Here is a 72089-nt window from a genome sequence, read left to right as displayed (position 1 = left end):
CTAATATTTTCTGGTCTATTTTAGGGCCGTAATATGGATGCTTCAAGAGGTGTTCTTTCTGGAACAGTTGATCGTTTCAAGATGGTAAATTAATTTGGCCTTATCCTATGCTTTGGTTCTTTTATCGGGTCACTGATGACATCAGTTCTCTAAATCAGGTTTTCGAGAGAAAATCGAGTTGCAGAATGGCTACACTTGTTGCATCCTTTTTGGCAGTCTTCTTGCTTATATACTACTTGACCAAGTAGGGTTCTGCGTGATCTGTTAGGCTACTACTGTTAGCTATACAATGACTTGAGAAAACTGTTGGTCCTACTGATGAGGTGTTGCAACAATAGCTTGTCTATATAATATTTTCCTTGCAAACTATATGTAAACATGTGAGATCTTAAAGGTTCAATGTCTTTCTGGTTGAAGATTGAGAAGTCTGGGCTGATCCATCATTCATCGTCTGTGGAACTGTAGCTACTGTTGTGAGAACTTAATCTGGTACTGATTATTGGCATACTAGTGACTTAAGATGTTTATTTCATCAAGTGGGAACAAGTGTAGCTTTGTGTATGACTCGCTGCTGAAGATTATCGAATCGAATCAGTCAGCATTCAATCAGTGGACTTATTGAATCTATTGCCTCTAATATTGTATTGCTGCTAACTATTCAGCAATTACTTTAGGACTCAATCGACCATTGCTGATGCAAGCATTGTGGTCTGGTGGTTGAACCACCAGGAAAACAGTATTCCTGGTCTAGAAAGCCATCAAAAATCTATGATGCAGACCATGGAAAAAACGGAAAGATCCACCCCAGATGCTTCTCTTTTTACTCACTACTTCTTGATATATTCTCTTCAAAATGTTTGAATAAACTATTGTTCTATTAAATTGTTTTGGAATATGTAAATGGTTCTAAAAAAGCACAAGCTCTGCCTTCCTTGTACTTGATTATTGGATGTTAATCCAATCAGGTATAGATTCTGAATATATATCGTTTCTTCTTCTACTACCATCTGTACACCAGATTTTTTCTTTTTAATTTCCAAAATACTTTCTACACTATGGATGACAGAAATGAGATGCTTGTTGCAGCGTGCCCCTTATATGTTCCAACTCTTTTCAATCCTCGAGTCTTGGAATCTTGGAATCTTGTAATCAAGGTCACAACTTTGATCGGTAATGACTGTTTCTCTGGTCGCTTCTGTTTGAGTTCGGCATTTGCCAATTGCCATTCCAAAGGAATTCTTGATAATAGACAAGGTTGAATATTCTATCCTTGAGTAACTTAACTTTGCATTCTATTTTTTAACCCATCTCCTGCCTGTCCTGCTAGCACTCTAGTTTAGATGCCCGTTGGATACTGTAAGAAGCTTACTTCTGCTTATGTCTGCACGCCATACAGATCAAATAATCTCAAAGCATCACGTTCATCGTTGTCGTTTATTCACTTAATTATTTTCCGAGAATGAGGTTGTGAGCAAGTGGGAATTGAATAAAGAGCATGAGGAAGTCTCTGTAATCGGAAAGCCGTTGTACCAGCCAGTTGCCATCAACCACCATTAATGTATTTCTCCTGGCCCCCATTCCTCTCTACTAATTGTATTATTTCATGTCTCATTAAACGATTTGGTGTTTCATGCGGTTCTTCCGTGATGATTCCCCTATTCCTGTTGACATGACCTCTCACCTGCAGGCCAAATGGATGCTTAGTCCTGGCCGAATGGTCTCCGAGAACTCCAAAAATGGGCAGAAGGTGGGTCCCTGCAACGGGCTCGCTCTCGATCATATTCATGGTATGGCGTTGCATTTCTCATGCTTTCTTCTGGATTTGTAGGCCTTCCCGGGTCTTTTAATCATAAGAAGCGGTGGGTCACCATGGAGACAGATCTAGTAAGTGAAGTTAACAAGGAAAACCCATATCTTGGGCCCATCCTGCCACCCAAGTCGTCTCCATTTTCATGTCCATCCTGTCCTAGAGCGATATCGCCCGTCCTCTCTCCGCTCAACAATAATTTGCTTTGTGATCGAATGGATTCAAGGTCACACATGTATGATAATGGACAACCGCTGTTTCGGGACATATCCGAGCTTTCAAGAAGATAAATAGCGCTGCTGACTAGGTCGCCTTCTTTGCTGGACAAGTCTAATCCGTTTCCTCTTTGTTAACTTTTTTTCTTACTTCATTGACTATACTCAGGCTGAGTCACCTTTGTATAAATAAAAATAAAAATAAAAAATAATTTGCTTTGTAATTATTGTAGCTAAATAGCAATTGCAGCTATTCATGCCCTACTGCTACCAATCAGTTTTAGTGGTGGAGTCCACCTCCAACCCAGCCCAGCTGCGAACACTATTGGTATGGTCCTACGTGATACAAAGCTGACGATTGAAGACTGCAACTCCTATGAAATTTAAGCCATAGGAAAGAACTAAAAACTTGATAAAAAAATAGGAAATAGCATATATCCACTATTTTTTAGTCCTCTTAATTCTTTGGCATGCAATTTAGCAGGCAATGGCTTCTCTGGGGATGCTAAATCTGCAAATGTTTTGAAAATCAGCTACTTGAGATGGGGTTCTCACACAAGCCAGATATGTCTGTGACGCACCGTGCTGCTGTTCTTTTATTCATTCATTCATCTATTTAATTACTCATGTATGCATGTGTTCATTTATTTATGCTTGTGTCCCTTGCAATGACGTGCACTTACATGCTCGTGTAGATCTCACATCACTCATTTGTCATGTGCTTGTGGTCCTCAACATTGAGAATTAGGTGTTTGTAAACACTAGGTCATGATCTATAATATCCAAGTGTTTCTAAAATATCATATGTTTAATTTAAATTTGTTATCCATGCATCAAGTAATAACTAAATGGACAATTCTTCGGTGTCATTCATTCTAGCATATGCCTAGAAGTATTCAAAGCACTTGGAATCTGGTTTTTATGCCTTTAAATATTTGACAATGAAGTGGATGATGCTAAACTAATAATTTATGATTCAAATTAGTGAATTTAAAATTTAACGATGATTCAAAAAACTGAGAATCAATTTTATTAACAGTAAAAAATGCCTTTAAAGTATAAGTGTTCGAAGTATCTAATTTGAGGCATCAAATGACTAGAAAAATTGATGGCCATATAATGCTGTGCGCTAGAATCGTACGAATTGAAAATCTACATTTCTAATCATAGCATTTGCCCCATGAAGAAAAAAAAAGAAAAATCACAAAATATGCATCTTAAAACATGGATACATCTTGGAAAAATATTACATCTTAAAACAATCATAAGTTAATTTTATACACTTGATTTGTAGGTAGGAAACCTCAAATATATCTGATTTTCTGATTTAAAGTACTTTTAATGTTGCCGATCATGACCGTGGGTTTAAGCATGTTTAATTAATATTGTAGATCAGTATGGATCTTCAGTTTGAGTGGGTCATTAATGATTTGACCTTCAATGCATAGTAACTCATATGCATGTTTACATCAAAAGCTTTGCGGAATTTGTGCACATCAAAGTTGAGAGAATATACTCTTTTTAACTTTTTTTGGTATGCACGTCTAAGTGATATCTATTTTAGTAACACTATGTAGAATTGCATTATTAGCTCTTTTGTCAACTAGAGCTCTAAATATCAATCAAGCCAATTCTAGATTCGCTTCATAATAGTCACTTGGACAAATGGTCTAAAAGTTAAGCTTGTATAAATGAACATTTGAGTATTTTATGAGCTAGTTTTAGCTAGTTGTGACTTAATCTAACTTCTTCATGAAATCTGCCACTAGAAAGACTAATCTATGCTTTTTTCATATTGTCCTCCATCATAAAAGACCTTGTTATATTTGAACCATGAATTTAACAGCAAGGACATTAATAACTGCATCTTTGATATTTTTTTGAGGAAGTACATATTCTTTTCTTAATTTTGATGGGTTATAGATGCACTTCATTTTTGCCCTTTTGTTTGGGTCCATATTTTTTGGCTCTTTTTTTTTTTCTTTTTTTTCTTTTTCCGAGAATGACCAATGTAAACTGATTCTTACAATAAATTGAGAAGCAACATGCATATAACATTTCCATGAGCAGATAACAAGTATGCATGCATATTTTCTATCAAACAACTTATTGGGTTGATCAGATCTTATAGTGCCATGTCCAAATCCAATTCAATTATTGATCAGGATATAAACTTGATTTCCTGCAGGCCTCCATTCCCAAATATCAACAAGTCCTGCAAATATATATATATATATATATATAATGCTCGTCAACCCCGCAGGAACGGCGCCAATCCCCTCCGTGGGCCGTAGCACGGTGTGCATCTTAAAGCGAGTTCCAAAATGGTTGCACTTGTGTGCCTGAGGAGACGGTCGAGGTACAGGAAATAGTAGGGAAAAAGGTGTTCTCCGGAGTCGAAATGATAGGATCCATCATCTTAAGCATCCTTCCATGAATAGAGTTAAGGCAGGGAAAATGAAAACAAAAGGGGAAAATAGAAAGGGGCCCCACATATCACCTCTCTGTTTCCGTAGTTGGGATGTCGGGGCCTGAGAAAGGGACGTGCCCCCCACCTCCCACGCGCACGCGGCCCTACAAAGAACCCTAATTTCCAAACACCCTCCTTCCCTTCTACTGTTTCATTTCTACGCCCCACCAAAGTGCCAAGCACCCATCATCTCCACAGTAGCAGCAACAAACTAAAATGACTTAACAGATATATTTTAATCAAATGTAAACCCAACGAATCCCTTCTTCTCTCTCTCTCTCGCTCGCTCTAAGTTGGTCTTGGCAACCATTCTCGTGGGTAGAACCGAAGTAGCCGGAGAATACCTATCTGCTACAGTACTGTCCTCTATTCTCTCCCGCATATAGACGCTGATAGAATAAAAGAGTTGAAAGAGATGGAGGAGCCGGGGGGGGCGGAGGGGAGACCGGGAGAGAGATCCTTCCTATCATAGTAGGCCTTCAGAGTTGTTTTCTTCTAGTCCAAGAAATAGAGTAATTCTTTCTACTTTTGATTCCTTATCTTGAACGTACTCAGCTGCTCCTGGCAAGGAAGAAGAGCAAAGCACCCATCTTCCTCCCATAGGGCAAATATAGAGATTTGTATATATGAGTGAATTTATAGGCAGAGATTAGAAAAGCCCCTCGTTTACTTGGGAGCTTCCTTTTATTATAATTATCTTGCTCTCTTGTTCTCCAAAGGTTCGGCTTCGCTTAAAATCTCAGACGTCTTTTGGGGTTTTTCTCTATGCATAAAGAGAAGAATGTTCATCTGATAGAAGTAGAAACGTAAGAAGAGGAGAAACGAGAAGTCACCATCGAGAAACTGGCGAATCGTTGGTGGACCGGGCACTTTGGGCTTCCCCGCGGGGTTGAACCGGCGTCCCCCGGTTCCTCCGGCCCCAGGGAGCTCAACCAGATGATGCCCCTAAAGGAAACCGATCCCGGCACCCGAGCTGATGGAGAGGAGGAGAGAGACAACAGCGACGAGCCGATGGAGGGCGCCATCGAGGTCGCGACCCGCCGGAGCCGTGGCCGCCCTCCAGGCTCCAAGAACAAGCCGAAGCCCCCCATCTTTGTCACCCGCGACAGCCCCAACGCCCTCCGGAGCCATGTGATGGAGGTGGCTGGTGGCGCCGACATAGCTGAGTGCATAGCACAGTTTGCACGCCGCCGGCAGCGCGGCGTCTGCGTCCTCAGCGGCACCGGTGCAGTAGCCAACGTCACGCTCCGGCAGCCAGCTGCGCCGGGAGCGGTCGTCGCGCTGCGCGGCCGCTTCGAGATTCTTTCACTCACCGGCACCTTCTTGCCTGGCCCAGCCCCGCCGGGGTCCAGCGGCCTGACGGTGTACCTGGCCGGTGGGCAGGGCCAGGTGGTGGGGGGAAGCGTCGTCGGTTCGCTCGTCACGTCGGGGCCTGTCATGGTGGTCGCTGCGACGTTCGCTAACGCCACCTACGAGCGGCTGCCGCTCGAGGAGGAGGTGGAGGAGGAGGAGGAGGAGGAGGAGGAGGAAGGGCCAGGCAGCAGCGGCGGACAGCTGCCCTGCAGGTCGCCGACGGCGATGGGGGCTGGATTGGCCGACCCATCTTCGCTCCCCATCTACAATTTTCCTCCAAATCTGCTCCCTAATGGCGCGCAGCTGGACCACGACGCCTTCGCATGGGCTCATGCTCGGCCCCCATACTAAAACCGAGGGAAATCAAAGGGAAGGAAAAGGAGAAGCAGGCAATCTCATGTCCAAGCCCCAGCTTTGTGTGCATGATACATAATGGGTCATGATGGAATACTCTTATGGTGAGCTTTTTATTTATATTTCCTTCGATAGCGTGATGTGCAGGAGTGGTGTTAATAATCAGTTTATTGCCCTTTGTGGCTGACATAAAGTAGCCGGATGTTAAAGATCCGATGTATCCTAGCTGTTGGAGATTTGAGTTTGCCTGTCTCAGCTCTTTCTTTTCATCATGTATATATTAATCAGTGAACCCTTAAATTTCCATCTCTACTCGATTACAAGCTGCGGCCACAACATGATACAAGCTCTACTGGAGATGCTTATAATCATGCATTTAGGTGGAATTGTATCATAGCTTGAAAAAAAAATGGAGGGGGAAATGTGTATTGAACTATCCTTTTAAAACCCTGAACATCGGCCTTTAACAGACTATAGTAGGCCTGCTGAATTTCAGCATTCTATGCATGAAATTCTTTAATTTTATAAAATATTCTGAAAGGGGGTCGTGAGTTAACTACTGCCCATGCTTGCTCATATTCAATTATTTCATCCCTAGCTATGACCTGGATAGAATCATTTGAATCCTACTCTGCAGTCTTAATAAAATTTATTCACTTATTAATTCGATTCACCGCGTGCGGTAACAAGTACTTGGAACCCTCTCAAATGACAATAGTGCTGGATGTCTTATTTTGCACATCACTGTACATTATTCATGCTGCACCAAAGTCTTACTATTCGCACTTGCACCGAAAACCTGATGGTAGCTAGAAGTCTGGTATACTGTTATTCGTCTTTAGTATATATTTTCGTGCCTATCGGAAATTGTAAACATTCATTTTTTCCCCTTATTTCTTATAAAAAGTTGAAACATAATTCATGCTGTCCAAAACATAGACGCGATGGATGGGAAACAATTTTCAAAGAATATGAATGGGCAATAGCAAAAATTTATTTATGACAAGTTGATCCATGGTAGGACACAAGGGCCAGATAGGACAGAATAATACCCTAATGTTGCAAAATCAGTAGAAGACACTGAACATGATCTCAGACATGCATTTATTTGCATCATGATCCCTGGAAAACCTTCCTTAGGATAAGATGCATGCATACCCAGGATGAAATACTCTGAGAGATGTTTCAACCATACCAAGTTCTGTGTGATGTTAATAAGGAATTTATTAGAGATGATAAATTCATTTTTCTCATTTTCACTATTATGTTTTCTAGTTAAAATAAACTAAGAAATCGTGAATTCATTGACCCAAAATCTTCTCTCTTCAATTTTTATATTCCATTATCTTAATGTTGAAATCAGACAACATAACAACTCTCAAATTGTTATTCAGCAACTTACACGTTCGTGTTTGATTATAAAAATATTGACAGATGTTGGTAGCGCTACAATACGACCGCAATTAAAAAAAAAAAAAGCATTAGCTCATGTATAGAGTATCAGTTACTCCTGTGTCATTGATTTGCTATATAGATCCTATTATAAACATATTTCAGATACCTATTTAACACACCATGCATAATTAGTTTGCCTCGTCCGTCCATCTTGGTTTTACTATAACCTCAGGCTGATACTCCTAATATCGTCAGTATCTGTCTTCTTTCTTGTACTAACTTAATGTTCATCGAAGGATGGATATGATAAGGTTTTAAGAGTAAATACAAATATGTCTATCTCATACTCCCATTATCCATCTCTGACTTTCCAGGCTTATGCTGTACATTGTAGCTTTTTATCATACTCATCTCGCTCTCAATTTCTTTATAGCAGCTTCCCTTTGATGATTGCATATGGTAACCTCACAGTACCACGATTAGGAGGTTTTTTGTTCCCTTTTCTTCTATCTAAAAATCCCTTCAACAGTCTTGTTAAATCGATTTACTTCTTTCTCGGTTGTTCTGAAGGTTCTCATGTATGTCAAGGCATCGATTGTGTGTCATTTATAAAGGGATAACATTCTCAATTTTGGTCACATAACAATTTCGTTTCATTGTGATTTTTTAATGTAGAAAAAGGGCACAATCCCTGTATTCAACTAGAAAATTCTTCATAAGTCTTCAGTAATTGTGTTATTTGCACCAGACTATGGTCTTCACTTTCCTTAAGATCCATCGATCGTGCTTTGGTTTGCACTGTTTTGGCAATCATCAAAAGAAAATCAGCTTGTGATGTTTGTTACAAAGCCAACTAATGTCTATTCTGATCAATAGGTAGTAGGAAATGCACAAACTGTTGATGAGGCTACCATCAAAATCAAATCTATGGACTTTGACAAGTTTGTTGATCATAATCTATTTTGCTAAATACTTCATAAGTTTTTGCTTTTCTGAGAATAATTTTCAAAAAATTTGGCAAGTTTTAACATACTTCCTGAGTATGGTGACAGCTCTAAGATTGCAATCAAATTCGGAGAGAGAATGATGGAAACAGAAAGATGAAAAGCTTGGGGCTATCTCACATCAAAAAAAAATTGATGGCCCGCTGATGATGCATGACATAGTCATGCTGCAAGTACAGAGAACCTGATCTGAACTCTTGATTAACTTAATTGAAGCTTGCATTTTTTTATTATATGACTTCCGAACTGTAAAGACTGCCATTGAAGAAGAGTTATGTTAATTATAAACACATAATATTGGCCTTGACAACACATACAAAAAAAAAAAAAAATCATATTGGCTAATCAAACAATACCTTCGGGCCAATCCTTTTAGATTATTACAAATGGGTGAGAGATTTTTTATTACCCTTTCAGATGTCTTTTGTAGAGGGTTCAGTTGAGTTAGTAGCATCCCTTACATTATTGTCGATGGAGTCCTCTTATGTGGTGAAGAATCCCAAGTTACCCCTATGTTCCTTGGTGAGCTTTTCTTGAAATTATTTTCTTTATTTTGAAGGAAATCTTGAAATTAGTTCAATTTTTCTTTTTTTAAACCTAAAACATTTCTTTATAAATTTAAAAAAAAAGAGGTTTAAAGTCACGGGTGAACATTAAGCCGTGACTTGGGTTATTTTTTGACAATTGCAGCATGACTTGATGGTGCTGGTAACTGATTCCATGCTTTGATGACAAAGCACGTTTTGGACACCATCAAGAAATGCCTAGATTCGTGAATCGATGGCGACGGTCTGATGAAGGCCAACAGAACAAGCTTAAGTTCTACGCCATGATAGCATGGAAGATTCACCAATCGGCAACTTGGAATGTGGAACCAATAATTTTCTGGGAATCGTCCACTTGAATAAATTATTTGATCGTAGGCCCTTTAGACGTTTATTTGTAGGGATCCAGATGTTCAACGCACCACATGTTAAGCTAACTAAATCTAATTACCTACGAAAGAAAGTGTCGTCCATAGAAGATGACTTCTAATGCCCCTTTCTCCTCTATCGAACTTGTAGGGGCCGGCTGGCTTCAAAAATCGTTACTTTCTCCTGTTTTCTTGGTTGAATTCAACCATGTGGACTTCGAGCCATGGGAAGGTAGCATTAGACAATTTTAAGCTCAAGCTTACATCACCACTGGTTTAGAGAAATGTCTCTCTTTATAATAATAATAATGTAAAGCTGCAGACAATCTTTAGGAAACCCACTGTAGTTATTAATATGATAAATTTAGGGCAAATGAGTTTAAGGGTGCATCATCTAGATATTGGTTTCTTTTTGCGGGTCTTAACGAAGGTCAGGTGTGTTGGCCATAGATGATAAGAAGTGAAAGGTGTTAGACTTCAGATTCGGAGCATGACATGGCCGTGCTACCGTAGGATATTATTGTCCACAACAAAAATTCATAGAATTATAAATTTAGTCCGATTTCATTACTAAATAAAGAGAAGCGGGAACAGAGCATCTAAATCCAACATTTGAATATTCAAGACTACATAACCCAAACTTAATTTACAGTCATAACTATATTTATTAATAGCTTGCAATTATGCTTCAAGCTTTATACTTTCATCCTTCATTCATTTATTCTTTTCCGTTCCTAGCAACCTTAATTATCTAAAAAAAATATAAAGAGACAAATGAGCTTTGCGTCTTAGTAAGTAACCATGCACCACTTACCGGATGAAGCATAAATTTTTACATGATTCAATGCATCATTTGGAAAGTAAATTTATATTATAAAATAAAATATTTCATAAAGATAATAACAAATTGTATCATAGCAAAGCAATTATGTACGCACAAATTATGCAAATTCGTAAAGCTACAAGTATAATTTAAAATATTTATAATCATCAAATATTTGCCATTTATCCATACTTTCAATTAGTGGCTCACAGATTTTTCGCGCTACGGTCACTATAATCCATAATTGGGTCGTCTTCGTAATCGACAAAATATCATAATTTCTGACTAGGAGATACTGCAACACAAATTTATTAGGGTTGACCACAGGCCGATCGTGGTGTTTGTGATTAGATTTAAATATATTTGAACCCTTAGCCTGATGAGGATGTCATGGCTTAAACAGAGGGAGTATGTGACGATATATGTGGACGTGTGTTTAGTCTCACATCGGTTATTCGCTGGGTAAATCTTGGATACTTATACAGAATTAAGAAATCCAAATAATACCTTCCGGCTAGCTATTTTGGATGAGGTCTTAGGTTGTTACAATACCAATCTGAGAGCTCATAAAAAATCTTATATTTTCTTAAAATATATTTTCTTAAATTTTATATGAATAAGATGCTAAATGACTTTACAGAGTTTGTAATTCATATATAATCTTTAACAATAAAACTATCATAAAATTATTTTCAGTAAATCAACTATTTTCATAAAAGTTTATAATTCATAATTAGACCCAATATGTATCACCTTCATAAAAAAATACACTTTTTCATAATTTTAGAAATCATCCATATATAAGTATCCATAAGACAAAAAATATGGATCATAAAACAATCATATACTTGATCCCAAATTGCAAAAAATCATATGAATATAATTTATATTTTTATAGTCCATTAAAATTGACCAATAATTCAAAATTAGTAAAGTTTGTGCTAGATCACTTATCTTTGTTCCCCCAAAAATCATTAGGTTTAGTTGGGCAAATCCATTGCACCTATCAGAACTATTTAATAAGAATAAATTACTTGCTATTCACTATTTAAAAAAAAATCTAAATATGAATTTAAAAACTCTAAGGAACCCGAAATGGAGAAAAGATGAACCAAGGATGAGACTTCTCTCTCAATTTATTTATTTATTTAATTATTCTCTCTTCCTTTTTTTTTCATTTTCATTTTTTCTTCCCTTTCTTCCTCTTCTTTCCTCTATTTGGGATCACCGTGCCCTGTCTTCGTGCCGCCAAAATCGTGGTCGCAGCACCTCCTCAGAGCCAAGGTAAGGTCCTTGTCTCCTCCTTTGTTCTTTCTTTTTCTGATCGACCCAGCAATGGTGGAAATCTGGCAAAGGTCATCGGATTTACACCAAAAAAAAAAGAGAGAATGCTTACTTGGTGGTCGATCCGCCATGCCGCCGATCCTTCACTATAGCCGCCGGTCCTCCGGCGGCCCAACGCCTGAAATTTCCTTCACCTCCAACCAGTCCAAAATCATGCATGTTTGAAGGCCACCCTGTTGGTCTTAATTGAATTTTGATGGCATTCCACAAACTACGGGCAAAGAAGCATTTGGTACATAAATGAGTAATAGACTCTTTCCTTGAGCCATATAGAACACAACCTTGACTTACTTTATAAGAAAATAATTCTAATACATTAGGTCAATTGCAATTATTAGAAAGAACTGGCTTAATCATTGATATCTTTTTCTATTAAAAAAATATAGTTCATATTCCCTCCCAAGGACAAACACTGGCTTGCTGGGCTAATGTTAATTAAAAGTATAATGGAGTCCAGACTGCAAGAACTTGCACATCGGTAGAGGTCCCCATCTTCACATGGATTTTGCTTATCCTAACTTATAACTAAGCTGTGGTTACTTGAAGCTAACACTCCAATGGTAAAACCTCAATTCCATGAAACTTACTAGTGAAATTATTGCATCCACTAATAATCAAATCTCTTTTATCCACCAGAATGGTGATCCCCCTTTTTACATCACCTGCCTTTCCAAGCTCAGCATCATCAGCACTTCATACTTTGAGCCAAAGGAACCAATCAAATTAGAGACTAAAAAAGTATCCTCTAAACATGTTTCTATATTAATAAAATGTGTACTGCATTAAGCAATAAACTAATAGGTAAGGTTCCATGGCTAATCCCAGCCTGTCTTCCAAGAAAGAAAAAAAGAAAAAAAGTAAAGTGGACCATCTTAACAGTTCTTAGTATATATAAAATATTAAGACCTACTAGTGGAGAGGTGTGCATCACTAGAAGTCGTCTTGGAGGACATACTTATTAATGGAGCCATAGTCCATCGCTGAGGATATGCACCACCTGCACCTAATTAGCTAACAATCCAGTTGACTTCAGATATCAATATCCAAACGTCTAACTTGAGTTTGGAAGTTATCTTGATGGATCAGTGCAGGCCTGATTCAAGTTAGATTTAGTCCATCCTACATACAAATATTTTTGAATGTGTTGCTGAAATTTAGACCCGGAGGTGACCGCGGACCGAGGAGGAGGAGCTCCGGATGGCGGTGCGGCGGCTGTCAGCTGTCTCTGGCAGACTTTCAAGAAGCCTGTGGCCGGGGGTTCTGGCGCAGGCCCTCCGATGCTTAAGTCAGAGAGGAATTTTTATGGAGAGAATTAATGGAGAGGAATGATATAAGGATGTATTTTTGGCCGGAGAGGAAGAAGATAATTTCCTGCCTAGAGCTCTCTCCCCTTTTTATAGGAAGGGGTGTAGTGGTTACATGTGATCGGGCGTGATTGTGCGAATCAATAAGTTATCATAAACGATCCGAGATTTCGGGCTAGGTGGCGATCTGTTGAGATCGTGTGCATTCAAATGTGGACAGCTGTTGAGGCGGAGATCACAGGATTTGATCCCGGATATGGAGGGCTTGACTTTCGATGTAGTGGGGAGGTTTACTTCTCCCTTTGACGGGGTTTTTCTTGGCCATGAGGTCGATCGGGCTCAACTCTGTCGAGACCGTGCCTGCCAAGGTCATGCCGAGATCGAGGTCGTGAGCTCTGTGGTTGTCGATGCCGAGCGCTTTGAGGTCGGGCGTTCTGAGGTCGGGCACTCTGAGAGTATACTTGTTGTCGTTACGTTCGTCATCAAGTGCCAGCGATTTGACCACATGCTTTGAGTGATCCATTTTTTCTCCAACACTACCCTCCGACTTCCGAGTTCGAGCCATTCACGAGCTCGGGCAAAGAAAGTAGCCATTTTTATTATGCTGGCGAGATCAGACGGCTTTAAATTGTTCCGTTGTTTTGAGCGCTTTGGGGGCGTCTTCAATGAGAGCACGAGGTGGCGGTTTTTTGCTTTTCGAGGTGGTTTTGAGCCGTGGGTTCATGATAAGGCTCCAGTATTCGACGAGACGCTGCTTTGATTCTACTTTTAAAGCGGCGATCCGATGTTGATACGCTGGTTCGGTTTCTGAGGTTAGCACATGGCGCGATCTGGATGGGAGGCGCGGCTTGGCCTTGTCGATCTGAACCGTCGGGAGGGCCTATATAAATCCTGACCTGGCCCTAAAAATCTTTATTTGGTCGCCGTAGCTCTTGCCTTCTTCCTCTTTCACCTTCTTCGTTTTGCTTCTTTCTGGTTCTTGTTCACATTTTCCGGAGGTGCCTCTGAGTATTTTCTGAAGGTTTTTCCCCTCCATTTCTAGTCGCTGGTGCTTTCGACGGGGACCACGGTAGGTTTTCCGCCCACGCTTGCTCGGAGGCTTGTTCTCTTCTCTTCGTTTTCTTCCTCGGTTTTCTTTTTCTTCTTCTTCATTTGTGAGCGGAGAGGATGTCTAATGGTGCCTCATCTCCTGCTGGGGCTTCTTCTCGTGGGAAGGAGGTCGGGCCGGAGGTGAGCCATGGCCCGGATGGGGTCGGGTCAACCCTGACCTTGGGAGAATTGGATGCACTTCGAGCCGAATTCCCATTTCCACGTGGGTTCCCTTAAGTTCACAAGGCTGTGGGATAGAGTCACGAACCCCCCTCCAGGTCGGGTCGGAGAATACGTGGACATACTTCGAGCCGGCCTGAGGTGCCCTCTGCATGGGTTTGTGAACGAGATCCTGGAGACGTATCGTCTCGTCCCAGCGCAACTCGCTCCGAACTTGTGGAGGGTAATAATTGGTTTCCTATCCCTCTGCCTTGCTCACGGCATACTAACTTCGGTCAATGTCTTTCGCAGGTGTTACATGTTAAAGTCTAACCCCGCAGACGGAGAATGGTTGTACTTTTGCCCTTCGGAGAGGTAGACCACTCTTCCAAGGTGCTCCTTCTTCCAATAATAGAGCTCCTGAACTAACCGAGGGCGAGCAGAGAATCCGACGTGGGGCCAGCCGATTATCAAGGCCAATAATAGAGCTTCTAAACTAACCGAGGGCGAGCAGAGAATCATTCAAGCTCTTTGGTGTTTAAGGGGGGATATCCTTTTGAATGATCTCCTAAGCGAGGAGATCTTAATAAATGTCGGCCTGAGCTCGGCGCGCCCTGAGGGTAAGGGCGGTTGTGCGTCATTCATTTATTTTTGTTTCGCTTCTTGCTCTTCTTCTTCTCTCTCTCTCTCTCTCTCTCTCTTTTTGAGTTGATCTCAGACTTGCGCTCTTTCTTTTCTTTTCCAGAGACTGCAGGGATGGTGTCGAGCAACGAAGCGCTGCTCACCCGATACCAAAAGAGAGCGGCCGAGGCCGGCAGAGCTCGTCCTATGCCGAAGAAGCCAAGGACCACCCGACTTCTGCTCCCATTGAAGTCGAAGATCTTGAGGTTGAAACTCCTTAGTTTGTTCGAAAGAACAGCCGAAAGAAGGTAGGGGAGCCTGGACCAGAGGAGGCTCCCCCTACCGAGCGCGCCATTTCCGTCGAGCGCGCGATTTCTGCCAAGGTCGCGGAGGAGCCGTCGGCTCGTGCTTTCCCGACCTCGGGCCTTTCTAGGGCCCGCAAGGTCATCCATCTCGGCGCTTAGGACCCAAGGTAGGGAGCGGCCTTGAGGTCCCGAGCTCTTCCCGAGTTCCTTTACCGGGTCCTTCGAGGCCTGATGTCCCGAGCTCCTCAAGGGTTGAGGATCGCCCCGAGAGAAAGCTCTATTTTCCCGAGTGGGCAATCTTCGAGGATGACTCTGCGCTCCATAACAGCAAAATCGCTTGCCAAGTCATCCGTTGCGCGCTGCTTCCGACTGACCGTGCCGAGGTTGATGCCATCGGGGTCAGTGATTTTGTTGATCAGGCCTACTGCTCGGCCATCCGGATAAGTTTTTTTTTTTGCTGCTCTTTCATTCTCATGCCCTGCCGGATTTTTAATCTTGGTTGATCTTTACTTGTTCTTGTTGCAGCACCTCCATGATATCGACATGCTAGTCTCCACGGCGGCTGACTACTAGGCTCGGGCTCGGAGGAGCTAGAGAGGGGAGGAGGTTACGGTGAAGAAGCTCGCCGAGGGCGAGGCCAGGTGGAAAGAATCAACTGTGAAGGTGGAAGCTCTTGAATCCGAGCTCAAGCTCATGGCTGAGCGTTTTCAAGAGGTGGAAGCTTCGCACACCCTCACTAGGTTAACCCTTCACGCGGCCGAGGCCCGCTTGGCTGATGCCCAGTCTGAGCTCTCGGACCTATAGCATGAAGCGGGAGTTCTCCGGCTGAGGATCGAGCAACTCGAAGCTCGAGAGATGAGGACATCAGAGCGAGCCTGGAACGCTGTGCAGATCTTCTGCGAGTCAGCCGAGTTCCAGGACCTAATGGAGGAAGAGGCTGTTGACAGGCTCATCCGCGGCTTCGAGGATTGCCGGTCCCAAGTTTGGAAGTTTTGCCCCAAGCTCGACCTCAGCGGTCTCCAACCTCGTCTAGGGATTGCTGAGGACAACAGCGCACCCGGAAGCTCTGAGGATGATGACCTGCTTGACAGCGTGCTCGAGAGTCCGGATGCCGAGATCGAGCGTGTCGTCGTCGAGGCCGAGGCCGGGGCGGCTGAGCAAGTTGCCCGTGAGGTCCCCTCTGGAGAAGTGAGTCCTGAGTCTGCTCCCGAGGTCACACCTGAAGTTGCTCCCGAGATCGCGCCTGAGGCCGCTCCTAAGGTCACACCTGAGGTTGCTCCCGTGGTCGTTCCTGATGTCGGCTCTACTTCAGAGCCAGCCTGATCTTCTTTTTCTTCTTCTCCTGTTTGTATTTTTCATTTTGCCAGTGAGGTTGGCCGCTAAAAGCATTGTACGAGCCAACCTTAATTTTTTGTACTTAGCCTCAGGGCTTTCCATTAATGAAAGCAATATGTTTTCCAATTTTGTTGTGCTTCTAAACTTGCTTCTGCTTGCTTTTTGAACGAACCCTTGTCTTTGACAGTTTAGGTTGAACCTCGTGCATCATCGGTTTTCGCAGGTGATTCTGACGTTTTGTTGGAGAATTCCACTAAGTCATCATGCTTGGATTTTTGAAGAATTTCACTAAGTCTTTAGACTCGGATTCAGTTGTAGTGTGAGTCGAGGCTAGGTTGCTATTCGGCCGTCGAAACTTGAGTGCTTCTTGACCCGTAGTCGAATCTTCGTTAGATAGTTCTCGAGATCGGAGGAGCCTTTAGCTCGCAGTTGGCTTGGCTGGGCGTCTCGAACTTGGTCGGAACGTCTTTAGGTTGTACTCGAGGTTGTTGTAACAGGTTATCTTGAACTTGGTCGAGACGTCGTTAGACAAGACTCAAGGTCGAGAGAGACTGAGCTCGCGGTCGACACAGCGGGGCGTCCCGAACTTGGTCAGGACGTCATTAGATAGGACTCGAGGTCGTCACAGCGGGTTATCTCGAATTTGGTCGAGGTATCCCGAGCTTGGTCGAGGCATCCCAAACTTGGTCGGGGCATCTCGAGCTTGATCGGGGCATTATTGGAGATACATACAGGAGACCGACCTCATCCGTTGAAGATCGTGCATCCCCACTCGGAGCGAGGCGATGTTGGAGATGGAGATATCTGTAGGTTGTCTTTTGTATCCTCCGACCTGAAAATAGGTAAAATATTGAAATTATTTAAAGCCAAAGTGGCGTCTCGTACTTTTTGGAGATATTTTGATGGCTCCCGAGCTTCGAAGTCCCTCAGAACTTGGCTCAGCACCGACCTTCTAAGGTCGGCCTTCTAAGCTCGACCTTCTGGAAGAGGTGTTCTGAGCTCGACCTTCTGGAGGAGGCCTTCTGAGCTCGACCTTCTAAAGTCATGCCTGCCGAGGTCGTCCTTCCGAGCTCGGTAGGAGCTTCGGTGATGGCGACGCTCTATGAGAGAGCGACGTCGCGAGCACCGTCCTGAGGACTTACACCCATGAGGAGGGAGTATATGCCGGTCTCTTACTTGCTGCAGGCCTTGAACGGCCGCAGTGAGTGCTTGGACTTGTTGCACCAACATGTCAAACTGTTCAAGATGGATCCGCGGAGCTTGATCTACCGGAGGCATCGTGATACGCCCTTTGAACCCACCAGACCGCAATGGGTTCGAAGACCCAACCTCCGCTACCTGATGGCGTTGGACCAGGGCCCTAACACACGATCCACCACGACGGAGTCCCAGGCATGCAGAGGAGTCTGTTACAAGGGAGCTGAGTTTTCGTCGAGGATTCTGTTGTGAAGATGGGGGGAGCGGGATGGCATGCAGAACGGGGAAGATGGCATGCAGAACGGGAAGGAAGAAGAGAGTAACCACGTCGAGGAAAGCATTCGATTTAGATGGAAGATGTTGGAGGGAGAGGAACTCGAGTGTCGACGCGACAGCCTTTTATTTCGCTAGTCAGTTGTTAAGGGATCCATATTTGAGAGAACGAGCTAAGGAAAAGGCAGCGTGAGAATAGAAGTGGTGTTTGGGTTAACTCTCGCCCGAAGAAGAGTCCTACGTGCATGGATTTGCTCTCACCCAAAGAGAGGTTTGAATAAAATATTTCATTCCCATCGTTCTCTTCTTCTTCTTCTCCACAGCTGGGACCTACTACATCGGTGGTGGATTCTGGATTGAGCGGCCAGGACTTGACGCACGATGCTTGGAGGCATTAGAAGCTCCTCTGCTTCTGAGTCTCATGATTACGACTCGGGCCCTTCCTCTAGTGCCAACTGTTGCTGGAATTTGGACTCGGGGCTGACCGTGGACCGAGGAGGAGGAGCTCTGAATGGCGGTGCGGTGGCTGTCGGTTGTCTCCGGCGAACCTGTAAGAAGCATGTGGTCGGAGGTTCCGGCACAGGCTCTCCGATGCTTAAGTCAGAGAGGAGTTTTTATGGAGAGAAGTAATGAAGATGAATGATATAAGAATGTATTTTTGGCTGGAGAGGAAGAAGAATCCCCTGCCTAGAGCTCTCCCCTCTTTTTATAGGAGGGGGTGTAGCGGTTACCTGTGATCGGGCGTGATTGTGCGAATCAATTAGTTACCATAAACGACCCGAGATTTTGGGCTAGCTGGCGATCTATTGAAATCGTGTGCATTCAAATGTGGACAGCCATTGAGGCGAAGATCACGGAATTTGATCCCAGATATGGAAGGCTTGACTTTTGGTGTAGTGGGGAGGTTTACTTCTTCCTTTAACTGGGTTTTTCTTGGCCATGAGGTCGATCGGGCTCAACTCTGCCGAGACCATGCCTGCCAAGGTTATGCCGAGATCGAGGTCGTGAACTCTGTGGTTGTCGATGCCGAGCGCTCTGAGGTCGGGCGCTCTGAGAGTGTGCTTGCTGTCGTCACATTCGTCATCAAGTGCCAACGATTTGACTACGTGCTTAATTTGAGTGATCCATTTTCCCCCCAACAAAATGCTTTCCAATATTTAAGGTCCGCTTCATGGACAACTCGCGTGATGATTAGAACTGATAGTTGTCATTACTATTTCTTTAAGTACCATAAGAAAGTGCGTTTGTAATTCAATTCATTATCATACTTTTTGAAAGCACAATGCCTAATGTCTGAAGCATTCTTTTTAGCGGCATCAGTTATGATCTTAACTCTTTTCTTATCTAGAAGAGCACAGTGAGGACGAATGCAGTCTGATATGTCACTAATTGAGTAAAAGAAAAAAGCCTTAACGACAGAGCCCTAAGTTCTATTTTCAATTTGATCTCCAATTTAGACTCAAGTAAAGAAGGAAAAAAAAAAGAGAAACAAAACAGATATTACGGGGATATTAATGTAGAAAATTTGGGTAAGGGGGATCCTTATTGGTTTGGATTTCAGTTAAGAAATGTGACAGAGCTTTCTTCTCATACACACATAGCTTAACATCAACAATTCTTGTTGGCTTCCAAAAATTTCATTTGCCATTTCTGTAAGAAAAATGATAGATGGAGAGAAGGAAGAACTTATCAGTTGAGGCGTGATTTCACTGTCCTTAAGAATAGATCGCGCCCCTCGGAGAATGAATCTCGGTGTAGCAGGTAATGGCGGCCTATCCTCCAGGATACAACAACTGGATCACTCCAAGCGCACACTCGCAGATGCAGTGATCTTGTCGAACAGCCCAGAAGCGCTCAGAACAGAGGAGAGTATCCTCTCGGAAACAGAACAGAGGAGAGTATCCTCTCGGGAACAGAACAGAGGAACAGTGAGAGAGAGAGGCTTTTTGATTGATTAACTCTATCGGATCTGATAGGGTTTAAAAAGAAATGAAGAGGCGTATTTAAAAGACATGTCGTTTTACGAAAGAGGTGCGACGTTTTAAAGACGCGACGTCGGGGGGGGGGGGGGTCCCCCTGCGCGTGATAATCGCAACGCGCCCGGTTAAACGTTTCCGGATCGGATTCGCCAATTTTGGTTTGGACCTCCATTGGGCTCATGCGCGCGTGGGCTACTTTCTTTCTTTGCTTCACCAAGTTAAAAGGTTGAATACTATATAAAGATCTTTTGAGTTTTGTTCCTTTCCAATGTGGGACTAAAAGAAAGTACACTAGACAAAAAGACAAAAGACAAAGAAGGGCAGACTCGGAATTTTGAAATATTCCAACAATCCCCCACATATTTTAAAATTCAATAATAAGTTAACGAGCGCGAGAGTTCAATGCATCAAATTGGTGTCTTTGAGACTATGAACCATTTTTTTAGGACTAGTAAGTATGACTTACAGAACTTTTGGTGAAACATGAAATTTCTATGAACCAAAAGTCCTTTATGTAAATCAGTGACTCATAGCCCACATTGACCTCTCAAGTTCTGGGCTTGTTCTAAACGGGTTGGTGCAAATAGGCCATGCACCTTACCTGGATATTCATGAGTGCTTTAGAGAACTGCCTAATTCTCATAGGAAGCGGCCCCACTTCCACACCCATATAGGTGGATCCATCAAGTGTGTACTGCAGGTATACACACCATCCTAAAGGATTATGGTATCCATTAAGAGCTTTACCTCATCCTTATCTACTACAGTTTGCACTATCTACACCATAGGGATGGATTTTCAAAATTAAATACGATAGTGTACTCACAGTCAACTAGCGACTTGTTATTACCCATATGAACATGCTTCATGGGATCTCCAATCACACATGTTGGGTTTCTGTTGTTATTGACTTTGATATAGGCATTAGTCCCATCCCCCTCGATGTTTCACTCACTAGTTTTCTACCTAGTGGTTTTGTCAAAGGATCGGCCAAATTCAACTCTGACTTTACAAACTCAAGAGATATAATCCCATCATCAAGCAGCTGCCTTACAATATTATGTCTCAACCTTATGTGTCTATTCTTTCCATTATAAACTTTATTCTTAGCTCGATATATAGCAGCTTGGTTATCACAAAGAATAGACACAGAAGGTGTTGGTTTATTCCATAATGGAATATCTCCCACAAGATTTCTAAGCCATTCAGCTTCAGAACCTGCCTTTTCTAAGGCAATAAACTCGGACTCCATTGTAGACCGAGCGATGCATGTTTGCTTGGATGATTTCCAAGATACTGCACCCCCACCAAGAGTAAAGATATATCCACTCGTGGATTTCATCTCATCTGAATCAGAGATCCAATTTGCATCACTATACCCTTCTAGTACAGCTGGAAATCCACGATATAACAAACCATAATTAATGGTTCCTTTCAAGTACCTTAGTACTCTATGAACAGCACTCCAATGGTCCTTACTAGGATTATGAGTATACCTACTTAATCTTCCTACTGCATAAGCAATATCAGGACGAGTGCAGTTAACTAAAAACATTAAACTACCAATGATGCGAGCATATTCTATTTGTAAAATACCATTATCTTTATTTTTCCTTAAATGTATACTAGCATCATATGGAGTAGATACGGGTTTACTATCATAATGCTCAAATTTTCTTAAAATTTTTTCAATATAGTGTTCTTGTGATAGCATAAGTCCATTAGAACTTCTTGTTATTTTAATCCCAAGAATTACATCAGCTTCACCCATATCTTTCATATCAAAATTTGAAGCTAAAAATTTCTTAGTATCTATAACTATATTCAAATCAGTTCCCATTATAAGCATATCATCAACATACAAACATATGATCACAACAACATTATTAACAACCTTACTATAAACACACTTATCAGCCTCATTAATTAGAAAGCCATTAGATACCAATACTTTATCAAATTTTTCATGCCATTGTTTAGGTGCTTGTTTTAATCCATATAAGGATTTTACTAATTTACAAACTTTGTGCTCATTACCAGGAACAATACAACCTTCAGGTTGTTCCATGTAAATTTCTTCATCTAATTCTCCATTCAAGAATGCAGTTTTTACATCCATTTGGTGAATTACTAAATTATGAATGGATGCTAATGCAATGAGTACTCTAATAGATGAAATTCTAGAAACTGGTGCAAAGGTGTCAAAATAATCAATATCTTTTCTTTGTGAGTATCCTTTTGCTACTAATCTTGCTTTAAACTTATCAATTGAATTATCTGGTTTTAACTTTCTTTTAAAAATCCACTTACAACCAATTGATTTAGCACCTGGAGGCAAATCAACTAAGGTCCATGTATGATTAGACATAATAGACTCTATTTCATTATTAATAGCCTCCTTCTAAAAAGGTGCATCAGCTGAAGTTATTGCTTCTTTATAAGTTTGAGGTTCATTATCAACAAGAAAGGTGTAAAAATCATTTCCAAAATTTTTCTCTTTTCTAGTTCTTTTACTTCTTCTTAAATCAATTTCATAATTTTCATGTGCCTCCTTTTCTTGTTTATTATGAGACTGAGAGTCAATTTTTTCTTTACCTAGTTTCATAGGAAAGATATGTTCAAAGAAATCAGCATTTTTAGATTCTACTATAGTGTTGGGTTCCATAATATTAGATTCACATTTTAATACCAAGAATCTATAAGCAGCACTATTTAATGCATAACCAATAAATAAGCAATCAAAGGTTTTAGGTCCCAACTTTCTTTTCTTTGGTTCAGGTAATAGAACTTTGGCCAAACACCCCCACACTTTAAGATATGTAAGGTTAGGTACATGACCTTCCCATAACTCATAGGGTGTCTTACCAATTTTCTTATAAGGTATTCTATTTTGAATGTGACAAGCGGAGAGAATAGCTTCCCCCCACAAATAAAGAGGTACTCCTGAGCTTATTAACATAGCATTCATCATTTCTTTTAGAGTTCTATTTTTACGTTCAGCAACTCCATTAGATTCAGGAGAATATGGTGGGGTAATCTCATGGATTATACCTTTATCTTCACAAAATTTATTGAAGAGATTATACTCATATTCTCCTCCTCTATCAGTCCTTATTCTTTTAATTTTCTTATTAAATTTATTTTCTACTTCAGTAACATATTGCTGAAATTTTTCAAAAGTTTCATCTTTAGTCCTAAGTAGATATACCTTAGTGTATTTAGAATAATCATCAATAAAAGTTATGTAAAATCTTTTTCCTCCTCTAGTTGGAGTGTTTTTCAAATCTCCTAAATCAGAATGTATTAATCCAAGTAATTCAGTTTCTCTTTCTATTGACTTATGACTCTTTTTAGTAGATTTAGATTCTACACACACTTCACATTTATCATTCACATTTCCAAAGGTAATATTATTTAACAAGCCTAGGTCTTTCATTTTCTTGATATAAGAAAAATTAACATGTCCTAATCTACCATGCCATACATCAACAGAATCAATCAAATAAGCAAAAGATGATGCATTTTCATTCATAGTTTCGGTTACATTCAAGACAAATAAACCCTGGTTACAATAACCCTTCCCAATGAAAACATTGTTCTTAGTCATTACAATTTTATCAGACTCAAAATACACTTTAATTCCAGCCTTTCCTAATAAAGATACAGATACTAAGTTCCAACGGATATTAGGAACATGCAGCACATCATTCAGGGAAAGGACTTTTCCTGATGTTAGCTTGAGGAGTATTTTTCCTTTGCCAACCACTGGCGAGGGTCTCGAATCACCCATGAACACTTGTTCTTCGCCTTCATTTAATGGAGTGTAGGAAGTATATGCACTCCTATTGCCACAAATATGTCTGGTAGCCCCAGAATCTACCACCCAGTCCTTTGCTGCCATAACCATGTTGGTTTCAGACACAACTGCTGCAATAATATCTGTCTCTACCAAGTTAGCATTTGGTTTAACAGATATATCATTCCTTTTTCTAAACCTGCATTGATTAGCATAATGTCCAGATTTTCCACAAACAAAACAAGTTCCCTTTCTTTTAAAACCAAGACCTTGGAACTTAGGTTTCTTATCATTTTTGAGATAAGGCTTCTTGAACTTTGAACGAGACCCACCTGGTTTGCTGACTATTACATTGGCTTTGGAAGTCATTTCCTTGGCCAATTGTTCTCGGTCTCTGACTCGATTTTGTTCTTCAATTCTAATATGAACAATAACATCTTCAAGACTCATATGTTTCCTTTTGTGCTTCATGCTGTTTTTATAATTTTTCCAAGACTCAGGTAATTTTTCAATCAAACAGCCGGCTAGGAAAACTTCTTGAAGCATTATATCTTCATTTTTAAGATCAGTGACTAACCTATGAAAATCATGTATTTGGGATGACACATCCCTATCCTCGGACATTTGAAAGTGCAGAAAATTTCCTATAGCATATTTCTGTACTCCAGCATCTTCTAACACATATTTTTTATTCAAATTTTCCCAAATTTCTGCAGCTTCTTTGTATGAACAGTAGACATCAAAAAGTTCATTGGACAGTGTACTCAGAATTGTGTGTCTACAGATTTTATTTCCATGTTCCCACTCTTTGAATTTAGTGTCAAAATCTTCAGACCCTTCTATCGGTTTTGACTGATTTAAATACTGAGCAAAATTAAGCATATCCAATGCAGAATAAACACGTTCTTGCCATCTCTTAAAATACATACCATTGAAACTCTCAATTTTAGAAGTATCAGGAATTGATCTAGCAGTAATCATAGCAGAATCCATGCCGAACTATTCTTAAGATTGTAAGAAAAATGATAGATGGAGAGAAGGAAGAACTTATCAGTTGAGGCGTGATTTCACTGTCCTTAAGAATAGATCGCGCCCCTCGGAGAATGAATCTCGGTGTAGCAGGTAATGGCGGCCTATCCTCCAGGATACAACAACTGGATCACTCCAAGCGCACACTCGCAGATGCAGTGATCTTGTCGAACAGCCCAGAAGCGCTCAGAACAGAGGAGAGTATCCTCTCGGAAACAGAACAGAGGAGAGTATCCTCTCGGGAACAGAATAGAGGAACAGTGAGAGAGAGAGGCTTTTTGATTGATTAACTCTATCGGATCTGATAGGGTTTAAAAAGAAATGAAGAGGCGTATTTAAAAGACATGTCGTTTTACGAAAGAGGTGCGACGTTTTAAAGACGCGACGTCGGGGGGGGGGGGGGGGGGTCCCCCTGCGCGTGATAATCGCAACGCGCCCGGTTAAACGTTTCCGGATCGGATTCGCCAATTTTGGTTTGGACCTCCATTGGGCTCATGCGCGCGTGGGCTACTTTCTTTCTTTGCTTCACCAAGTTAAAAGGTTGAATACTATATAAAGATCTTTTGAGTTTTGTTCCTTTCCAATGTGAGACTAAAAGAAAGTACACTAGACAAAAAGACAAAAGACAAAGAAGGGCAGACTCGGAATTTTGAAATATTCCAACAATTTCAGAGTGCAAAAATAAGAATGCTATCATAAGCACATCATTTTAAGTGGTTAATGCTGCTCAAAGCACTGTAGCAGCCATGTTTTATGATATAGTTGCTCAGATAAGCATACCGAAAGGATAACCAGAGAAGATAGTCAATCTGAGAATTGCTATTCATGATATGTCGGTTCACCACAGCTAGAAACCTACATCTCTTAGTGTGACAAGGCTCTTGAAATGTGTCCTCACCATACTGTTCAAGAGGAAAGAAAGGAAAACCTATGCTTTAATTGCAAATGCCTTTGCATAAATCATGGTTGATTGATATTCTAGGAAAGGTATTAATATATAAGAAACATTGTGTCTTCATGAAAATTCTGCCACATAATAATATATCTGACTACAAACATCCTCCATATATAGTGTTGCAATTATGTCAAAATGATTGGTGAATTAAAAAACCCATGATACGTTAGCATGTTTTAAGTCTTTATTGTCTTATGGTGGCAAGATCAAAACTTTTAGTTTTCATGATCAGAGTGATCATGTACATTTTATCAGTACATATAATGAGAGCCTGTGTGGACCTGTATGAGAGTGTCTTTAGTCTCCTATTGACTATACGATGGGAAGATCTTGGACACTTATATAGTGCCAAGGAATCCAAATAATATCTTTTGCAAGAGGTAGATGGGACCTGCTAAACCTTGGTGTGCCTAGATCCTGGGCATAGAGTCACCAATTTGCAGTTCTAGGCCTACCACCCCTTCTAGGAGGATTCGAGGATGTTATGTGAGCATTTGCTTGTATATGTATAGAGTCCTATATTGGATATGCACTGGGGAGATCTGGAATACTTATACAAGGCCAAAGAACCCAAATAATATCTTATGGCTAGCCTTTTATGTAAAGTTCTGAAGTTACAAAGCCTTGATTGGTCAATTTGGTGTGAGTGCACAATCTAGAGATGGTTTAATAATCCTTGTAATTGTTTTGAATTTTTCTTAGTGCTTGTAGTACTTAATGGGATTTTATTTATAAGGAGATCTGGAGCCCTATGTACAACCTCGATCTAGGTTAAGAGTTATACACTGACTTGTAAATTTACATAAACACCCAAGTGGCTTTTAATAAAAGACTTTTGCTACTTCATTGAACCAGGCAATCTGTTGACCTGAAAGTCTAAAGTGCTAATCTCACTTTATCTGATGCTCCTTTCATTCTTCAATCATCCTGGCTTTTTCTTTGTACGACCTTGACTTATTGAGGCAATAAATGAATTAATATGCTAATGTCATTCCTTGGACAATCATGATAGAATATTCTTTCCTTTTTTGGGAGTTATTGGCGGTCCATGTATTTACTATGTAAGGCCTTATGTATTAGTTTCTATGACACACCCACCGTATAGAAATGCTTAAGATTAAGCTCACAATCATTTATTCATATCTTGAAGCTTATGAAGATTGTAAAGCTACACTTTTTCTTAATTGGGTAGATGAGACTATATGGATTTTGGACTATACATATTTTGTTTTCTTGTATTCAACTATTGTTGGATGCACATACATGCTCCAAACCTATTTCTGCATTCTAATTCACCAAGTAGAATCTAATGAGCAATTCCACTATTGGGTTATAGTTCACAAGATGACTATAATCTGTGTTATTTATCTACTAGGATAACTTGCCATATCCATATTTACTTCATCTAAGCATTGAATTTCTTTGCTTTTTCTTTTTTTTTAAATGAACTCTTTCATGAGCCATCTCCTTGTCTTTCTCAGGATTTCTTTTCCTTTTTCTTTTATGAGAAAAGGAAGGCACACCTACTTGGACAATAATTACACAAATCTGGTTTTTAAGGAATGCATTCACCATCCAAGAATATTAGACCCAAAACCTCTGGTTGTTGAGCAAAAGGGGTCTAACCATAAGGGAAAGCACCTATTCACATCAAATCTATTCATTTGTACATGGCCCAAGCTATACGGATATATACTAATTGGTGTGGACCAAAAATGACCCCACCTCAAGAGTCGTGCTAAGACCAAAGGAGCACAGGGAAGCCTAAATTGATGGCCGAGCACAGTCATGTCATGGCACTTGACTCATAGGTGCTCAAAGAGCTTAAACTTTTGCAATGATATATGTGTTGTAGGAACCAATATTTTCAAAAATTCACCAAAAATAGCATGGGTAAAATTTCGGGACAAGGCTACTTTTAGTCGAGTAAGCTTTCAATGCAAGTTAAATTACATCAATTGGAAGTCTAATGACAAAGTTCCGACCACAAGGTTGAACTTGTATAAATACAGTCCGAGTCTATATCAATGGAGAAAACCTTACTATTAGAAGATATATGGCAGTAATAAGAGCATTGTTGGAATAGTCACCATTAGAATCTTGTCTTCCGTTGGTCTTTAAGTCTGAGTCAATTTTTAGGAGTCATTAAACATCATCAGTATGTTGTTCGATCAAATCTGATGGTATTTAAGTCACCATCAAATAGTTTTTCGTTCAAAGCACCTTTAATGTATGAGGAAGTGTTTCAGATGACTGGCAAAGAAATTTGAGTCCTAGTTAACTTCTAGAGGCACCCATGAGTTCTGGTCATTGTAACGAGCCCTAACACACAATAATAACTCCTATAACTCTCTCTTTTGATATAGAATGAATTGATTGAATTTTGAAGCTCTATTAATTTAACTATTTCTTTGGTGGTGTGACTCCAATGTGCTGTGCTGCAACTCCATAGCAGCTTTCATGCAACTTAAAAGGATCTCTTTTATCTGCTGTGACACTAGAAGGCCCTGTTTGAAGTTGGGGCGATGTCGATACATTCATAGGAAGCCCAAATAAAAATCGTGTAATTTTAGTTAGATCAAAAGGTTCAATAAGTGAGATCTTGGCTAGTTATCCTTTACATTACTTTCTTCTCCTTGTTGCCCTTTATTTTATATTGCTTCTACAAATATTGTGACAATTTTAAAAAGAATGCAGGTTATTATTCTGTTTTATTAGAAAATTCTAAATCCAATCTAGGTAAGAGAGGCCTTACTGGTCTTGCTAGGTTTGTTCTAGTGGTGTTGAATACCACGTTTATCTCTTATAGGCATCCTTACCAAATTGCTTCCATATTCCCACTTAGGTTAACCCCTTTCCTTCCATGTGTTCCATATGTGATCATGCATAGCCGAATCCCTGCTTCTCTCAGTCCCCAACCTACATTACTAGTTAACTCCACCCCTGAGTGCATTGGTTTCTCTATGTCATGTAAAATATGTTTTTCTTAAGTAATCCAACACATATAATAGATAATGCTTCTTCTTTCTTGAACCATTGTTATATGGTACATTCATGCAATGTAAGATGAGCTACACCATTATATTTGGATGAAAGATGAGTTACACCATTATTTTTTTTACTAACCTCCTTTTCTTTTAGGCTTTCCTTGACTGCCAAAGTTTTATTAAGCAACTTTATCTAAAGCTATGTCTAAAAAACAGAAATGCCTAACTAGATATCATGTATATTTTGCGCGCGGAGTATCACTTAATGAACTACTAGCAAAATCCCTCTGCTATGTGGGGGAAAGAAAATAAACATATAACTATAGTAAAAATAAATAGAATAATGTAATTGAGAATAAGTACAAAATTAAACTCGATCTAATCTGCACCAAATGGACTTGATTAAATTTAATAAAAAGATTTCAAAGAAGTTTGTGCACTCCCATAAATTTCGACACAAACCCGCTCCAGAAGTAAACCTGGCCTAATTTTTTATCCAAAAAAGAGTTTGGAAGGCCATTGTAATCCTGTACCATATTTAAAAGTTCAGTAGATGTTGGTTTATAGTGCGTATCTCTCTATGTAGCTGAGAGCATTCTGTTCCTGCAAATCCAATCATATAACTCTCAAAAGTACAACAATTACGAAAGGAGAAATATCATTAAAAAAAACCTTTATATTAGATGATCAAGTCAAGAATGAGAAACAAACATTAAACTTCAGCCATTTTTCTCGATATTTAACGATATTTAAAAAAAGAGCAATGCTACGTTAACTCAAAAAAATCACTAAACCGTCTTCCACCATACATGTTGCTTCATTTCGTGGCACAATTTGTTGTATTTATTAATGATTAAATGTTTTATATTATTACAATCCTTTGGTGGTATGGTTGGTTTGTGTGTGGGGTTTGTTCTCACAAGATTGTGAGTTCGAGTCCTGAGTCCTTCTTCCCACCGTTTCGGTTTTTTTTTAGTATCCCTCTTGCTGCTTTTACGACCGTGCAAGTTTTGCACGAACGTAAAAGCAAGACGCGCCTTGCACGAACGTAAAAGCAAGTGTTTTTACGACCGTGCAAAAAGGGAGGCGCAGCAACGCGCTTCCACGCGAAGGATCGCGCCCGTCCACGCGAAAGATCGCGCCCATCGCGCCCACGAGGACGTCGCGCCCGTCCACACGAAGGTTTCGCGCCTCACGGAAAAGGACGCGCCCTGTAGCCATACGTCTGTAGAAGTCTATAAATAGAAGGCCTCTACAGATTAGAAAAGAACAATTCTTTTTCACTCTCTACTCTCTATTCCCACCAGTTAAAATACTCTCTATTCCCACCAGTTAAAATATTTCTTTCAAAATTGTTTAACGGGCTTGAAGCATATTGATTCTGGGTTCAAAGCCTTCTTTGATCCGTGCAAATCATCGAGGTAGAAGAAACGAGAGGCTGTTGTATCTCAGGAGTAGAACGCCATCCAAGCCTAGTGCACTGTAAGGCGGCGAAATCTACTTCAAGAAAAGTGACCAACATACCACGCCTCAGCATCTCGGGTTCCATTTTTCCTACTTTTACTTTTAATTTTTTATTTTAGCTTATTACTGACTATTATTTATTGAAGTAGAATAGTTTAGTTTTATTTCTGCTTCAAATTTATTGCCAACAATCTTGAAGTAGATTTCTACGTATAATAGGCTAGTAATTAGAGTTACCCCAATGGCCAATGCAAGTGACCCGGTTCCTCCTGAAAAGTTTAATGGAACTAATTTTAAGCGTTGGAGAGAGAAAATGGAAATCTTCTTAACCACGCTTGGATTATTTTCCATAATTTTTGACTCTCCTCCAAATGAGGATGAGAATGAACCGGCGAGGACTTGTAATTTAGAGGAATTTAGGAAGAAAGACTACCTGTGTAGGGGTAGGATTTTGTCCTATCTTTCTGATCCCCTCTTTGATGTCTATTGCACTTTGAAAACCTCTAAGGAGATTTGGGATGATCTTAATAAAAAAATATGGTATCCAAGATGCCGGAATGGACAAATATACTGCTAGTCAATTTTTGTCTTATAAGATGGTAGACACAAAGCCCATAGTTGACCAAGCCCATGAGCTAACAGTGATTTATCATGAATTAGGCTTAAGAGGAATGGGTATAACTGAGAGCCTTCAAGTTGCTTGTACCATTGACAAGCTTCCACCTTCTTGGAAAGAATTTGGGTTGTCTCTAAAACATAAGACCAAAGAAATGAGCATGAAAACCCTACTATCTGCCATTAGGATCCAAGAGCAACATCTTGAGAAAGACAATGAGCAAATTATGAACCCTGAGTTTCTAACTAAGGTGAATTTTGTGGAAGGCCAGAATAAAACTTATAGGTTCAAAAACTCCAAATTTGAAAAGGGTGGACCTAAGAACAAAGGAAAATCCATGAAGCCAAAACACCAGATCAATAAGAATGATCGGAGGCCGATTTGCTACAATTGTAGAAAATCCGGTCATATGGCACGAGTATGCCGGATGAAGAAGAAGAAGTATCAGAACTATGAACATGCACCTCCTCAACCTGCCAATCCACAAACCAACATGGTGTTATCCAGTACTGGTCCTTCTAGTACTGATGATCGGTATGTAACTTTAAGTCCAGAGTTAAATTTGGCAATTCATTCTACCGATTGGTTAGTGGATACAGGTGCGAATGTTCATATGTGTACTGATCGTACCCTTTTTACTGTTTATCAGGTCCGGAGCGGCCTAACAGTGACTATGGAAAATTCTACCTCGGCACGAGTACTTGGAACTGGGAAAGTACTTCTAAGGCTTACATCTGGGAATGTACTTTCTCTATTTAATGTGTACCATGTACCCGAAGGAAGGAGGAATCTGATCAGTGGATCTCTTCTGATAAGGAGTGGCTATTCTTTGTTATTTCAATCTAAGAAAGTGATTATAACAAAGAATGGAACATTTGTAGGCAAAGGCTATGAGTGTGATGGCTTATATGTAATTAATAAAATGAATGATGTACCTTTGGATATTCCTTCTTATAGTAATAATAAAGTTATTCTTTCAGTATGTTCTTCATTTCTTTGGCATGCTAGATTAGGACATGTGAATAATAATACTATTAAAAGAATGATTAGTTCTGGTTTATTGCCTAATGTTTCATTAGATGAAAAAGAAAAGTGTCTAATTTGTGTTCAGTCTAAGCAACCTAGAAAACCATTTAAAATGGTAAATAGAAATTCCACCTTATTAGAATTAATTCATTCGGATGTATGTGAACTAAATGGAACTTTGACTAAAGGGGGAAGAAGGTATTTCATAACCTTCATAGATGATTATTCTAAGTATTGTCAAGTTTATTTGATGAAAACTAAAGATGAAGTAATTGAGATATTTAAGTTTTATAAATCTTTAGTAGAAAATCAACTTGACAAGAGAATAAAGATTCTCAGGTCAGATAGAGGAGGAGAATACACCTCTAATGACTTGAATGAATTCTGTAGAATTAATGGAATTCTACATGAAGTAACACCTCCCTATTCACCTCAGTCTAATGGAGTGGCTGAAAGGAAAAATAGGACTTTGCAAGATATGGTAAGATCTTTGCTTGCCAACTCAGGTTTACCTGAGGTTTGGTGGGGGGAAGCAGTGCTTACTGCATGTTTCTTGCTTAATAGAGTTCCATTTAAAAGTTCTAATGAATCTCCTTATGAACTTTGGAAAGGAAGAAAACATAACCTAAGCTTCCTAAAAGTTTGGGGTTGTTTGGCTAAGGTTAATATTCCTTTAATTAAGAAAAGAAAATTAGGACCTAATACTTTTGATGCTATATTTCTTGGTTATTCTCTTAATAGTGCTACTTATAGATTCTTAGTCATTAGTTCTGATATTAATGGCATAGACAAGAATACTATAATTGAATCTAAAGATGCTTCTTTCTTTGAAGATGTTTTTCCTTTTAAGAATAAAATAGAAACGCATATAATAGATAGATCTAATAATGCATCTTGTAGTTCACCTTCTAATGAAAATGAAAATGAACTTATTGATGTTAATGAACTTGGTAGAAGCAAAAGAATTAGGAAAAAGAAAGATTTTGGATCTGATTTTTATACCTTTATGGTTGAAGATGATCCTAAAACATATAAAGATGCCATGAACTCATTAGATTCTATGTTTTGGAAGGAAGCTATTAATAGCGAAATGAATTCACTTATGACTAATGAAACATGGTTTCTTACTGATTTACCACCTGGTAGTAAGGCTTTAGGTTGTAAATGGATCTTTAAAAGGAAATTAAGACCTGATGGTTCAATTGAAAAATATAAAGCAAGATTAGTTGCTAAGGGCTTTTCTCAGAAAGAGGGTATTGACTACTTTGATACGTATTCTCCTGTGACTAGGATAACTACTATCCGTACTTTAATTGCACTGGCTTCAATCCATAATTTGATTATCCATCAGATGGATGTCAAGACTGCCTTCCTCAATGGTAATTTAGAGGAAGAGATTTATATGGAACAGCTAGAGGGATATGTGGCTCAGGGACAGGAAAGAAAAGTTTGTAGGTTAGTCAAATCCCTTTATGGTTTAAAACAAGCTCCTAAGCAATGGCATAGAAAATTTGATGAAATAATTGTTTCTTATGGCTTTAAAGTAAATGAATCTGATAAATGCTTATATTCTAAGTTAGAAAATGATTCATGTGTTATCTTATGTTTATATGTTGATGATATCTTAATTTTTGGTACTGATATAAATATTGTAACTGATATCAAGAATTTTTTATCTAATAATTTTGATATGAAAGATTTAGGTCAGGCAGAGGTAATTCTTGGTAACAGAATTACCAGAATACCTAATGGTATAATCTTTGATCAATCACAATATATTGAGAAAATTTTGAAGAAATTTGATAAGTACAACTGTAAACCAGTGAGTACACCTTATGAGCACGGTTTGAACTTGAAGTGCAACAAAGGTGATCCAGTAGCCCAAGAAAAATATGCTCAGATTATTGGGACGCTGATGTATATTGCAAATACAAGTAGACCTGACATTTCCTATGCTATAGGAAAGCTCAGTAGGTTTAATAGTTGCCCTAGTCTTAGTCACTGGGAAGCACTGGACAGAGTACTTAGATACTTGAGAGGTACCATGTCTTATGGTTTACATTACTCAAGATTTCTCACTGTACTTGAAGGATACAGTGATGCTAGTTGGATCACTGATTCAATGAACCGAAAAGGAACTAGTGGATACATATTCATGTTGGGTGGTGCAGCTGTTGCTTGGAGATCATCCAAACAAACTGTGATCACCAGATCCACTATGGAGGCTGAGATTGTAGCCTTGGATTCTGCATCTCAAGAAGCAGAATGGTTTAAGAATCTTATGTCAGAAATTCCTATTATGGAAAAGCCTATGCCTGCTATCTCTTTGTTATGTGACAATGAAGCTGCAATTAATACTTGTAGAAATACTGAATATAACAAAAGAAACAGAAGATACATTAGTGTGAGACATAAGACAATTAGATACCTAATTAAAAATGGTATCGTGACTTTGGAATTTGTTAGATCTGAAGGTAACCTAGCAGATCCTTTGACTAAAGGACTAGCTAGAAGCAAAGTCATAGAAACATCAAGGGGGATGGGACTGAAACCCATAAAGAATCATTGACAATGGCAACCCAACCTATTCTGACTGGAGATCCCAAGACGAAAGGTTCAACGGGAAAAACAAGTTGTTTAATGATTAGTTAGCACTATTATTAAAATGACTTTATGTCATTTGGTCTCTCCCTATGATGTGAGTGCTAAATACAGCAGAGGTATACGGAAGAGTTTAAAACTCTGAATGAGTCCGAGTCTATGACAAGGTGCTGTGCTGCGAGCACCCTTGGAGGATTCACCTATGTGAGTGTGACTGTGTGGCCGCAGTCTATGGGGATAAGGGTTTAACCCCTAGAGCGCTCATGAAACTGAGATATTGGTGCATGAGGCCAAAAAGCACCACCTATGATGAACCCAGTATTTGCATTTGTTATGAGTGAAGTATATGGAAATTTGAACTAAAGGATTTGGTTCAAAGTTTTTTAGCTACCACTATTCCTTTCAGATGAAAGTATACTTTCACTAGGTAAAGGTTCAAAGCCGCAAGCTACCTTTATTGAAGTCGTAACATAAAAGCCCGGTATGACTATTTTTATAAAATCTTGAAAACATTTTAATCAGGTGGGGGATTGTTGTATTTATTAATGATTAAATGTTTTATATTATTACAATCCTTTGGTGGTATGGTTGGTTTGTGTGTGGGGTTTGTTCTCACAAGATTGTGAGTTCGAGTCCTGAGTCCTTAAGGGAGGCGCAGCAACGCGCTTCCACGCGAAGAATCGCGCCCGTCCACGCGAAAGATCGCGCCCATCGCGCCCACGAGGACGTCGCGCCCGTCCACGCGAAGGTTTCGCGCCTCACGGAAAAGGACGCGCCCTGTAGCCATACGTCTGTAGAAGTCTATAAATAGAAGGCCTCTACAGATTAGAAAAGAACAATTCTTTTTCACTCTCTACTCTCTATTCCCACCAGTTAAAATACTCTCTATTCCCACCAGTTAAAATATTTCTTTCAAAATTGTTTAACGGGCTTGAAGCATATTGATTCTGGGTTCAAAGCCTTCTTTGATCCGTGCAAATCATCGAGGCAGAAGGAACGAGAGGCTGTTGTATCTCAGGAGTAGAACGCCATCCAAGCCTAGTGCACTGTAAGGCGGCGAAATCTACTTCAAGGAAAGTGACCAACATACCACGCCTCAGCATCTCGGGTTCCATTTTTCCTACTTTTACTTTTAATTTTTTATTTTAGCCTATTACTGACTATTATTTATTGAAGTAGAATAGTTTAGTTTTATTTCTGCTTCAAATTTATTGCCAACACAATTCACAACCCAAATAGAAAGGGAGCAATTAGAATGCAACACACTGGCTGAGTGACTTTTCGAGTTATGTCTTTGAGTTACTAAAGCATTTTTCTAAAAGGAAAAAGGATGATGCGGCCACTGAATGGAATTAGTTTTTGATTCACTTTCTATCAAATTTTTGATGAATTTTAAATAGGGGATGGCTTCTCTCTCTCTCTCTCTCTCTCTCTCCCCTATTCATTTAAATTAAAAACATATATCACTCGATTGGTTTGACGAACAGTATTTATAATGTAAACCATTCAAATTGTGTTTAGGATCTGCCTTCTGAGGTGGAGGTTCCCAGTAGGTTCTCAATGAGGTAATTTTAATGGAACTTCCAAGCATTTAGTCAAGACCTGGTGCAAGTGGCGAGACCTGGCTTGAGCTTTAGTCAAGACATGGTGGTGCTTGCTACACTAACTGCTAGGCCATGAGAATGAACCAGTATCGAGATACCTTTTACCAGTCTAATATAGTAATCGGTCAGAGAGGAAAACATCCCATAGAGTTTGCACTGTGCATGTAAAAGAAGAAAAAAATATTTGTCATCTTAGTGTCTTGTTCTATCTTTACAACAAAGTTGTTTCTTTCTCTTTTTTTTCCTTTAATAATTGAAAGAACTCCTTCAAACCTAGCATTTGCAAAGATAAAACATTATATTTTTTTCTTGTTGTAAAGATAAAAACATTGTCATCTCAATGCCTTGTTTTTTTTTTTTTACTTTAAATTTGTTTCTTTCTCGTTTTATCTTTACAACAAACTTCCTCTAGAGTTTGGAATTTGCAAATAAAAGAAGAAAAAATTATTTGTCATCTCAATGTCTTGTTTTATCTTTACAACAAAGTTGTTGCTTTCTTTTTTGTCTTTAATAATTCAAAGAATTCCTTCAAGCCTCAGCACACCGGCAGACCTACTAGGAATTGCGCGAGTTCTGAAAATCAGCTACACAAGTTTGCAAGAACTCGACTCCAAAATTTAGGCTAAGTAAGTTTGTTAAAAAAAAAAAATCTAAATTTTCTTTACATATGTTCTGAATATATGTTGTATACAATTCTTTAACTATTAAACTGCGAGAATGGGTGGGAAATCCAACACGGAAAAGTAAGGCTCATGGCTGAGCGGTTCTTTAGTTGCCGGTCCTCCTCCCTCTGGTGCTTAATTTGTCGACTGAAAGTACCGCCAAATTTAGTAAAGAATCCAGAGGCTTTTAGTGGATCCCCGATGAAGGCGACACGGGACCTAAAAACCAGTGTTAAAGTCCATGGAATCAGAACAGGCTTTTTTTAAAAGCTAAAAGAAAAAGGGAGAGAGAGGATGGAAGGCGGAAAAGAAAAGAATGGCGAGGATGGGTTTCCACTCCGAAAGAGGAGCGTGGGTTCCGCGCCACCTTTCCCTGCGGGCAACTAACGAAAGGAGAACGCGGGAAAAGCCACTATTCGTCCACGTTTCGGAAGTGGCTCCTTCCTGTTTTGTCGCCCGGGAAAGGCCACTATTCGTCCACGTGTTCAAAGTGGCTCCTTCCTTGCTGTCCTGTGGCCTCGTCATGGTTTAAAAAACAAGCAGCAGCTGATGTTTTCTTTGAAAAAGAGAGAAGAATACGGTTATACGGCAAGAGAGATGGAAAGCGATATTTTAACCCAAAAAAAAAAGAAACAAAATGATTGCACCAGCCGGGAATCGAACCCGGGTCTGTACCGTGGCAGGGTACTATTCTACCACTAGACCACTGGTGCGTTTGATGAAAGTTTTTCTTTTTTTGCTTTGAAGGGCGAGTATAGGTCAATGGGAGAAGAACCCCTCATTAGCCTTCGTTTGTTTTCTGAAAAATTTGGACAAGCGAGCGGCTAGTTTCTGATGGTGGATCCTATTAACATAAGACAAATGTTAAGGCAAACTACCGTAGAAACTTGATCATGTAATCAAATCAATGCGGCCTTCCTCCTAGAAAACGATAGCACTCATAGAAAATTCTCTAAATAAATTTCCTTTGGAAAACAATGCACTCATAGAAAATTCTATTTTAGCTTTCAAGCACCGAACACAGCCATGGACCTTCCACTCCTTAACAATAGCAGGAATTCTCTAAATTTTGGGAATAATAGTCAAAGTTAATCTCAAACACCCTTTGGATCCGACGGAAGCTATAGAAATATTATATGCTTGGGACAAAAATATTTTCAACCATCAGGAGCAAAATAAAAAGATAAAAATGAAGCAGTCCCAATATAGGAAGCAAACTCACGGGCATGGGTGAAAATGATGGCATGAGCTGTTCATTGTCGAGTAGCTTTTAATCTTACCGTAGGTGATTTAGGTACCTCTTGTTTCTTTGTAGATCTGATGGACCAACCAAATTCGTGATACTTTGTCCTTGGTTATAGGGTTAAACATGTTGTAATAGAAAAGATGGACTTATTTTAGCATGACTAACAATATGATGAGCCCCATATCTATCTAAATTAAGCAGAAAGGGAACCCTTCATTGCTACATTACTCAATAATTAGTTCCGCACTAGATAGGATTCCCGGCTATTCTTTTGATAAAGGTGTGGTTGGAGGGTTGTTTAGTTGTCACGTCTGTTCTCTTCTAGCCAAACAACTTAGCTAAAGAATACAAAAAGTTATATTCTGTGAGAAGAAAGATTAAAGGGTGCAATAACATGTCTGATAATGGGTAAAGACGTATTGGGGCTGCAATAAATTATATAGATTACAACTTGCAAGTCAATTGGTTGAAGAGTTTGGGGGCCGAGAATAAGTAACAAACTTATGAGCTGTAGATAAAAACTTGTGGTGCACCAGAAAGATAAAATTTTTCCCTTCATTGCTGGCACAGAAGAATCCATTCGTAGGTCCTTCCATCTAGCAAAACTTCAGGCAGAAAACCCGATCTGATCTTCTGTTGATTAGGAGGAAAACACTCTATGTGAGGGCACAGAGTACAGATATCTGAAAAATGTGATGAGACCTCTCCAGCTTCCACAATTAGGTGGCAATTCATGATTTACTTCTGATCGACTAATGGACAGGAAATTAATGAATTTACAGCACAAACAAAGGCAAAGCAGAAATCATAAAGAACTCATGTATATGTATTGCTAAGTACATCATCAACTACTTGAATACCATCCTTTCTGCATGATACAGTACTGATACCATTTTACTTCCATTTGAAAATTAATCACGGTAGGAACATCATATTTCTCACATGTATGCTGTACTTGCAGCCACACATGATCAGTATGCTGCTGTCCTTAACATTAATGATTAAACAATTCATATTATAGAATGCCCCAGAATTGGGCCCTCTATATCGATATCGTGTTTGAATGGAAAAACATGGAGGAATGATGATGGAGAAAGTTTAATGGCATTGGCACATGGTTGGTATTAATACTTGTTTGAATGGAGAACTAGGAGGAATGATGACAGAAAAAAGTTTGATGAGGTGTCATCAATCACTGATTGCAAAATATATGCAAAGAATAAGCATTATACTAGAAAGAATCTAATCACTTGGGGTGAAGCATGAAGGTAAACAGACTACATGATCGATTAAGAAAAAAATGAATTATTTGACTTTGTCACATTCTGTCAAGATAAAAATAGGTCTCCATGCTTATCTCCTTACTCAAGGTAGACTTCAATGATGAATGATATCTCAAGTTTCCAAACTCACCTAGTAAAATATATTGAAGGAATCTGCTTCCAAATTATAAGTTGCCTAAAAATAAGCATATAAAACCTGTATCAAAAATATTCATTTACGAATAAATGTTTGAGTCAACCTAACAAGCAGTTTCCAAATCGCCTGTCATCCAAGGAGCCTTACTACTTGCATGTTTTTGATTTTATCAAGAAAATCACCATGTGTGTTCAATTCTGCTTAGCATTCCATGGACATCTGGGTACCTCCATAATCTCAATGCTTGAACTCTTTCTTTTGACTCTCACCCACAGGAAAACACAGAAAACAAACATCACCCCTCTGACACAGCAGAATAATGGATTGAAGCAGTGGTTGCTTCGACTCATCAACTACTTCTTACCAAAACTTATGTTACCGCATCACATAACTGTTATCATGGTCACCTCTTGGTGCAGGTAAAACAGAACGCCACATTAGAAAGTCATTCTAACAGAAAAGTAGCTGATTTGTTTGTACAATTGAACCAGTGAACCATCAAGAAACAGCTCTCTGCACTATTTTACCTACTCAAAAAGATAATATGAATTACTACATACAATACCAATAAATCAATCTGTACGGCCTAACCATTCAGGTGGAAAAGTTATAGACTACAAGTGATGCTTACCTCTTTAATTGGGCCACAGCAGAAAAGAACCCTCCACAATTTCTTTCTACTCAACCTACAAACATTTTAATTGCAAGCAATATTGTCCTCAGATCCAATCCCTTAAGTAGCAAAATAATATATGGTTTGTGTATATGATCACATCAATACCACAATGTTCATTAATTGGCGGTGCACAATTTCAATGTCTCTCCTAGTACTGTTGCTAGGATCATGAAGCTGGTCAACATGATAGTGCATAAGTGGAATGATCTATTGCAAGTCTATCTAGCTTTACTTTCAATAATTTAGAAGCTCGAAACATATCAGGAAAGCTTCTTCCAGTGATGCACACCATTTTCTTTAATTCATTTTATTGTGTAGGGACTCCCTACAGTTCCAACTTCCAAAATTTTAAAATATCAACATCATATCATTTTTACATGAAATTACTCCATAAAAGTCATTCAGTTGTTCAATGTTCAGGGTCTGGGAATGAAATAGAGGATCACTTTTCAAGAATGATGTTCTATTCCAGTTTTTTAGGAATTGAATGGCACATAACCATCTCACTACTTCTATTCCAGTATCTAGGAATGATGCTTGCCTATAATAAGTTCATACTCCGGTGCATACGCCACAACAAAATAAAGACTTAGAATCTCTTTATTAACCAAAGTCAACCAAGAATAATCAATCTATTGGTGCCATATCATTCAGTACACTAATAAAAATTTGAAAATGATAAATGCTACTCACGGGAGATTTCCAACATCCTGTATCATGCACCTCCTTGATCTTGTTGCTTGGTAAAAAGAGAATAGAGGGTAAGCTAAAAAATTGCAATCCATAGTCCCAATAAATCTTCAAGAGCTTGAATCAACTAATGTGTTTGGTCTCATCTAGAATATGCAAGCATTTGTTGATCATGCATCAAAACGCTTGGAATCAAGGTTTTAAAAACCAATACTAGAGGTGGAAACAGTTTTTTGCTGCATCGGCACAGACCCTGTCCGTCCTGTACCGACACATCAATGGGGCAACATCCTTGTCCTGTAGGGATGCCTAAAAGTCCCTTTTTCTTGTAAATTGTTTTTAAATTGTTACTTCTTTTATATACTTCAAGTAAAACATCTGCCTCTTTTGAATGTATCTCCTCCCTTGCCATAAGGAAGACCCATGCACACAGGTGCAAGGGTTCAAATCCCTTGTGCAATATTAATTTTACCCCCCAACCCCCAACAAAAATAATAAATGTTCTATATTTGTATCCTCACTATAAATAATTTCTGCACAAAAAAATAATAATATATTTATATCCTTACAGTTTATATATATTTTCCACACAAAAATATTGTATATCATTAAAAGTTGTTATATATATTGGAATTTTTGTTCAAGAAATGAGTACATTCATGTCACTCACAAAAACTTTAATGATATGCCTTTTCTTAAATATTATGTATACTTTTCTGATTCATGAAATTATTACATAATAAACAGAAGTTTCAGTAAATAATAATTTAACTATACATAATTGTTATTGCCCCTTTTTTAAAAAATCCATCAAAAAATAATGATGACAAAAACACATTAATGATTCATCCAGATAGTAAAATAATAATTTTTTGACAAAAAATAGCTCATCCAAATAGGAAAAAAAATCACTATAACTTTTGATGGCATGTAGAAAGCTATTGGCAAATATCTTTTTTGAGATGGCACAGAAAAAAAAAAGAAAACATGCAAAAATGTTTAAATTCATCCAAAAAGAAATATTTCAAATGATGACAAAGACAATTTTAATGATTCATCCAAACAATTTTGTCATGTAAAATAATTAATCAAGACAATAAAAATATTTATTATAATTTTAATGATCGCATAAACCTCCAACCATGTGTTTTCAAAGCAAACATAAATCTCCAACCACCAGGACAAATGTCCAATATTGTAATGATTTGGTATGTTATTTTTTACCAACACCGCCTCCACCACCAATGTCATCACCACTGCTGACACTGCAAATATTGCTGCTATCATACCACCACTGCCAGCATTATTATATTCACCACATTGTCAACATCTCTGCTACCAACACCACCGCCACCATGACTGCTATAGTTGCCTCCGCCTCATCAATTGGCCTACCCCCACCATCCCACCATTGACATCATCACCATTATCGCCACCATCACACCACCATTTTCATTGTCTCCACCTCTACCATACTGCTATCAATCCCACCACCAACACCATTGCCTTTCCATTGCCTCCTCTACTACTACCACCACCTTCATCACCCTTCCATATTCATTTTTAAAACTAACAGACTACATCAAACATATTTATATTTTTTAAAAAAATTAAATAATAGAAATAATTTTTTTATTTCTGAAATAGACAAATGGAAGTGATGCTAAATAATAACTTATTCCTTTGCTCCCTTAACATTACACCATAGCCCCAACTCCGCTCCTCTCATCTATTCCCCTCCTTAAGGACCTCTGTTGTTGTTCATAACACCTTTGTGACCGTGCCACAACACCAACACCATGGTTGCCGTCTCCTCTCAAGTTTTGGCAAGTACCCTTCTCATATTTTCTCCCTCTCTCGAATTCTCATCCCTCATCTCTCTATGATCTTAGTGTTGGGACCCCAGAACACTCGATATTGCCCCCCACCATCCATACCAGCTCTATACTAGTGGTTGCTGAACTAACTTGGCTGGGACACTCATGTTTTATGTATTTTGACAACTTAGGGGCATCCTGATGCTAGAATCCTATTGAAACAGTATGGTATTAATTGTACGATCTCATTCTAACAGTATCTAAAGCCATGCTTAGAACCATCCATCGGGTAAAGCCATGCTTTAAATAGTTAAAAGATTAATTGACCAGCATATGTATCTCATAATTACACTTTATGATATCTCATTATCAACATAAATGGAATCTACACGCATGCCCATGAGAAGCCTTTTCTTATTTTCATATCTAAATGATTTTGCACCCTTTGAGGTTTTCATACAAGTAATGGCTATCTTGCCATTACTTTTGATTAAAGATCATAGAATTAAATTTGTATTCATATTGTCTAAAAAGCAAGTCCCCAACTATTAAAGCACTAAAGCAAAAGCCTATTTATCTTTTATGTGTCCTTATATTGAAGCAAAAACTATCACATGATTTGTCATTATGATAATTTTTAAGTCCTCAATTGACCTGCTTTTTTCCAAAAAATTGATATTCCAGAATTAAATTAGGAAAATGCATACAAACAATCATGTTATTGATTAGATATCCAAATATCATCTAGAAAATATCTATAAAACCTATAATCCTATTTCAACTCCAAACTTACTAGCATGGCTACTCAAATAATTTTCATAAATAAGCCTGAAGAAAAGGAAAGAAAACAATCCTACATTCTTTTCATAATAAACTACCTTGAGCAGATGTTAAAATGAAGTAGGAAGCATTATGAGGGTTTTTGGAACTTTCCATGAACCCAAACCCTTTGCATCTTCTTCCCATTACGGCGATTCACTGACCTTACACAACAATATTCAAGCTCCAACTGCATGTACATAAACAGAGTCCCCAGTTATTTGGATGATGAAATCTTTGTATCCTTCTCCAACCACATTATAACTCTTAGAAAAAGAACCATTTTAACTGAATTTTTAAAATGATATGTGAAATAATTGCATGATATCAAAAACCAAGTATAAACTAAATTCAGCGGTTGAGCCAAAAGAACAGAAAAATGCTAAGATACAGAAGCGTGTTTTCAAGGAATGGGAGTAACTAGATAAAGTTTATGAGATCACCACAATATCTAGCATGTCATATAAGACGAGCATCAATAATATATTAGGGTGATCTTATTCAAAAAGCATAATGATGATGCAGATGTAATGGTGAAAATGCAGCAATGCTAGAAAAGGAATCCTAAATTACGTTCAAAAGAAGAAAAATTTGGGAAGACTGATACAACGTTCACCAAAAGGAACCAACAACCCAATACATTAAAATAAACCACACCCTCAGGCTTCTTCAGAGCTGGAAGTTCTCAACTCTGTCCACTTCTTGCTTAATGTTTGGATCAATTTGCTCCATTGAAATTACAAAATATTTCCCTCTCCATTCTCTAGCTTCTCTCTTTTGTTTCATTCTCCTTTTATTCTCTGCCTCTTTTCCTTTGCACTTTTTGGCTCTTTTATAAACTTTTCTGTCTCTCCCTTACATTATTGATTACTTTCCTTTTCTCCTTGCATTTTCTTAATGAAAGAAATTAGGAAAGGTTCTAAAAGTAGCTACAATATGCATGCACCCACACCAATGCAGTAAACTCAACCAGCCACATCTGCTTGACTAAGAGGCATATGCGACTGCTTGAACCACAATTTAATATGCTGTGATTAGGCTTACCTCATCTTTCCCTCAAAACAAACGAACTGTGTGCTCTTTGACAAACTTATCACATAAAAATCCATTAGTATTTTTGACACGCCATTCATAAGTTTAGAAAGATCATAACCATTTTTTCCTTAGAAATCAGCAATTTAAATATCAGAAATAGAAAAACGAAATAAAACCAGAAAATAAATAATGAAGGAAAAGTATTTTAGTACATTTAAGAAAATATTACATAATATTTCATTGGTTTGCTTTGTCCTTTGTATTTAGTCCATCCGAAGGGAAGTAACATTTCAGATCTATAAAAAGCATTTTCCTAGGATATTAATCTGCACAGGAATCCATCCCAGTCTTCCATTTTCTGTTTAAAAGCCATCTTAGGCAACCCAAGATCTTGGCTTTGGTTCTAGAAGTTGAATCTCATTAGCTATTGGGACTGGTTTAGATCCTAAAGTCAGATCCAAAATCTCATTGGGTACAGCTATAAGCACGGGTAATCTAAACCCAACTACCAGACTACCTAAGAACTGATCAGGAGGTCATATGATCAATTTGTTCTTGTTTATCCAGATTTCCCTTTTAGATATTTACCTGCTCTTTTGCAATTTTGGTCCATAATGTTGGAAAAGACTTGTGAATCATTACACTTTGGTTTATGGTCCCCTGGGCAAATATTTCAATCCATCCAATTGTCAAAAAGCTAGCCCAACTTATCAACACAGCATAGCAGTGTGAACATTCAAGCTCTGTATAACACATACTATTGTACGTTCATCCATACCAACATAGAGCTATGCAGTATACATTGATCTAGCCTTGTACTGAGCAGGGAAGGCTTATATCTTGCTTCTCCATTTTAAACAGTATTTGACCATAGCAAACAATTATTTCATTTTTATGGTACCGGTAGGGTCAATATGTACCAACACCTCGGAATCAACAAATGAAAAGTAACCAGTACAAAATGGCATGAATTGGCATATCAGTACCAATTGGTACAGACCATAGAGAGCAGTATGGTCACTACATGCTAGTCAAGTCGATTTTGGCATCTTAAGGGTCAATGCTGGTTTTCCATAGGAACAATATGTTGCCGGTTATACCATCCCATTCCGATGGTATTGAGTTCTTATTTATACTTAAGATGGTCTAGACATCTTTCTCACTTTTTTTTTTTTTGAATTTTCTTCATAAGAATGTCTGCATTACAGATTGCACGTATTCATAACAAAAAAAAAACATTGACACTGAACAAAAGTTAAAATTCACGATATTCCATATTGTCTTAGTTTTCTTTCCAATGGTAATGGTTGTGTACTTGTGTATATACAATACTTAGGGCATTAATATGTCAACATAGTGACATGTCCCTTCTTAAGTGATCAACATGATTTCTAATTTTATGTGTTATTACTATGTAACGTACCAGTGTACTGTTAAGTTGTAAATCTGAAGTTATGCAGTGCATTGTTATTAATAGATAGCATAGATTAAATACTTCAAGCCACCAGAAAGAAAAAACTGAATTACATTTTTTCAAGTTTTACCAATAGGGAAAAAAATAATTATGACATCTTCAACCTGCTTGAAGTAACTCATGAATTTAAAGGGTCCCAATATTTAATTTCTAGGTATAAAAATAAACATACATACTAAGATCCGTCGTACCGGTACCAGTCAGTGTACCGGTCCCATATCGGTCCGTACCGGTATGGCGTGGGATCCGGCACCGATTTCTGCCCGGACCGATTCGTACCGGCCCATACCGGCTGGTACGACATACCTGATAAATACTATAAGTATAATTTATCATGAACATAAATCAATCTTGTAAAATGTCTCATTCTTTGAATACTTATGCTGGTCAAAGGATCAAACCCATGCTCCAGCTTTTGAAGGTAGAATTTTTATATAATAACAAAATGAATACTTAATTCAAAAACTGAGTTTCTCAAAATCCACCCAAGTCACCCATTTTCTTAAATTCTGCTAAGTTTATCCTGGTTTGCACAGGGTCACAAGCATGTCCATTCCGATTATGAACCCAGACCAGATAGGTGGCCACTTCACTGATTCTCCTGTCTGACCAGCTGGTCCAATGCATGTTTGATAACTATCTTGGATTTGGGGTCCAGGGATTCAAAAGATTATGATATGAATAAAATGGATACATGTAACTAGGAAGGTTTAAATAGTTATTGAGAAAAAATAAGTAAAATGTGGAACTCTAGTTAAATTCATGATGCCAGTTAACACATGTATTTCTTCTTCTATCTATTGTAATCTCCTTTTCTATGAAATAATTTGTTTCCTATTTTTCCCTGTCGAATCAAGATTTTAACCAAACCTAGTTACACTACTTTCATTGAATTTATCAATGTATACATTTCGTTCAACAGTTAAACATCTTTTTGTTTTTTGGCCTGCTAAAACAAACTAGGAAATTGTTTTTTTTTTAACCCTAGGTAGATCAAACAAGACAGACTTAATAAAAAGCATATAATTTTGGAAGCAAACAATAAAGAATGGGTTGTATATGTAATATCTTGATATTTCCCTCGCCAATTATAAATACAGAATTTGTAACGCCAGTAGCACATTTTCCTAATATACTTGCTTTTTAAAGCAAATTCCATTATTGTTTCCAAAGTACCAACATTTGAAACATTAAGAGGTTCAGCATGCACCACTCGGTGCATACCCTACTAAGATCTCCTCAATACAGGGGAGTCTAATCCGCACAAGGACCACATGAACTGTCAAAACTGAGGTTAGAACAAGCAGTTTAGAGAACGATCAAGATTGTTTAGCATCAAACTGACCCAGACCATTCCCGTACAAAGCAATAGCCTGGGTACTACTAAAAAGTGGGTGAAAAGGTGATTCTCTCACTTTCCACCTTAGAAGGTGGAACTAAGAGGAAGAAAGAGGAGCAAGTTGCTACAGTATTTTCATATGAATTTTATTTTTGTTTATTATATTTATTAAATAATTAAAAATATATATCTAGAAACCATTGTTAAATTACCTAAAAAAGACAAGACAAATCGATAAGTGCAAGTTCAAGTCGCACTATAGAAATTTTGAAAAATTAAAACCTGATAAAACTATACAGTTAAGCTATTGCCTAATACATGATCCTTGATTATAGTAGTGATATTTTGAATGGTTTTACATTGCATGTGCTAGTGTTGTTAAATAAAATTATAAATGTCTTCTTTATTTCATTACTTGCATTTTAGTTAATTGCTAATTTTAACACATCCTTTAGATATATTTTTGCGTTATGTAATGTTATGGCGAACATTGTGATATTTATGCATGTTAAATTATTAATGATTTCAGCACCTATAGAAAAACTTCGAGTTAGGGCATGGGCATCTAACTTGATACTCCCATATTATTTCTTGCAAAAACATAGAATTTAGATAAGAAAATAAACGAAAACCAATCAAAAAGCCATATAAAGGGTGAATGGAGTGTGCCAATGCATACCCCTTGATACTTGTTATCAGCATAATCCATGATATGGTGCATGCTGCACCCATCCTTGGTTGATAAAGTATCAATCAAGGGCATTCCAAACCTTGCTTCAAACCCATGTAATATATTTGAATGATGCTAAATGGTAGTATAGGCCTAAAAACCAATCGCACCATGGAGTATACTGCATCATACCACATTATGTACCATGTCATACCACCCATTTCAGCAAACCAGTGTATAAATATAGGGAGATGATTTCAACCCCTCCCATGATCACCCTTTGTTGCACCATGGTGAATGAATTCTTTGATTCTGCACCTCACTTTTCACGCATCTCACGCTCCATGGAAGGTAACCAATCAGTTGCCATTTCACTAATCTGGCCACCACAATTGGTTCACCTATCATGTGTGCTAGCAAATTTCCCCATAAGCTTATTTATTAAGCAACTGTAGATGCTCGTGGACATATCATGTTCCTTCTTCTTAGGGCGCCCTCCCCCCACCCCAACTACCAAAAAGGTAAACATGGGGGCATAATACAATATGCATGAAGGGTTGAGGACCAGGTTCATTTCGACGATACCATACCATACTGGTTCGACGATACCATACCATATTGGATAAAGACCCGGTTTTGGGGATCTCAAGTCTGGACTGAGGCAAATAGAGGATCGAGACTGATGCATCCCCGCACTTGGGATGGCATAGCATCCCAAGACACTATTTCTTTAATTTATTTAATTATCTTTATCTGTTTTCTCTTCATACTTGTCTATAATGATTGTTCCAGTCCATCCTGATCTGTCCTGATACCGAACTAACTTGGGTTTAGACTTCAAAGGAATGAGCCCTAGTACTGGTATTTAAACCCTCATATGCACCATATCAATATATTGCCAATATGCCCCCATGCTACGGTATTTCAAATCTTCACTAAGAAAAACAACTTATTTGGAGAGATGCATTGCATACTTTAGCAATGAAGTTAACAATTACTTCCACATGGTTGAGTGTCAAGAGTAGTGATTATATGAACATATAGATTGATGTCAAGCATACACCATGTAGGCATCAATCTTCAAGCGCATCTATGAGCAAAAAATTGTTGACTCCACCGCCAGACATAAGAAACTTGTAGCCAATTTTAAATTTATTCTTAACTTTTTCTTCTTTATTATTTACTTGCATTGGCCAAAATCACTTACAACAACAAAATATGTGCTTCAGAACTTTAAAAGAAAAAAAAAATCCTTGATTAGGCTACTTGCAATATCAAAAACATACTCCGTCAATGATTTAATTTTGACAACTCCTTGAGAATAGGTACCATGGAAGATGCAATGCCTTTGGGACAACAAGACAGCAGGTTTCAGTCTTGCTAAACATGCAAATTATCACCGTTAATTACCTGGACCTACTCATATTCTGCATATCTGAACTCAAAACAGAATGAGGTTTTTCTTTAAATCTAGCACATCTATAACTCATATATGCTATAAGCACAGAAGTATGTGATATTGGTGATGTTTATAAAGTACACTGTACCTCAATGAAGCCAGCACCAAGGAAGAGATCCCTTACAATATCCAGTGAGAAAAAATATGAAAGAGTGCCATCTGATCTCATGTACACATTGCACCCCACTCTCTGCTCCGGCAAAAATCGAAGCATTGTCATGTCATAAAGGCCTGACACATGCAGGCTAATCATTAGCTAACATCCAAATATCACCAAGAAATAGTAATCATTTGAAGGAACTGACTATTGCAGTTACCATCCCAGATAAGAATAATTAATTAAATTTACTACTCTAAAATGATCCATCAGGGTATATTACCATAATCTCTGAATAAGAGCAAACCCCCAGGTTTTAAAACAGAGAAACAATTATCAGCAACAAATGACATCTTTTGAAGCGGTACCGCTGACATGGTAAAAATCTGTAAATTAGCAACAGGATATAGTGTTAAATTCCATGAAAAAAAATAACTAAGTTATATATTAAATGACATCGAGATTCAATATCTCGTTACCGAACCCTATACCAGTACCACACTGGTACAGTCGGTACGCCCGGTACGGGGTCGGTTCAGCGTACTAAGACTTCGTATGCAACCCCCCCCCCCCCCCCCCCCCGCCCCGCTGCGTACCGAGTCTCGGTTTGGTGCCACCATATATGGTATGCCCTGTATACGGCGGTGCATACCAGTACGGCGAACCAAGAATTGCATAAGTTACTTTACATGAACATGTAGTTGTCCCGGAAGAATCTACTGTTTGTATAGTTTACAAATCAAAAATAATGAACCAGCTGCTAAAGTCAAGAACCAAAATATGGAAAAGCAACTTTCTGTTTCCTGTATCATGACTACACAAGATCCATCCTATTCTTCTACAAGTGAATTGATATGAAAGCAAGGTTATACAAAAGATGAATAAATGAAAATGAAGAATCTCTCTATAAATTCACAAAAAGCTGCAGAAAAAAAACTCTCTTTCAACAGGTCAACATGAGAAGTTTGAATAAATTAATGCTTTCAGATAAATTTTATAATTTAAGTTCTAGTATAGATGGCCTAAGAACAAATATAAACACCAAAAATCAAATGGATATATATTATACAGAGATAATGGTGTTGGTGAAGAATAGGAACATAAATACTAAAAGAACAAAGTTAAACATGTAAATAGTCTGCACATTTACCTTGAAAAGGAAATTCATAGTTTTATAAAAAGGAACAAAAATTTCAAATCCATTTATCCGCGTACGTGCCTGGGCAGCCCCACTGCCTTGACACCTGGTGCTTTCCAAGTTGTCACATGGGCAGCTGCCAAGGCACCTAGGTTGGTGCCTAGGAAGGCACCTAGGTTGGTGCCTAGGCAGGCACCTGATTGCCTGCAGGCTGCTTTTTCACAAGGCCGGCGCCCATTTATGATATTATTCATCGCCTTAAATTCCAGCTTTTTTTCTTCATATATGTTATGATGTTTTCACAATCTAATAACTATATTAATATTAATTAGCCCTAGCATGTACTTATCAAAGTACATTATACACTAACCCATTTCAGTTTTAAACTCCAGGCACCAACCTAGGCATTTCAAGGGGCCGCTGCCTAGGACCACCTAAGCATTTTGATAATCTTGGTCATCTTTATGCATACAACTACACCATAAATCATTGTCAAATTGCACACCCATGGCACTTTTGATAACAGAAAGAACAGTGCATTAACAGGAGAAACTTTGAAACTCTGAATTTTAAATATTTGACAGACCTTCAGTTACATAGAAAGATAAAGAGGAAAGAGCATTATGTGACAGTTCATTGACGAAAAAGCAATTTGTGAGAACGGACAAAAGCATAACAAGTTTTTCATGTCACACATCAAGTATTCTTCAGGAATTCACATGTTTGATGATGAAATATTGAATAGAGTTGAAAAGGCCACACTTACCAAAGTAATAAAATCAACTCCACCAATACAACATCTATCTTCTCGCAAGAAGGATAAATCATTCAATGTTGTTGATTCGTTTTCTTTAAAATCTAGGATAAAAGACCAAAGAAGGACCATAACATCAAGATCATGCATGGCAAAATAAAAAATAGATGCAAAATAGGATCAGAAGTCAAAAACAGCAACCTGATGGGAAGTTTAAAGGCTTTGCCAAGGAATTCTTTTGACAAGAAGCGCAGAACAACCAATTTGGAAAGCCACCTACAGAAAAGTCAAGTAAAAATGGATGGAACCGTTGTTCAAGTGAGACTGCATTAGCAGTAGCTAAAATCTCCTTTGCCTTTTCAAGGACCTCCTCGCTGCAGTCACAAGCATATACAAGAATATTCTGTTTTGCACTGAACAAGACAAACTCTTGTTATAATAAGCAGTTAAAAATAATATAATATGGAGAAATAGAAGTTCTTAAGATAAATTATAATATGGGCAGGAGCATGTATCAAAGTCCTGCATTTAAAAACACAAGAAAAACTTAACATGTTAAAGATAATCAGGATCTCTTTTTTCCACAGGTCAGGAAGAATTTTCTCATAAATACAATGACAATACTCCAGAAGAAATGTTACATGGTTCTGCGGCAGAAAAAACAAGAATCTATAGTCTCCTATGACCGCTATTTAGCAAGTATGACTGCAAGCTCACTTGTCATCGCATGTATGCAGTACAAGTAACTTTCCATAAGGAACCAATGGACAGAACTTAGCATTCACAATGATAATGTTAAACAAGTACTAGAATCACCATCCTCAATAAGGATACTATTAAAAAATACTAAAACAAACTCAAACTTCTAATATATCATGATGATATTTGTACAACTAACTCCAGCAGAATAACTGCTCCATTGCTTGAGCCAAAATATTATTAGCATAAACTAGGTCAGATTTGCAAATCCAGTAATCGAAAGGTTGAAAATGTCTAAGATAAAGGGCCTGTTTGGCTGCTCATTTTAGTTATCCATAGGACTACCAGATAAAGGCAACCCTTTTTTTGGGGAGAGGGGGGGGGGGAACCTTAAGCATTACAGAGAACAAGAGTTTTTCTCAAGGAATGCAAAATCCTTAAAAGCGGGGACAACATAAATCACCCCTTCAACGGGATCTGTAATCCCTAATTTTTTGGGATATTTGATGGACATCTCCAGATAGGCACATTTCTTCTTTCCTGGTGCACAAAGGATTTATCCACCAAAAAGCTCATACAGGCATCTTAATAGGCCCAGATGACATTTTGCATCGACAGCTAGAGGTAAAGAGAGGTATGCAAGTTTTAATAATATTACTCAAAAAAGAAGAGAAGTAACATTACAAAGACATGTATGAAAATCACAAAAGACATTTTAACAAGCTTGCTATGAGAGTAGATGGCCTACAAAGGGGGAAAATGACGAACTACAATATCTAAAGTACATAGCATAGATGAGGAAAGGATCTTAGTTACCGAAAGTTTGAAAAAAGGTGCAACGGTACAGAAGCAAAACACTGAAACGATATTGGTTACATAAGCACCTATGTAGAATAAGAAGAATTTTGCAAAAAACAAAAAATGATATATAAAATTATTGCAGTTTCAAATAATATATTAGATATTGAAATTACAAAAAGGAAAAATACGCATGAGAAAAGTGCACTAATAATGGGACTGGATTGATATTTAGTATGCATTAGGACTTTAGGAGAGCTATGATATAACCAATTTGGAATTACTACCAAAGCCATTAAGAAACACAAACAGGAATGAGATTTTGGAGTGGCAACAACAACCTAGGAAGAACTCATTTAATTAGATAAAAAAAAATAATGCTTAAAAGGATGATTAGTTCCTTGTCTTAGTTCTATAGCTTGTTGTGTTTCTTTTATCTCCTATGTTGGTCCCTCTCCTTTTTCCTCTTTAATTGTTTCCTTCTAGATTTTCCTTTTACATGTCCATGTTCTTCTTTTTTGGTCATCTTTTAAAAAAATCCGGCATGAGATTTCGGAGCAGATGTGGCAGAATTGATATAGGATAAAAATGGATACCAATACAAAAATTACCGTAAGATGGGAAGAACTGTGCTTCCATTTCCACATCCCACCTCCAAAAGATTGGTGAAATCATCACAATAAACTAATTCTGGAAATTCCTTCAACAAGTAGCGCCTTTCCTGCAGTAACAAAAGTATGCATGTTACAAAAAATTTCTCCTGGGGGAAGACGTGCTGGAAGATTTAACAGAGTTGAGCTATTGAAATTATCCATTCTTTGGTCATTGATATATTATATATCTAAATTTGCTATCGAGAATTTTTTTTGTCAACAGACTGAAAACTTTGCTATCAAATTTAATTCAAAAAAGGCATCCCTCTATCTTATAATTTGTTTGTAAAAACCCAAAGCATTTATGCATTTTCATCAACTCCTGGACATTTATTATTAATCATTAGAAAAGATGGTATTTTGTGCCTGTGGGAGCATTGTTTATCGCTTTATAATCAAAAAATAATAATAAAGCTTGAGCAATTATCATAGAATTAAACTAAAGTAGGCACGTCATGAACTAAGAGGGTGGTGTAATAAAAATAATTCCCTCATACAATTGTTTTCCTTCGTGTGATAAATACCACACATGGTTATTAGCAACATATAAAGGGTGCAAATCATGTTATTGCCCCCAACAACGGTTAGCGGTCCATGCTAACCTGTAGTCTTGGATTTATAAAATGAAGAGAAAGAGGTTGGAAACTTATCAAACTCAACTTCTATTTAGCAAAACCAACCTAAATTCAATTTTGCTAATTGTAACCAAAACCATTAAGCCTTTTCCAAATACTTGGGAACAGTGTTATGAATCCACAGCCCTTATCTTCTAAATGTTTTCTTCTACAAATCTAATTTAGTTTTGGCCTTGTTCTTTTATCATCAATCAACACTAATATCAAGATACATTTTCCTGGATAATAGTAGTAAGTTCATCTAAACCTAAAATTTCACCTTAACCATTCACAAGCCATATAAAGGGTTGGATCGACAAACTCTGAGATTTAGACAGATAAATGTTTTTCCTTTTTCTTTTTTTTTTTTGCTTGGGGCACAGGGTGAGGGTGCCTTTACAACTGAAAACCCATAACCTGAAAACCACGAATTATCATTTTCATTACTTTATCAGTTGATTTTCCCCATCGGATCAATTTATGTATTGTGTAATGGATATTTTGTTGGTTCATAAATTACAACCCAAAGCCCTATCAATCATCCATTCAAACTAACTCAAGACCCTACAAATTCTAACCATACATCTCCTTAACTAATCCTAATCCCTTCTTTTTGCACTTCTCTAAATTCTGCAAATGAATTGGTTGTCTTTTTAATCCCTCGTTTTTGTTATGAACCCTATCCTAGCTTTACCCGATACCCCAAAAAACTAGAATTAACGTGTTCATTAATTGATTTTGCTCATCAAATCATTTAAAACATATGTTGAGGACAACAAACTTTTTTATTGATTTCATATATTTTTAGCCTTCGAATTAGTCTTGTAGACACTAGTTTTACATCGAAAAACATCAGATCAAACCATTTCATACTATGCACTGATCTCTCTATACAATTAAAGAGCCATGCCTAAAGCTTGCATTTATACTGCACTATTTCTCCACTCTATAGGGGTGGGCATCTCTGCGATAACATTTATGCCAACCCTCCTACCATGTAAACTACAACAGAAAAGAGCCGACGATAGAAATCATCATCATCATCAGGAGGAGGAGGAGGAGGAAGAGAAGAGATTCGGGTGGAAAACAGAACCTTGAAAAATCTTCCAGTGGAATGGCGCCGGTGGAAGCGCCTCCAGGCGTCCACGTCGCTCGGATGGGGAGAAGAGGAGGGGAAAGGGGCGAGGTGGTGACGGAGAGAGGGGTCTCGCTCCACCTCTTCTCGGAGCTCCTCCCATTGGAAATCTTTGGAGTAGTACTGCGCCTCTTTCTCTTCCACCATTCCACCGCCCTTCTTCTTCCTCGATATTTTTATCAGCCACCTCACCGAAGCAGGGAGAACGAGCGGGCGGAGGAGCGGTGGTCTGTCGCCGGCTAGGGGCACGGCCGCGAACGAAAAACGTGGTATAAACGGAGGAGGAGAGGCGAGCGGTGGAGGATAGTAGAGGCGGATGAGGAGAGGGGCGTGCGGAGAGAGTCCGGGTGGGGCTTCAAGAGCTAGAACAATTTTTTAAAGCAATTTATTAAAAAGTAACAAACGGGCCGGGCCTGATTAAGCCGGAAAAGCCCACCGTGGTGAGGATATCAGCCTCGGTTCTTTTGATGAGTTTTGCACCTAGGTATGACCATCTAAAGATAAATTTTGATAATAGTCTGCCAGTTGGTGGAGCCTACACTGGTGTTACCTTTGTGGTTAGGGATTACGAGTCTAAGTTGATTGTGGCGGGAGGACGGCGCATCTTCGAAACATCAGTTTCGGGGGCGGAACTTAGAGTCGCCTGGAAGGAAGTCTCCTATGCGAGACAAATACTAGAGGCTGGGAGCATCATCTTGAAGGGAGACTCAGTAGAGATGATTGAGCGGATTCTACAGAAGAGGCCACGGGTGTCCAACCATCCGCTTCTAGAATACATCCGGAGGCTGCTGAAAGAGTAATGCTTTTTAGATTGTGCATGTGTTACGGAAAGTGAACAAAGCTGTTGATTGGGTCGCCTCCTTTATTGTTCACCATTTTAGAAAGATTTTCTGGACCCATTTTGCATGTATTTCTCCATCTCTATGGAGTATTTTGTCCTTTGACTCAAATAGCAATGCTCACGTAAGACTAGTGTGAGCTACTAATGTAACCGAAAAAAAAAAAAGGTTAAGATTCATTGGAACTGTATGTAATCATAATTCAATAGTACGTGTTAGCATCCTATTCTAACTTTTTTTTGTTATATAAAGAGAATTTCTAGGGTTAGAATGCGAAGTTAAATTGCAGAAAAGTGAAGCCTCTGCTGCATCCTCTTGTTTCTCTCCTCTTTTACGAATAAACACCCCTCCAAAACGTACTCAGTCCCCTATTTTTAATACCTGCATGCACGCATGTGCAAGGACTAGTGCCAGATAAGCGCAACGCCTCTAATTTATTAGAAACAATATACATTTAGTGAAAAATTACGATGCTCTATATATATATATATATATATATATATATATATATATATATATATGGAAAAGTGCACTGGGGGGAGAAAGGGACGGAGAAAAAGAAGGGCGAGCGAGATCTCAATGGGGTTTAACAAAATGGAGAATTTAGGATACAAAATAAAAGGTCACTCCCAACTTCAATTAAAAAAAATTATATATATATATATATATATATATATATATATATATATATATATATATATGCTAATAGGTACAAGAGCAGTATAAATACGACCAATAAGATCAGAAAATAAAAAACTAAAAAAAAGCTCCAGTTTAGATTCGTGATCTATCCAAATGAAGTTTCTCATGATTAGCAACAAAAAAAACAATAGTCTACAGCACCATCTGTCCAACGAGCCAAAAAATCCGCTGGTTCTTATTGACCGTTGACCGACTAATAACCGTTGGTAAGCAAGACAAAAATATTTCCTATCCAACCACCCGAGTCTAGTTGAAACCTATGATTTTTTTATTATTAATAATCAAAATATTTCCTGTCTAACCACTTGAACCAACCCAAAACCTTGCGTTGTATGCGACATATCTTAGAAGTTATCAAAGACTTCTAACCGGAAGAGTAACATTGTCTTCGCCAGGATCTTGTTACGAGATTATTAAACATACAGGTGCATAAAACGACCCACTGCACAGAAATTCTTTATCTACCATTGTTTCTAGCAACTATCAGAAATTAAAACTCGCCAAGTTACTGATGAAAAGAAGCAAGAAAGCAACATTACCAAGAAATTTGAAGCTAACTACTTTTCCTGTAATGCTGGTGATTGAAAGGTGCTCGCTGACTCTTCAAAAGAAATTTAAAAAAAAAAAGTTAGCGATTGATTGGGGCTATTATCTGCATTTGATCTTCAGTTTTAAGAGCATAATATGTTCACATATGGCTAAATGAAAAATCACTATCCGAATTTTGTATTCGCCTTCTGTGTGCAAACAACTTGTATAATGATGGTACTACCAAAGTCCCAGTTAATCCAAAACAGAATCTCTGCTGCATTAATCCCAGAGAGGAGACTCATTTTTTTTATTTTTTCGTGGGGTAAATGGAGAATGGGAGCTAACGATGCTCTCCTCCCCGGAATGGAGAACTATACTTACCTAGGTGTTATGTAGGACTCTGTAGAGCTCTTCTCTCATGGCCTGCAGAGTGATTGGTTTTCGGATCAGACCATTCATCCCAGACTGCAAGCACTTCTCCCAAACATCATCCTCGGCGCTCGCAGTCAGAGCCACAATTGAAGGCCAGCACCTGCTCCTAAACTTTCGGATTCGCATTGCTACTTCGAAACCATCCATTTTAGGCATGTCGAGGTCCATGATTACGAGTTGGAAAGGTGTAGCGGCAGTACTAAAGGAGCTTAGGCATTCGATGCCAGATGCGACAGAGGAGACACAGCAACCAAGCTTCTCAAGGAGCATTCGAGTAACAGCTCTGTTGAAATCATCGTTATCAGCCAAGAGAACTCTAAGGCCTTTGAAATTAGGTGCTGAAGATGTATGCAAGAGACCTGAGGCTTCTCCCACATCAGAGGCTGAGGTGAGAGGTTGCAGCCGGAATTGGATGACAAGCGTAATGCTTTCTGCAATGCCTTGGGAATTTGGAACTGCCCAAATGTTTCCCTGCATCATCTGCAGATCAAAAGAAAAAAATATTAAGCACAAAGAACTTAAAAATCTGTCAGTTGCTACACTTGATATGCGTACTTGAACAGTCTCTAAACTACAAAATAGAAGATCTAGTATAAAGAAGCAGAGATACTGATGCATAAGAACTAGCAGCTGGTAATTTGGGGGGTCATACATTGTTAAAGGCCACCTTCTTTGTGGAAAATCAAGGATGGCACCAGAAGAAAGAAGATAATGCATCAGGATGGAAAGCTTCCGATTATGGTGCACAGAAACTGGAATTCCTATGAATTGCAGTGGCAACAATTCCATTAATTTGAAAGGATAAAGTGAAATTGTTGCTTACTAAACAGTTGATAAATTTCTTTCTATGATCAGCTTTTTAAGTCTTTTTTGTTGCTTCCTGTTCATCTAGACTTGTTCTAAACCTAGGGGAGTTCTAAAGGGTCACATCTCAGTACTAAACAGTTGATAGATTTCTTTCTATGATCAGCTCTTAAGTTTTTTTTTGTTGCTTCCTGTTCATCTAGACTTGTTATAAACCTAGGGGAGTTTTTAAAGGGCCACATCTCAGTTTCATGAGCTTAGGAATGCCCAAATAGTAAGGTATATTTCCTGCAAATTGTTGTTTGATGTCGCAAGCAAGTCCCCTCCCTTGCATTGTTGAGTAGAATATTTGCACAAATTTACAAATAAGTTGATTTCTAGCTGGATACGAGAAGTTCCCCGATTTTCTCTGACTCTTCTTTCAGTTATCTTCTGTGTCTTATCTGTGTGAATTTCAATGGACATTTTCTAAATAGACAAGGGCAGGGGAACCTTTTCCTTTCACCTTCCATGCTATCAAGGATTCAGTTAGGAGATTGGAAGGACCGACCAAGATAAGATGGAGTGCTGAAAGTTTCTTTCAGTTAAATGTTGCCATAATACTCTTATTCATAGAGGTAGTCCGCCACCTATTGCAGCTCAAATATGGAGCTACCCTCTTCCTGTTTCTCTTGATTGGCTATTAATAATAAGATCTGACTGCTGAGAACTTTCTTAAGAGATTCGAAAACTCCACCTAACTGACTTCTTTGTTATGAACTGGAAGAGACTACGAATCATCTACTCTTACCTTGCTCCTATTCTAATACTATGTAGAGGAATTATTACTGACGCAAGCTTAAAATTACAATGCCGAGCTGATCTTCGGGACATATGCACAAATTGGAGAAAGCACAAAGTTCCCAGGTACCTGAAGAGGGTTGGGATTTGATATGTGCTTGTGTCCATGGCTGGAACTCAATGGAAGAATTTTAAAGGGTAAACAGTCCTTAAGAAACCAGGCTATCGATATTATTGTATTCCTATTCCGAGAAGAAGTTACAGCTGTTGACGCATGTTCTCAGGCATTTCCTTTACTGATTTAAAACTTTAGTTTTCTGTTCTGCTGCTGCAGTTTCCTGTTGGATGTCGTTTCCTCTTTTTGTCCCTTTCTTTCCTTTTTCGTCTTTTTGTAACCTCTTCTTTCATTTTCTTAATGAAGAATAGTGAGGCTCGGACCAAATTTTCTCAAAAAAAAGGAGGAGGTTCCCCAGTTTTACCATATTATGCTTGAAGCAGTTAGGCTGACCCCACATCGATGGGTTAAGGCTTTTAAGTTAATGTATGCATAAAGGACACAATATGCACTGCACTGCGATAAATGCGATACCAATATCATGCTGCATGCTAATCTAAAATTTTATGCAAAACTACTGGACATGCAATAATTGGAACTAGTTTCCTCTAACTTAAGAAAATGTTTAAAAGCATCATGTAACAATAAACAATATTATTAAGTATTTCATGAATGCAATCAGGCATACCTGCACAAACTTCTTGCATAGGTTGAAGTTGAGGCTCATCTCAAACCCTTCAGAATTGGGCTTTGGAGCAAGTTGAACTGTTGATGAACTTGGCTCATCACTTTGAGATTTTTTAATCCTAACTTCGAACTTCACACAGGCATATCCATCAGAAAATCTTGATTTCCATGGAACCCATTCCTGAACTTGACCATCCTTGTCCTCCTTATAGCTTAGCACCCGGAATGTGACAAATCCTTCATCACGCCCATTTAATAGAGTAGCTAACATATGCAATATTACATGAAAAATCCGCTTCTCATCCCCAACAACCCGATCGGGCACTGCATTATCAACCTGAAATGCAAAACCAAAACCTCTACAATCACAAAGACATCTTGCAACACTCGCAGCTTCCTTAATCATGGAATGCAGCTGGAAGGGTCTCATAATCAAAGATAAGCGCTCGTTGTCAATAGTAGATGTGCCCATAACATCATTAATCAATGTTGAAATGACACTGCCGGTTTTTGCCATCGTATCAACTGCAAGCCTTTGTTCTTGGCTCAATTTTTCATGTTGCATCATCGACAATATACCCAAGATGGAGTGGATGGGTCTTCTCATTCCCTGGCTCATGGCTCTTTGAAATGTGTTCCTTGCTTCGCTTGCCATCATGGCACTCTGCTTCGCATGCAGCAAAGTCCTGTTCTGCTCCATCAGTTTGTCTCTCATCATCTGTGATTCCTCCAAAACAGCTGCATGAGAGAGGGCGACAGCAACCTGATCAGCCACTACTTCAACAATCTCTAGTTCCTGGGAGCTCCAAACCCTCGAATCATCTCTAGGGGGGACCAAAACAAGTATTGCATAGCTTGCTTCAACAATCTCTGGTGTCCCACCTTTGAAATTGGAAACCTTCAACAGCGGCATTCGTATAGCAGCCACATCTCCAGGTTCAAGCCTACTTCCGCTGCTTGCAGAGGCAAGCACGCAGTCTGGCCGCAGTATCTTCACACCTTTGGTTTCTTTAATCTCCATCACATCCGGATCATCAATGGCGATCGCGCAACTGTACATACTGGATGAGTTTCTCTGTCGCAACTCATGAGTCAGGTTCATCTCCCTTTTATTCTCATTAGGCATCCATACAGCACAATTCTGCAGCCCCAATGTCTTCGAGAGCTCGACCAAAGTGGTGTACAAGATCGTATGCCTATCGAGCGACTTGCGGATCTCGTGGGTCAGCATTCGCACATGCCAGCTGGCTTCCTCCTGCCTCTTCATCTTTCCAACTTCCCTGTCCAGCTCCCAGGCTTTTATCCTCAAGAAGTTCTCCCTCACCTTCACCCTCAGGAGCTGAGGGATCAAGGTCAAGAGGGTGATCGACGTCGCAAACGAGACGAGCGCGGTGAAGAATTTGGAAACAGTGAGGCTCAGCATCAGAAGGAACGAGTGGGGCTCGTAGGTGAAGACGTTGAGCAGGTGGGTCAGTCCGCAGAGGACTATGAAGGCCCCGAACTGGAATACGATCCATTTGAAGGGGATGAGGTTGGAGCATGCCGCAAAGTAGATAAGCTCGAGGGGAATTGAGAAGTAAGCCGCCGCGATCAAGAAGTCGCTCACTTTCTGACATTGGAGGATGGTCTCGATGCTCCAGAGGCTGTCAACATCGCAGCTGCAGCGTCCGATCTCAATGGCGGATGCAGAGAGCAAGAGGGAAAAAATCAGAACCCCATGGCACAATGCTCTTAACATCTGAACTAGAAAGCTTCATTCAATCCATTGATCGGAAGATCCCAAGCTCTCCGGAGTGTCGCACAGCAAACCCTAGTCACCACATTTGAAGATTAAAAACGAAAGCACATCCATGGAAGAAGAAAGAAGATCAAGGACAAGAATCTATCTACCGCTTCTCAAAAGACAAAGAAGATCTTGCGAAACCAAACTCTAGCATCCAAGCTTACGGGTATCCGCTTCCGCTGATCCTTATGCCAAACAGAAAAAGAGCCCCAATCTAAACCTCAAGAATCGGTTCTTAGAAAAGTCGATCAAATAAATAGATTCAAGGGCCGTTTGTCAATTCGAGTGACAAGACGAAGACCCAGCAGATGAACCCTAGAACCCAAGATTGGGAACAAGAGGAGAGAATTTCGATTTTCCAAAAGATCTAAAAAATCCAAAGCCCATTAACCTAATTATGATACAAAAGAGAAAATAACAGTAAAAAAAAAGAGCATAACTCTCAATGTAAAATCTCAGATTTCAACGCTTAGCCCCAGAAAAAGAAGTGAAGAGCGACAACAAAATACAAAATACTCCCAAATAAGAAGACCAATCCACAAAACTTTGAACCGGTAAAGATTTACAAAAAGATCAAGAGTTTCACAAACCTTCAGAACCAGAGAATGTCATCGAAACAAACAACTAGAATTCTTAAAAACAAGTGTCAGGATTCCTCCCTTTCAAACCAAAACAACAACAAGAAGAAGAAAACAACAGTAAAAACCATGAAACTCACAAACCAACAAAGTCATCAACACATAACCTCTTAAACAACAACAAAACCCCGGGAAAATATCATCTTTTTCACTCCCTCCCACTCCCCCCGCACCTATATACCGTAAAAACCACAAAGACTGCTCCTTTCCGAGTCACAAGAACGCAGCAGAACACCCCGACCCCCAAAACCAGCGGCAAAGAGGGAATATAAAACCGGTACCTATAAAACCACCGTCCCCAACCCGCGTCCCACCCAAAAGGCTTCGTGAAGGGCCCCGAGTCGCCTCAAGAAGAGTGGGTCCGTCTCTCCTCAGCCGCCAGTGATGGCGAAATCCTAGGAACTTGTCCTTCGCCCGTCCTCCGCCGAAGCCTTGCGTCCCCGCTCGCATTTCATCGCTCAAATACACAAGAATCGAGAGGAGAATTCGAGTCGAACCATCTCTTTCTCTTGGAGAGAGAAAAAAGGAGAGGGGAGAAAGAAGAAGAGCGGCGTCGGAAAGAAGAGACGAACGGGACTTGCCGGACAAAGTAGGCTGCTAATTTTTCTTCCTATTCTCACTCTCTTTTTCTTCCCGACGTCACGCCACCACGGTATTTTCATATATCCCTAAAAACCAGGGACCAAGGGGGAAACGTGACGATGTTTGACCCGGACCCGCCAACTCACACCCTGACATTAATTTGTCGCGGGTGGCGGATTTTGATGATTGCTCCGTAAACGGGTGAAGTGCAGGTTGGCTCTAAATCCGCTAAAACTAGAATTTGGCTAAGCTTGGGGGTTTTGATGTCGTCTCATTACACAAGTCCACTATCTTATCTTTTTAGCCTTACTTGAATGGCCTGTATTTTCCGATCTTCAACTAATCTGATTTCGAAAGAATTTTGGTCGGTGCCATATGTTTGCCTCGTGCACACGGCTTTTTACCGTGTCTGCTTATCTACTATTTGCTACTTAACAGGCATGATATTGGGTCGGTGTCTCAAAATTATTTGTAATTCATGAAAATCTTCTATAATAGTGGTAGCATTTCGCATTAGCCAATTTATGTAAGAATAACTAGTTGTGTTTGTAAGAAAATATAAATAAATCTATCTCATCATAAAAGCTAAATCTTTTGGAGACAAGTGGTGATGTTAACATGATATCAGACTATCAGAGCGGAGGTGCTGAGTTTGAACCCTGTCTTCGCACCCTTTAATTCTATTATTAAAAACTTCACATGTTGGGCTCATCTATTAAAGAGAAATCCGGCTCATATGGGAGGTGGAGTGTAAGAAAATATAAAATATATAAATAAATCTATCTCATTTTAAAAGGACGAGCAGTGATATTGTCACTCTTAATGACGAGATCAAGCTTCCTTCATAACAGCAGCTTCAAAGGCCGAGAGAAGGTTTTATCCATGGAGAAAGTGCTTAGATCTTTTATATGTTACTATTTTGATAACTTTTAAGCATGTTTGTAGTCCAATTTAACTTCAAAAATAGCCAATACCCTTCATCAAATCCAACAGTTGGCAAGTACACACTCTTCGGTTTCTATAGTAAAGGGAACCAGGTGGCAAACTCCTTTCAAATAAAGCTTCACAGCTTAATGAAACAAAGCGTTGAATACATTATTTTGCCTCCGTTGTTGTAATGCGGCTTAGCATATGTTTCTAATTCCTTTGCTCGCATGTAATTTGGACTCGCTCCCGTCCTACGTACCAAGGGAAAAAAAGCCGGCCTACTTTTATATAGTATTTCACTAGTAGGGCTTCTGATGAGCTGATTCATATGCCTCATTTTATATTGTTTCAAACAAAATATTAAACCAGATTTACTTAAAATTTGTTGACGTAGATTGTTTGGACTAGCCCAAACATTCCTATATATCCATGTTGATAGTGTTCTTATTTTTTCTCTCGAACAAGTTACCAAGGATCTTTGGTTAATCATAAAAATTAGCAGGAAAATAGGTTGGTAGACGATGTATGCTTACTTGCACTTTGTATATAGGGCATAATTTCATTTTTTTACATGTCTAAAATGAACAAATTGGATTGGCAACATTTTTTGCCTTGACATGAATAAAAGTGAATTGCAGTTGGATGAAGGGTTGTTACTTAGGTTGGTGCAATGATCTTTTTTTTTTCTTCTTATCTTAGTAACAGAATTGTTGCAAACAATTTCTTGGCTCACATTATTATAAACCATCATAATATCCTAGAAGATAATTTTATATGCACTTATTATTGTCGTGATAACTATTATGTAAGGTTACAATATGACACAATGAGTATTAACAATGAAATAATAATGCCATTTGACAAAATCCTTTTCAAGTCATGTAATTTTTATCTTCACTAATAAATGTATATATTATAAAGTCACTAATATAAAAAATAATATTTTATTTCATGAATAGTGATAAGATTTAGAGTGCTCTAGACAGCTTCTTCTCCCAACTTAGAGAGCTCTTCTAGAGTGGTCGGCTACATACGAGGCCACTCATTCTACAGCTTCATTGGCCTTCTTATAGATCTGCTTAGCCTAAGAGACAACGTCTCCGTCAATCATAACCTGATATTTCGGAGCAACGAGTGTCAGCCATCCATACTACCATCGTCTTTTTAGATTTACTCGACCATCGTTATCGAGTCATTTTTCAATAAAACTGTGCTGGCCTATAAAATACATTGTATTTGGTACAATCTAGCTCAAACTACTTTCAGCTTTGCCTTAAAAATAAAAATGTTAAAAATCTGAAGACCACCGGCAACGACCATTATAGAGTATATGAGAAAGTTCCTCCTTCCCTCTCCGGCAACAGGGTGAAGATATCGATTCCCGGACAAGGGAAAGGGAGTCCAAATCTGGAACTTGGAGGATCACAGGGCTGCTAGGTCCCACACTCCTTATTTTATTCATTTGTTCCCTTCCTTTTCTTAGTTTCCAATTGTTTTATTTGGGTGTGAGGAGAACCTGGACGCAGCCGCCCCAAACCCCAAGATATTTTCCAGAAAGCACTCGATGGCTTTCAAATTCCTCTTCCTTCGTCCTATGGATGGACATGTAGTCATACCTTGGGCGGATGCAGCCAGCCAGGGGACTGCCACATGTCATCAATGTGTCAATGGGGCCTACCTTTTTTGTCAAAAAAAAATAAAAACTCACCGGCTCACACATCACACCAAGGTGTAGGTACGTGCAACGCACTACAGTGTTCAGCATCCAATAACATCTTGCTGGTTATCTAGGCTATAGCTAGGCTTCACCCTTCCAGGTTATAGCTAGATTTTTCAGATCAAGCATGTATTTCGTAAAATTAATAAAGCTGCAAATTAAATGACTGCTTATATAGCCAGTCACTCTGATAGCATCCCGTGAGCCGAATATGGAGAATTACTCCCAACACTACGAGGTCTTTTATTTTTCGATTTTATTAGGTGTATCCGTACTCGTCAGGTATGATCCATCCGCTTTAGCAATAATAAAAAAAATATTTTTCAGGCTTCATCAATTGGCCAAGTTTATATCCGGGCCTAGATATATATCACAAAGTAATGTTGATATATGATCTGATATTAGATCCCATCCGAGAGCTCAGTCTGCATCTGTAAAGTTGTTTGAGAAAGAAAGATAAAAAGATCTAGATTTGGTCTACTCAATGGCTACCAGTCTCATTGAGTTCTTTTTTGCATCTATACTTTGCATGAAGGAAATTATACTGCGATCTACTTGGCAAACATGGCTGCTTTCCTCTACTACTAAACTTTTTGGAGTAGTAATTACATCCAAGCGGACTTGGCTCTATTTCTTCAAGTTAGTAGTGTGGATGTATTCTCTAGAGATGCTAGAGAGTATCTCTTGCTCGTACAAAAGAAAAAGATTAAAAAAAAAACTAGGTTAGATCCTGTAGTTACTCCAATGTGTGGCCAAGCTTGAACTAGAGCTAGGTTGAATGTATGCGTCTTTCACTTTCTTCTTCCTGCTTGCCTGGCTCATGGAAGTCACTTTTCCCGAGTTACCAAAGCATGTGATAAGTGCCACAGAACATTGTGGGCGGCATTGTTTTATCCATAGAATACTTCGTTATCTACTAAGCCAATTTCCGAGTACACCTCGATTGTAGCTAATTTCATCTTCTACGAGTAGATAACAGTTTACTCATTAAACCAAGTAATCCCAACTGTAGTATACGGCCTGATGTTCACTCTAGGGGCGGCAATTTACGTCTATTGTGTATCCAACCATATTCGACCATTATTGAAAGATCCTACATCAGCTAAACTCGTTTCAGAGCTTGGGCATATGAGGCGGGTGTCTCCAAATCCTACAAACGCATTTTGGATGGAAAACAAAACCAGAGAGGGGTATAAGTGGCGTACGCGCGTGCGCACGCCCTGGAACCGGATAATATCTGGTAGGAGAGCCCCGTGTTTCCCCTCATGTGGCCCCTCATGTGGGCATTGGGTGCCTTACGTGCCCCGTGCAGGCGGAGGCATGATATTTGGTATTAGAGCCGAGGACGACTCTAGTCCGAGAATGGGTGAATGAAAAAATCCACATCAGCTAGACTCGTTTCAAAGCCTGGGCATATGAAGCGGGTGTCTCCAAATCCTACAGACGCATTTTGGATGGCAAACAAAACCGGAAAGGTGTTTAAGCGGCGTGTGTGTATGCGTGCGGGCTCCGAAACTGAACAATATCTGACAGAGGAGCTCCGTGTTCTCCCCTCATATGGCTTCCTACGTGGGTACTGGGTGCCTCACGTGCCCCACGCAGGCGGGGGCATGACAATTATAAAACAGGTTTTACTCGACGCATTCAGAGTCAACATGAGAATGCATATTTAAAATAAACCTATAGTTGGTATGCCTACTCCAGATCAGGCTCCGGGTATGTACTAAATCTCCTTTTCAAATATTTATTTTTTTTAGTTTAAGGTATATTAGATTTTCTGAAGAACAATACTTCTATTTATTCTTTGTATTATTGTTCAATATTTGGTTTATATGTTCTATGTTTTGGAACCTTAGCTTGTTTAATGTTATGTGAGCTGCTGAGTAAGGCTGAAAATTGATTGAATACATGTATATTTATATTTTTTCACAAATAGGAGTATAGATATAAATATTAAACAAATTTTAAAATTAGTATCCATATTTATTCTAGATATGGATACTAGTCGAATATTATTCGAATATAAATTAAATTTTTAACGGAACTCAATAGTAAAAAATAATATTAATATATTGATTGCATGTGTTACATAGGAAACTAATTTAAGATATGGTTATTAAACTTGCATGGAGATCAACCTTGTCAAAAATTTAAATCATTGATTCGGCTGAGTTTGTAATAAAATATTAAAAGTAAAATTATTTAAAAGAAAAAAATATAAAAATATCAATAGTTCTTAGGACTAAATAGTACTATTGCTCTTTAATTATAGCATAAGTAAAACTAATCATGAATTATCTATTTTTAAAAAGTTTGTAAAAATTATATAAATATAGTAGCACATAGAAGTTATTATTATTTATATTTTTTAAAAGTAAGGTTTTTGAAAATATTAAAAATATTTTTATTTTATAAAGAGAAAATTTTATTTTAAAAAATAATAATTAAAATATAAAATATTATAAAATGTATGAAATAATTATTTAATAATCTGAATACGGCAGATCTATCCAGGCCTGCCCCCGTTTCCATCCATGGTTCAATCCCAATAAGGATCAAGAATCCACTAGGTCATATTTGTCAAAATTCTGTAGATTCTTCAAGATTTTTTATTTTTCCTCAAAGAAACTTTCAACACTGCTTGTAGAAAAAACTATGCGATCGCAAACCTTCTTTATATTGAATCAATTTCAAAAGTAACATGGCTTTGGCCAAGCAAGACATGCCTAGTCATAAGCTGTAGACCACATGTGTATATAAAAATTGATCAGAATAGCACCATTCTATTTTAAAATTTCAAATATATCAACTATGTTATGTAAGGTTTTGAAAAAACTGAGATCCTCTCCAATCCCCTCGACATATCTTCCAATCATAGTCCTCGCACTAACCACAGTCGGCCATCATCCGAAGACAAACCCTCTCCGATGCAAGCCGGGACTAGAGAAGATCTGAATCCATTCTACCATGCTCAATTTCACAAAAATTAACTTTGATTTAAAGCAAAGTAAACAAACAGCCAAGAGATGTTTTTTTTTTTTTTGCTAAAAGTGGAAGTATCATACATAACGTGTACGGATACAGTCGAGAAAATCAAAAGGTAAAATATCGCGGAGAGCACTGGACAACTTCGCCTCTCCAACTTATAGATAGTCTCTGAAATGGTTAGCCACAAAAGAAGCAACTCCTACCATAATCCTTAGGCAAACACCTCATTCACCACAATTACATTCCATGCAATGCAGCGTAATCACCGTATGATTCATTACTACGTACCTTTCTTTCTTTCTTTTTTTGGTAGAACATTGCTACGTACTTCGAGGCATGGTGGCCTGCAAATAACCAAAACTAGACCTGCCCCTCTTAGCAATCCTTGGCACGACGAGAGGCGCCCGTGCCCTAACATGTGCAAAGGCAAAACAGAGCTCAAATCTAGTGGTCGGTTTCCAAAGACAGAGAGATACTCACAGCTCAAAAGGTTGTACCCTAAAAAGAGGCCCAACGTCCAAGTGCAGCTCATGTGGGCATGAGATCTATAGCGTTCGGCGCGCTTGACGCTGAGATGCCCCCTCCTTAATTTGCTGCAATCCACTGCAACCAAGTACCAAGTTGATGGTACCCCACCTACGCCATTCCCATTGGTGGGATATAAGCCAAAAGCCAAGTGGTAAAAAACTTTTCAGTCTTTCTACAGATGCATTCCCCTTGGCCATAGAGCTGTCTCGTGAGGTCCTTTCTCTTGTCTCCCTGCATCCAATGGGCGAAGGATGGGTAAGAGGCTCTCCTAGGTTTTGGTAGGCCAAACCAACTAACTCTTCTTTGTTTATTGTCTCTGACCTAACCTATTGATAGGTCCGGGGAGGAATGGCTCGCATTCATTGGATGTATGGTTTTGATAATGTGTAGCTAGTCATAATTTGCACTTGTTAATTCTCAGATCCTGTGTTTCTTGGGTGTAAGATAGAATAATGTCACACGGGACAAGTGTAGATGTGGAGTTTGATCAGGATCCAGGCCTACGTGAAGCCACCTCACCTCATGTCACTTTTCATAAGTTGCTGAGTAGGCAAGTAATGGTGGCATCCTCAAAAACCTTGGTAGCGACAACTTGGGAGGTTTAAAGGAGTGGTCTTCCTCAAGAATCTTGGTACATCGTCACTAATATGGGAGCCTATTTATTTGAATTAGCTCAGCATTGACAAGCATGGGTGGTGAAAACGATGGGCTTCTTTAGCATTAATTCCATTACCTTTCGAGCTACTCTTGAGTTGCTTTCATGGACAAATGGAGCATATAAAATTCTCACATCTTTAAAACGCCTGCCATATCGTTATTTTGGGCCTGCTTGGGAAGAAGGTGACATGGTATATATACTGAGATTATAGTTTAGATTATTTTAAAAAAAATAAAAGAAGGATGTAAATGTACTCAAAATGATGGGAAAAATCTTTTTTTTTTTTTTTTTTTTGGTAAAACGGCAATCCATTTCTACTAAATCAAAAGGAAGTACATCCTGCTAAATCAGAGGAGAGTAAACAGAGCAAGAAATGGGGAACACCAGCTAGACTCGTCCAGATGACGTCCCCAGCGTGGCGAGCCACATATAAGGCTACCCAATCCGCAGCTCTGTTCACCTCACGATACACATGACCAATCTGGACAGCTAACATCTCCTGAACCAGTCTGCGGGTATCTCGAATCAATGGGTGGCCATCACCATATCTATCCGCCCCCCGTATCCAGTCAATCACCGTGGCAGAGTCGCCCTTAATGCACAGTCTGTCAGCACCCAACACACATCTCGCATACCGGATACCCTCCCAAGCAGCTCGTAGCTCCGCCCCAATGACCGTCAAGCCTGGAGTGCTCCGACCACCAGCTGCAATCAAACTGCCGTACTGGTCCCTAATAACAAAGCCAACTCCTCCAGAAGCTCTATCCATCGCCATACACCATCAAAATTCAGCTTAAGAAAACCAGGGGGTGGGGGTACCCAGAAAAGAGAAGCATACCTAGGCGCTGAAACAGCGGAAAAGGTACCCCAGATGTCCCTAGCCACCTCAGATGACGTCGATGGAGTCACCAAACAAACCTCCGCTGCCTGGGCCATAGCTCTATCCATAACAATCCTCGGGTGCAACCCTCTCCCCTCGAACATGCGTCCATTCCTATCCAGCCATATATGATAGGCCAGATAGGCAGCTGCAACCCCAAACATGGCTGTGCTAGATCTCCTGGGAAAAATCTTTTTCCCTCTACTTTAATTTCTCCTATTTGTGCACGAGGATTCATTTCTGATGTGGGTTATCTAGAACTCATTACTAGAGCTATTTTTTTAAATATTTAATTATTTAATTTGTAAGTGGAAAAGTCCCAATATGTAATTAAGCAAGGAGTTAAATTCAGCTTATAATTTATTTTTGTGAAAATTTATGTGATGCTAACTTACGCTCAATTAATTCAAATGGCTTTTTGCCTTTCTTCTTCTTGATTTTTTTGAGACGACCGTGACTGCATCCAGAGCAATCCGACAAAAGAAGTTGACAAAGAGTGGAAGAAACAATCTCAAGATTTTTCTAAAAGAACTTCTCCGAGTGATGCACAGTAAAAAAAAGTAACTCAGTCGGCAACGCTATTCGCTTTCCGAAAAATATGAGCAACTCAGAAAATATGTAGTTTCTCGGAAATCCTACATACGTCCTTCTTTTAAAAGGCCTTAACTTTCAATCTTTTGTCAAGGGGAATGAAAAGAAAATAAAAAAAAATGGTGTCATGTGCAGCTTAAGCAAGATGAGGATTAAATAGGCTCACGTGGCAACACGTGTTTTGTAATATTTTCAAATAAGGCATGCCATCGTCGGCAGCTTTGCCTCTTCCGGTTCGGCCGCAGGCGTTTCCACTTTCCGTTATGTTATCTAATATATATGTTTTAATACTGAATCATTTTAAAAAATAGCATCCAGTAGATTATGTAAATAAGTTTGTTTGCCCCACTGCCCTTAGATGATACAAACAAGATTTTATTTATTTTTATTCTTTAATAAATGGTACAAACAAGATATGTAGTGCATCTAAATGCTGCTTCCAAGAAGGTTATACTACTTTTACAACTCCCCATAGTCTAATTCACTAAAAAAGATAATATTTATGTGTTTTTTTTTTCTTTTCTCATGTTGAACTGTTTTTTCTTTGCATGGCTTTCTTGGACCAAATGGAAATTATGAGAAAATAAAAGAGGAATATTTTGTTAGAAAAGAATTTTTTTTTTTTTAGTTGTTTCAGCAAAAAAACCTTATGAAGAAAATTTCTCCGAAAAACCTTATATACTTTCTTTTATAACAATTATGTTAATTTCGAAACATATGATTAAAATAACAGCACAGCAACTTTTACTGCAACT

At 38.8% G+C, this 72089-nt stretch overlaps 4 protein-coding genes and 1 non-coding gene across 16 annotated transcripts in view; 2 read left to right on the top strand and 3 right to left on the bottom strand.

The window, feature by feature from the left end:
• The window catches only part of LOC103715460 (bet1-like SNARE 1-1), a 10431-nt gene extending 9825 nt beyond the window's left edge, over positions 1 to 606 (top strand). For both annotated transcript variants that reach the window (XM_039123608.1, XM_008803078.3), the window contains exons 5-6: positions 25 to 84; positions 159 to 606. In XM_039123608.1, coding sequence (XP_038979536.1) covers positions 25 to 84; positions 159 to 248 — 150 coding nt within the window. In that variant the 3' untranslated portion in view covers positions 249 to 606. The remainder of the gene's footprint in view (positions 1 to 24; positions 85 to 158) is intronic.
• A 4291-nt stretch (positions 607 to 4897) lies between these two features.
• On the top strand, positions 4898 to 6505 carry LOC103715461 (AT-hook motif nuclear-localized protein 20-like). The gene has a single exon (XM_008803079.3). The coding sequence runs from the start codon at positions 5429 to 5431 to the stop codon at positions 6194 to 6196; it is 768 nt and encodes a 255-aa protein (XP_008801301.2). The 5' UTR covers positions 4898 to 5428; the 3' UTR covers positions 6197 to 6505.
• A 30817-nt stretch (positions 6506 to 37322) lies between these two features.
• On the bottom strand, positions 37323 to 37393 carry TRNAG-GCC. The gene has a single exon. It is a non-coding gene; the product is annotated as a tRNA-Gly (tRNA).
• Positions 37394 to 38265: 872 nt separating this feature from the next.
• Positions 38266 to 55872, bottom strand: LOC103715462 (tRNA N(3)-methylcytidine methyltransferase METTL6). Of its 9 annotated transcripts, none has more exons than XR_605394.4 (9): positions 55171 to 55742; positions 53422 to 53531; positions 51515 to 51726; positions 51326 to 51417; positions 49705 to 49807; positions 49413 to 49555; positions 43407 to 43537; positions 39977 to 40031; positions 38281 to 39872 (listed from the first exon to the last, which is right to left on the bottom strand). XR_605394.4 is itself a non-coding variant. In XM_039123607.1 (8 exons), exons 1-7 carry the CDS (start codon positions 55357 to 55359, stop codon positions 40023 to 40025), a joined length of 858 nt encoding a protein of 285 aa, XP_038979535.1. In that variant the 5' UTR covers positions 55360 to 55762; the 3' UTR covers positions 38281 to 39872; positions 39977 to 40022. The 9 variants fall into 9 exon arrangements, 5 of the variants coding, with proteins under 5 accessions (XP_008801303.2, XP_038979535.1, XP_008801305.2 ...); XR_005510683.1 differs by lacking the exon at positions 39977 to 40031 and adding an exon at positions 46033 to 46162 and having other exon boundaries at positions 38285 to 38678; positions 55171 to 55872; XR_005510682.1 differs by lacking the exon at positions 39977 to 40031 and adding an exon at positions 46033 to 46162 and having other exon boundaries at positions 38285 to 38559; positions 55171 to 55868.
• Positions 55873 to 57392: 1520 nt separating this feature from the next.
• Positions 57393 to 63066, bottom strand: LOC103715463 (ethylene receptor 2-like). Of its 3 annotated transcripts, XM_008803088.4 has the most exons (4): positions 61933 to 62738; positions 60044 to 61852; positions 58076 to 58196; positions 57393 to 57999 (listed from the first exon to the last, which is right to left on the bottom strand). In XM_008803088.4, exons 2-4 carry the CDS (start codon positions 61778 to 61780, stop codon positions 57926 to 57928), a joined length of 1932 nt encoding a protein of 643 aa, XP_008801310.2. In that variant the 5' UTR covers positions 61781 to 61852; positions 61933 to 62738; the 3' UTR covers positions 57393 to 57925. The 3 variants fall into 3 exon arrangements, with proteins under 3 accessions (XP_008801310.2, XP_008801309.1, XP_026663630.1); XM_008803087.4 differs by lacking the exon at positions 61933 to 62738 and adding an exon at positions 62745 to 63066 and having other exon boundaries at positions 57393 to 58196; XM_026807829.2 differs by having other exon boundaries at positions 57393 to 58196.
• Positions 63067 to 72089: the final 9023 nt, after the last annotated feature.

This window comes from Phoenix dactylifera, chromosome 2, assembly GCF_009389715.1.
Source record: "Phoenix dactylifera cultivar Barhee BC4 chromosome 2, palm_55x_up_171113_PBpolish2nd_filt_p, whole genome shotgun sequence".
In the NCBI taxonomy this organism is placed as follows: domain Eukaryota; kingdom Viridiplantae; phylum Streptophyta; class Magnoliopsida; order Arecales; family Arecaceae; genus Phoenix; species Phoenix dactylifera.
The sequence above is the reverse complement of the archived record's forward strand: the minus strand, read 5'-3'. Positions and strand labels throughout refer to the sequence as shown.

What these genes read in the sequence shown, in the direction of transcription:
- LOC103715461 (XM_008803079.3), top strand. Translation starts at nt 5,429, where the DNA reads ATGATGCCCCTAAAGGAAACCGATCCCGGCACCCGAGCTGATGGAGAG.
- LOC103715462 (XM_008803083.3), bottom strand. Translation starts at nt 55,359, where the DNA reads ATGGTGGAAGAGAAAGAGGCGCAGTACTACTCCAAAGATTTCCAATGG. An exon ending in ACAGTTCTTCCCATCTTACG is followed by an intron (nt 51,727 to 53,421) that starts GTAATTTTTGTA and finishes TGTCTTGTTCAG; the next exon opens with TGCAAAACAGAATATTCTTG. An exon ending in GAGTTGATTTTATTACTTTG is followed by an intron (nt 49,808 to 51,325) that starts GTAAGTGTGGCC and finishes GCTAATTTACAG; the next exon opens with ATTTTTACCATGTCAGCGGT.
- LOC103715463 (XM_008803087.4), bottom strand. Translation starts at nt 61,780, where the DNA reads ATGTTAAGAGCATTGTGCCATGGGGTTCTGATTTTTTCCCTCTTGCTC. An exon ending in TATGCAAGAAGTTTGTGCAG is followed by an intron (nt 58,197 to 60,043) that starts GTATGCCTGATT and finishes TTTGATCTGCAG; the next exon opens with ATGATGCAGGGAAACATTTG.